Source organism: Leopardus geoffroyi, chromosome X (assembly GCF_018350155.1).
Source record: "Leopardus geoffroyi isolate Oge1 chromosome X, O.geoffroyi_Oge1_pat1.0, whole genome shotgun sequence".
In the NCBI taxonomy this organism is placed as follows: domain Eukaryota; kingdom Metazoa; phylum Chordata; class Mammalia; order Carnivora; family Felidae; genus Leopardus; species Leopardus geoffroyi.
The window spans coordinates 107880183-107944793 of NC_059343.1; the positions used below are offsets into that span (position 1 = coordinate 107880183).

The 64611-nt window shown below is 46.2% G+C and overlaps 1 protein-coding gene across 1 annotated transcript; it reads left to right on the forward strand.

Annotated features, from left to right (window-relative positions):
• Window positions 1–30739: 30739 nt before the first annotated feature.
• XPNPEP2 (X-prolyl aminopeptidase 2) lies at window positions 30740–57482 on the forward strand. The gene is made up of 21 exons (XM_045470739.1): window positions 30740–31080; window positions 33652–33728; window positions 35396–35506; window positions 36651–36714; window positions 37642–37746; window positions 37991–38077; window positions 38995–39141; window positions 42094–42195; window positions 42866–42947; window positions 43233–43428; window positions 44067–44156; window positions 45407–45516; window positions 46275–46352; window positions 47453–47524; window positions 49783–49843; window positions 51061–51130; window positions 51647–51751; window positions 52193–52252; window positions 52748–52824; window positions 55341–55430; window positions 56049–57482. The coding sequence occupies exons 1-21, from the start codon at window positions 31032–31034 to the stop codon at window positions 56241–56243; spliced, it is 2028 nt and encodes a 675-aa protein (XP_045326695.1). The 5' UTR covers window positions 30740–31031; the 3' UTR covers window positions 56244–57482.
• Window positions 57483–64611: the final 7129 nt, after the last annotated feature.

Genomic DNA, 64611 nt, shown 5'->3' on the forward strand with positions numbered 1-64611 from the left:
CAGAAGATCCACACTGGCAGAAGGCAAAGATCTTGGGGGTGGGAACAAGAAACCTAATAGATGCATATGCCCCCTGCAGCCCAGAAAGTCCAGTACCTGCTAGCATGAGAGCATTGTTTCCTCAAATCTGGGGAAGGAGGATGAGAATGGGCTCTTCTCTCATAGCCTAGAAGGGGTCCCAGCCACACACAGCTCTGTCCCACTGAGGAGAACTTGCACCAGCTCTCCCTGTCTCAACTCAGAGGCCTCCAGTTTCCTCAAGTAGAAGTCTTGGAAAATTCTCCCCCAACGTGTCAAAATATTTATTCATTTGAACTCAAAAAAAGAAATCCAGATGTACCTCACTTTACCCAAGAGCTGTGTCCTTGAGAAGTGGAGAGCAAATTAAATTTGGGAGAATCAGAGCCTATTGTCCACACCCCAGGAGGCTCACTATTAAAAAAGAACTCTGCAGTACATCAGAGTCAGTCAGCATGCCACATATCTGAGTTGACAGCAAAGTTGACAGGACAGCTGATGAAGAAGAGTCCCCTTTGACCTGTCCCAAAGCATGTTTCCAAGGTGGGTATGCTGTAGAGGAGTTGAGCAAACAGTAATTGCAGCAGGTTCCTGGCCTTGGGGAGCTCCCAGCCCACAGGGGAGATAGCATCCAAATGGAGAACAACGATAGGCCACAAAGGATGAATTTGAATGATATCTGCACAGCGATGCCATTGCTAGTTCACTAGCTCTGAAGCAGGAGTGTATTTAGGCAAGAATAGTCAGGTAGGACGCTGAGGCTGGGCACCTGGGACGGGGCTTCGGGCATCCCCACCACCACTGCACAGACTTGTCCCCTTCCTGTCTCTCTCTGTCCATCCCAGTTGCTCCATAGCCTCTCACTGGGCTCCCCGGGCCTGGCCACATGGTTGGCTGCCCAGGGAGGCCCTGGCGTGGTTCCCAGTGCCAGAGTTGGGGGTGAAGATGTGTGGGCTGGCTGGAGTGTGGCCAGTCCCCAGGGCCCAGCTGTAGGGCTGGCAGAGATACAGTGGCAACTGCTGCTGCCTCCAAAATACCAGTTGAGGTTTTCTCCTACTTTGGGGTTTAGAAACAATCTCCAGTTCTATTATGCCGTTGTTTTGCCCTAGTTTTCCTTTTCTTTGTAATAATGTTTATGGTTGTGCCTGGAGGTGAGACAGGGAGGGCAGACAGGAGCCAAAAGAACAGTGAAGTCAGCAGAATGTGCTGTGTTGGGGGGGGGCGGCAACTTATCTTCCAGCACCCTATCCTCCCATCCCTGGGGATGGCTTACTCTCAAGGATGAGAACCAACAAGGCTCTTCCCCTATCCCATTTCCTGCCCCCCTCCCATTACGATTGCCCTAGACTGTAGCCCATTCTCTCAGCATCTAGCTCTCTGCTGGTAAACAAGACCAGTCACTCCATCCCGAACCACCTTCTCCTCTCATTGGACTTCCTCTTCCTGGATGGTCTCACCCATTCCATTGGCACAGTTATCACGTGTATGTCATAAACTCCACATTTATTTCTCCAGTCCCCAGCTCCCCTCTGAATCCCACATCTACATATCCAATTGCCCTCCCCACTTGGGTGGCTCACAGGCACCTCAAATTCCACATGCCCACAACTGAATTCACCATCTGCACTCCACCCAGCCACCAAATAAACAACACAACCCTCCAGAAAAGAAAAAAAAAAAATCTTTTCCTATCCCGGTCTCAGTGAATGGCACTAGCATCCTTCTAGTTGTTCAAGTCAGAAAACAGGGGGTCCTCCCAGACTCTGCCCTTTATTTCACCCACAGCCCACATCAACTCTCATCAATCCCACCTCCGAACTAGCTCTCAAATGTTTTCACATCTCTTCAGTGCCACTGCCCCTCTTCTAGTTAAGACCACGATCAGCTCATTCAGAGACAACTTAAATAAACTTTAATTTGTTTTTCTGCCTCAATATTTTCCTCCCGCCCATCCAAGAGACCACCAGGTGGCCATCAGCTTTTCCTTAAAATCAAATATGATCATGTCTCTCCCCTGCTTAAAAATCTCTACTGTGACTTCTGCATCCAATCATGTTGAGGTAAATTGTATCAGACTTTTTCTCCTAACATGGAAAAAAACTAGAAAGCTAAACAAAAGACATGAAGAGATGTTTTTAGACTTTAAACAACAATTAGTGCAGAACAGTGATCCTTGAGAAAAGGGAAACAAATGAAGTGAAGTCTATGATAGCCTTTGGTTTCTGCCTGAAGGCACTTTCTGGACCAGGGTATGGGACAGGGAACCCCCAGGAAAGCTTAGTGGTCTCCCACAGTTAAAGAGAAAGACATGGGATTTGCAGGGCAGAATTCTGGAAAGGAGGGAGCAACACAGAAAGAGTTCCAGAAATCTACATAGGGATCCTCTTAATTGGGTTGCTGAGTACTAAGTTATACGCATGTAGGGCAAAACTCCACAAAACAGGCAAGAACTACGGGAAAGCTGTAAGCTGAAGTTCCCAGAACCCAGGGCATTCAGTAGAAGCCCCAAGAAAAGTTGTATCTTAACAGTAGGGATAAACCAGTCCTAGAATAAATGCTACTCTGGATCTGTTGTAATGAATCTTAAAAACAAGTCTGGAAAGGTTCATGGTGAGAAGCAAGTAACTTAATTGCCTTCCAGAACATAGTTAAAGGAAGACAGAAACTCTAGATACTTAAGAATGAAACATTCACATTCACCTAGGATTTAATTTTTTAAAAAGGAAGCAAGAAAATGTGCTCTTCCATAACCAGGGGAGAAAAGTCACTCAAAAGGAACAGCCAGAAATGACAGAGATGATAAAATTAACAAGCAAGGACTTTTAAAACAGCTATTATAAATATGCTCAAGGATTTAAAGGAAAACATGAGGGGCGCCTGGGTGGCTTAGTCGGTTAAGCGTCCGACTTCAGCTGAGGTCACGATCTCACGGTCAGTGAGTTCGAGCCCCGCGTTGGGCTCTGGGCTGATGGTTCAGAGCCTGGAGCCTGCTTCCGATTCTGTGTCTCCTTCTATCTCTGACCCTCCCCCGTTCATGCTCTGTCTCTGTCTCAAAAATAAATAAACGTTAAAAAAAAGTATGAATATAGTAGGGAAAGAAATTAATATATATCTATGTATATATTCACACCAAATAGAATTTTTAGAGGTGAAAAATATAATATTTGAAATAAATAGTTCACAAGATGGGCTTTAACAGCAGATTAGATAATGCAGAAGAAAAGTTCAATGAGTTAGAAAAAATAACAACAGGGGTGCCTGGGTGGCTCAGTTGGTTGAGCGTCCAACTTCAGCTCAGGTCATGATCTCAAGGTTCCTGAGTTCAAGCCCTGTGTTGGGCTCTGTGCCGACAGCTCAGAGCCTGGAGCCTGTTTCAGATTCTGTGTCTCCCTCTCTCTCTGCCTCTCCCCCACTCACACTCTGTCTCTCTCTCTCTCTCTCTCAAAAGTAAACATTTAAAAATTTAAGCAAAAATAAAAAATAGCAATAGAAGCTATTTAAAATAACTCACGTAGGGAAAAATGGCTGATCCAAAGTTAACAAAATGAATGGGTAAGCAAAGAGTGGTATACCAAGACACTGGAATATTATTTTTAAAAAAATTTTTTTCAACGTTTATTTATTTTTGGGACAGAGAGAGACAGAGCATGAACGGGGGAGGGGCAGAGAGAGAGGGAGACACAGAATCGGAAACAGGCTCCAGGCTCTGAGCCATCAGCCCAGAGCCTGATGCGGGGCTCGAACTCACGGACCGCGAGATCGTGACCTGGCTGAAGTTGGACGCTTAACCGACTGCGCCACCCAGGCGCCGCGACACTGGCATATTATTTGTCCATAAAAAGGATCAAAGTTCTAATCCATGCTACCACATGGATGAACCTTGGAAACATTATGCTGAGTGAAAGAAGCCAGAAACAGAAAACCAGAATGTACGTGATTCCACTTACGTGAAAATTCTAAAATAGGTGAAGCTATAGAAACAGAAAGTAGATTAACGGTTGCTTAAGAATGGGGCAATAGCTAAAGAGTGTGGGGTTTCTTTGGAGGTGATGAAAGTATTCTAAAATTGACTGTAGTAATGGTGTGCATATCTACGACTATACTAAAAGTCATTGAATTGTACTCTTTAAATGGGCAAATTGTATGGGATGTGAATTATATCTCAATAAAACTGTTATTTAAAAAAAACATTAACAGGGGCGCCTGGGTGGCTCCGTTAGTTAAGTGTCTGACTTCAGCTCAGGTCATGATCTTGCAGTTCGTGGGTTTGAGTCCTACGATGGGCTCTGTGCTGACAGCTCAGAGCCTGGAACCTGCTTCAGATTCTGTGTCTCCTTCTCTCTCTACTCTCACCTCATTCACACTGTCTCTCTCTCTCTCTCTCTCTCTCTCTCAAAAATAAATTAACATTAAAAAAAAACATTAACAGAGCCTCAGTGACCTGTGATTCAATATCACATGGTATAACATATGTGTAATTAGAGTTCCAGGAGGAACTGGAGGCAGAAAAAAAATATTTGAGCAAATAATGGCTAAATTTTTAACTATTAACTGTAGATCCAAGAAACTCAACAAACCTCGAGAATGGTAGAAATGAAGGAAACCAAACTGAGACCCATCATAAGAAAATTGTTGAAAACCACAGATATAGAGAAAATGCTAATACCAGCACTAGAAAAAAGATGCATTATATACAGGGGTGCCAAGCTAAAGATTATCACAGACTTCTCAACCAAAATGTTGCAAACCAAAAGATAATAAATTGACATCTTTAAAGTATTCAAAGACCTACACTACAGTAAATATTAAAGGAAATTCTTCAAGTTGAAGGAGAATGATCCTGGATGGAAACTCAGATGCACAAAAAGCAATGATGGGTGCCATAAATGATAAACATGTAGACAAATATTAAAAGACTTCCTTTCCATTTTAAAATTTTTCTATAAAAAGTAATTGACTACAAGAGGCACCTGCCTGGCTTAGTCAGTGGAGCATGGGACTCTTGATCTCAGGTTGTGAGTTCAAGTCCCACATTGGGTATAGAGAGATTCCTTAAAAATAAAATATTTAAGGGTGCCTGGGGGACTCAGTCGGTTAAACTTCCAGCTTCAGCTCAAGTCATGATCTCATGGTTCGTGAGTTTGAGCCCCACATCAGGCTCTCTGCTGCCTGCACAGAGCCCACTTTGGATACTCTGTTCCCCCCCTCTCTCTGCCCCTCCCCTTCTCATACACACACACTCTCTCTCTCAAAAATAAATATTTAAAAATAAATAAATAAGATAAAATCTTTACAAGAAACCCAAAAGGGTAACTGGCTACTGAATGCCACTAATTGTTCAGTTTATTTTTTTATTTTTTTTAATGTTTATTTATTTATTTATTTATTTATTTATTTATTTTGAGAAAGAGAGACAGAGTGTGTGCAGGGGAGGGTCAGAGAGAGAGGGAGACACAGAATCTGAAACAGGCTCCAGGCTCTGAACTGTCAGCACAGACCTGGATGCAGAGTTCAAAGTCACAAACCACGAGATCATGACCTGAGCTGAAGTTAGACACTTAACCTTCTGAGCCACCCAGGGGCCTCAACTAATTGTTCATTTAAAATGGTTAATATAGGGGCGCCTGGGTGGCGCAGTCGGTTAAGCGTCCGACTTCAGCCAGGTCACGATCTCGCGGTCCGTGAGTTCGAGCCCCGCGTCAGGCTCTGGGCTGATGGCTCAGAGCCTGGAGCCTGTTTCCGATTCTGTGTCTCCCTCTCTCTCTGCCCCTCCCCTGTTCATGCTCTGTCTCTCTCTGTCCCAAAAATAAATAAACGTTGAAAAAAAAAATTAAAAAAAAAATAAAATAAAATGGTTAATATTATGTTCTGTGGATTTCACCTTAATACATTATTTCAAAAAAATATGTGACTATATAAAGCAAAAATAACAATGTATTTGAGGGTTTATAATATGTATAGAAGCAAAATGTATTACAACAATGCCACAAAGGACCAGAGGGGAGAAATCAAAGCATGCTGTTTTAAGGTTCTTGTACATGAAGTCACATAATTGTATTTGAAGTAGTTTGTGACATGTTAAAAAGGCTTTTTTTTAAGCCCTGGAGAGGGGTGCCTGAGTAGCTCAGTCAGTTGAGCGTCCGACTCTTGGTTTTGGCTATGAGGTCATTATCTCATAGTTTGTGGGATCGAGCCCTACATTGGACTGTACACTGACAGTCTGGAGTCTGCTTGAGATTCTTCTCTCCCTCTCTCTCTCTGCCCCTCCCCTGCTCACACTCTCTGTCTCTCCCTCTCAGTCTCTCACAAAATAAATAAATAAACTTAAAAAAAATAAAACCCTAGAGCAACTGTAAAAAAAAATACTAGTTATAGCTAAATAGCTAATGCTGGCGATAAAATAGAATATTAAAAGATTTCAATTATTCCTTGATACTTGTCCCTCCAGGAGGTGGAGCTTAATTCACTCCCATTGAGTGTGGGCTGATTTTAGTGACTTGCATATAACAATAGAATTTGAAAAGGGAAAAACAGTAGTTTACAGTGGAGAAATCTGAAAGGCATACCTTGACCAAGTAATCAAGGTTAACATCATCAGTAAGTCATGTTGATGTCACATACCCCCCTGATATGATGGATAACAAGGGTACATACCTCTATGGTATCCTTCCCCAAAATCTATAACCACAGACTAATCAAGAGAAAACACCAAACACTAATTGGGACATTTTACAAAATACCTGACTCATAGTTCCCAAAACTGTACAGGTCATCAAAAACCAGAAAAGTCTGAGAAACTGTCATAGCTAGGAGAAACCTAAGGAGACATGATGACTAATTGAAATGTGGTATCTTGGGGGCGCCTGGGTGGCTCAGCTAGTTAAGCATCCAACTTCAGCTCAGGTCATGATCTCACAGTTTGTGAGTTCGAGCCCCACATCAGACTCTGTGCTGACAGCTCAGAGTCTGGAGCCTGCTTCAGATTCTGTGTCTCCCTTTCTCTCTGCTCTTCCCTTGCTCATGCTCTGTCTCTCCCTCTCCTTTGAAAATAAACACTAAAAAAAAAGAAAGAAATGTGGTATCCTGGGTGAGATTCTGAAACAGAAAAAGGCATTAATGAGAAAATTCAAATGAAGTCTATAGTTAGTCATATTATACCAATGTGAATTTCTTAGTTTTGATAAATATGCCATGTTTATGTAAAATGTTAACATTAAAGAAAATTGGATAAAAAGTATATAGGAACACTCTGTACTATCTTTGCAGCTCTTCTGTGAATCCAAAATTATTTCAAAATAGAAAGTTTCTAAAGAAAATACCCAATCCAAAAGAGGGCAGAAAAAGAGAAAAAAGTTAGTGAGGTATAGATGGGAAGAATAGAAAACAAATAGAGAAATGGATGACATAAACCCAACTATATCAATAACTACGTTAAATGTAAATGTACTCTAAGCAGTACAGTTAAAAGTCAGAGATTATCCTAATGTATGAAAAACAAAATTGGCTTCATTTTTTTTACTCTCTATGGGAAGCATCTTTTAAGTATAAAGACACAGGTAGTTTAAAACAAAGATGATCAATAAAAGTACACCAGGGAAAGAGCCACCTGGTTGGCTCAGTCAAGAAAGCGTATGACTCATGATTTCAGGGTCATGAATTCAAGCCCCACGTTTGGTGTAGAGATTACTAAAAACAAACAAACAAACAAACAAACAAACTTAAAAAAAAGATATACCAGGGATGGTTACATCAATTTCAAAGTAAGCTTCAAGACACAGAATATTACCAAGAGTAAAGACATTTATAATCATAAAAGGGTCACTTCATCAAGACAATATAACAACCTTAAATGTGTATGTACCTAACCACAAGCTTCACAATACATGAAGCCCAAACTGGCAGAACTAAAAGAAGAAATAGACAAAGTCACAATTGTAGTTGAAGAGTTCAACAGTTCTCTCTCAATAACTGATAAAACAAGTAAACAGAAAATCAATAAGACATAGGAGACTTGAACAACACTATCAATCAACTTGACCTAATTGACATGAATAGAACATTACACCCAACATCTGCAGAAAACACATTCTTCTCATGCGCACATGGAATATTCACCAAAAGAAACCATATGTTGGGTCATAAAATGAGGCTCAGTAAATTTTAAAGGACTGAAATCATATAGAATATGTTTTCTGACCTCAACAGAATTAAATTAGAAATCAATAACAAAAAGATGTTGGAAAATCCTTAAGTAGTTGGAAATGAAATGACACACTTCTAAAGAATCCACGGGTCAAAGAATACGTCAAAAAGGAATTGGAAAATATTTTTAAATGAGAGAAAACAAAAACAACATATAAACATTTGTGATATGCCTCTAAAACAGTACTTATGGGGGAGCTTATAGCACTCAATATCTGTATTAGAAGAGAATGGTCTCAGATCAATGACTCAGCTTCCAATTTAAGCAACTAGAAAAAGAAGAGCAAATTAAGCCCAAAGTAAGTAGAAGGAAGGGAATAATAAAGGTAAGACCAGAAATCAACGAAACAGCAAAACAGAGAGAGAGAGTGAGAGAGAGAGAATCAGTGAAACCATAAGCTGGTGCTTTGAAAAGACCAAACTCATTGAATCGCATGCTTTTAATGGGTGCATTTTATTGTCTGTAAATTATACCCAAAGAATGGACGCTTCACAAAGGATGACAGACAAATGGCCACTAAACACATGAAAAGATGTTGAACATCATTAGTCATTAGTGACATGCAAATTAAAACCATCATGAGATACTAGCACATACCCATAAGAAAAGCTGAAATTTTCGAAAATAACAGTACCAAGGAGATACGAAGCAATAGGCACCAGCAATTGGTATATAAAACGGTACAACCATTGTGGAAATCAGTCTGTAGTTTCTCATAAAATTAAATATAAGCCAAAGTTTCAGCACAGTAATTTCACTCCTAGGTATTTTTACCCAAGAGAAATTAAAACATATGCCCACAAAAAGCTTTGTACAAAAATATTCAGAGCAATTGTATTTATAAAAACCTCAAACTAGAAATAGCCCCAGTGTCCAGGAATGGGTGAATAGATAAACAAACTGTGATATATCCATATAATGGACCAATGGTATGTTAATACAATAGTATAGCAAATATACATTATAATTAGTATCAATATGGAACATATACTATGGTATATTAATATAATGGATATTCAACAATAAACAGAAACAAACTACTGATACCTGCTACACCATGGAGAACCTCAAAAGCATTATGCTAATTGAAATAAACCAAACATAAAAGACTAGATACTGTAATATTTCATTTATTTGAAATTCTAGAATAGATAAAACTAACCTCAGAGTGACAGAAAGCAAGACAGTAGTAGTCAAGGGTGGGGAGTGGGAGTAAAATTAATTCCACAACTCTTCAAGGAAAGTTTTTGCAGTGATGAAAATGGTGTAAATCTTGATTGCATGGGTGATCATACATACTCAACTACTCTTAGGGCTCAGAGCCTGGGAAAATGCATTTTATGTGGCCCCTGTTTATAGACACTATTTGAATCATCCAAAACCAGTGTGTCAGTATCATTCTGGTGGCCCAATTTCATGCATCTGTGTCAAAGAAATACTGCATTGCTCCACTGGCCTCACTACCCTCTCAGAACTAGGTACCAACCAAGAATCCCATAGGTGAGAGTCCTGGAGTTCTTTGGGACACCTGGTGGGCCCCAAGCATGGTGGGGGAGGAGTCTAGAGACTCAAAAATTCCTTGAAGGGGAGAAACATGTTATCATGTCCCTTGTCAACCTGGGACCTATTGTGCACTATGGGCAGCCCACCCTGATGATATTGCTGGCCATGTCTGCTCCCAGGAACTAAAAGGGAACTTTGAAAACGTTAAGGAAAGTGTTACAAAGCACAGAACTCCCCCCACTGCCACGGCAAGATGCAAGCCATAGGGCAGGGGCTCCATTTGCCCAGGTCCAAGGTGGTACTGATTACATGAGTATATATATTTATCAAAACTCATTGAACTGTACACTTACATTGGGTGCATTTTATTGTATATAAATTATACCTCAGTAAAGCTGAGAATAATTACTAATGGTAAAAAAAAAAAAAAAACCCTCTATCTCAGATTCTCAGGACCCACTTCAGATAAAATCAGGTGGTTTTTTGTCTGGACACTCTGGGAAACCCTTATCTGTTGGTTCTCATTTGCCTATAGGATCAAATCCAAGTCCTTTAGGCTGACATACAATTGCACTTCCTCAGTCCTGACCTACCCTATCAGCCTTAGCTTCTGATACTCCTTTCCCTGCCCCATGCTCCAGACACTGAACTTCGAACCAATCCCTATTGCTGAACTTCGAACCAATCCCAATCACTCTCCTTTGCAATCTTGTGCCTCTACATACTAGGTTTCCCCTGCTTGAAATGTCCTTCTAGAGCCATGCCATCTCCAGCCCAGGAATTCCCACATATCTTTCAAGGCCATCTGGCATGTCATATTTTTCTGTGTAATTTTTTCCCTAACCCCCAAACAGAGTTGGATGATCCCTCCTCCCCAGTACCCCCATGAGTCTTAGGACACAATTTTTATGACTATGACACTTGTCAACAAGGAACTTTCAGTACCTGTCTTCGGGTTTTCCTATACCAAATTGCAAATTCCTCCAGGGCAGGGACCATACCTTCTTCAACTCAGCACCTAGCACAGTGCGTCTCAAACTGCTGAATAAATGAGTGGATCAGTAAGCCGATGACTATATCTGTTCCCTTTTGTGACTCTTTAATGGGTGGCTTTGTTGGAGAGTGTCTTCACCACAAAGAGTGACCCGTAAGCAAGACATTTTATTTTTTTTTTAACTTTTTTAAAGGTTTATTTTTGAGAGAGAGAGAGGGAGAACAAGTGAGGGAGGGGCAGATGGAGGGAGAGAGAGAATCCCAAGCAGGATCCAGGCTCTGAGCTGTCAGAGCAGAGCCCGACATGGGGCTGAAACTCACAGACTGTGAGATCATGACCTGAGCCGAAGTCAGATGCTTAACTGACTGAGCCACCCAGGTGCCTCAAGCCAGAAATTTTAAGAGATGACCCAGTACAGAAAGAAGGGGTATTTGGCCAAGGGTCCATTTTAACCCTTCAGATGATGTCCCTGATGTATTTCAGCTTGTCCAGGATCTGTATTTGTGAGATGGTCAGGGCTAGGCCTCAATCTGTGGCCAGCACTTGTTAGATACCCACTGTCATCACCATCATCATCACTGTCTTTTAGTGGACACTTACTATGTGTCAACTGTTGACACTTTTTTATATTACCTCATCTAATCTGCACAATAACCCTGGGAGAAAGGTTGAACCAACTGGATTGAACCAATATGAAATTGGCAATATTCAACCTTTCTTAACTTACAAAATGGCATTTTCATAGGGTTCAATATAATATTACCATTCTCTTTTTGAAGCTGAGGAAACCGAAGTTCAAGGAGGTAAAGTCCCTGGCATACATTTGATCATCTAGTGAGTGGTTGAGCCCAGAGTTGAATGTTCATGCATCTGACTCCAGAGGTCAGGCTATTTCCTTCACACTGCTTGGCTTCCATCAGCTGATAATTCCTGCTATGTCAGTCCACAGAGGCCAAGAAGTTAGACAGGGGGGACCTGGCTAGGGTTCCAAACACTCTTTTGCAAGGGGGGATGAGCTGTCTTGCCCTGCAAATGTTAGCCTTTAGGAGTCATGTTTCCTTTTTTTTTTTCATTGGTTCTGTCCTTTAGAACCCATTTCCTCCACCCATGTGTGCACATGTGTGCCCTCCCTCTCTCTGGCTTGGAAGGGAAGAGCCAAGCAGCTGACTCACACACCACACCACAGTTGCCTTGACTTTGTTCACGTAGGCTCAGCCACTTAAGGCTCTTGCCCTAGCCTCAGTGCTGTCAGTCAGCACCCAGAGAAGCCACTGCATTTTCCCCACCACATGGAGATGACTGGACTAAGTGCTATTGCCCTGGGAAAAAAACAGCCCTAAGAGGTTGGTAGCAACTGAAGTCCAAAGTCAAAGGTAACACCTGCATCTTAAAAAAGCATAGGCAGCAGTGGGGAAGTCCTACCAGCTGAGTCTTTGGGCCTTGGGCAGAACCAGCAGCAGGTGGTAAAGACCTCAATCCCATGAATATCTCCCCTGCTCACTTACCAATCTCTGTGAGCCACTTGCTTGGACAACAGACTTGGCAGTGTTGGGGGCTGGGAAGAGAGGAGATATGGAACAGGATGCAATGATACCCACCCTCCCCCAAGAGAGGCTCGCAATGATCCCAATTCCTGGTGTGATGGCAATGACAGGGCATTGCCTGGAGCACAGCTGGGTAAAGAATGGAGACCATGGCAATGCAGACTTGGGCAGACCCTTAAGCATTAGGTGGGCATGAGGGATCTGGCCGGGGAATGGAGGAAGAGACTAGGAGTTCAGGCAGACCCCCATTATGTTCTGCCTTGAGATGAATGCTGGTGGTTGGTCGGAGGAGTCAGGCTGGCTGGGAGGCGGTCTGAGGCTACAAATCCTGGGCCACAGGAGGACAGAGGAACCCAGAAGGGCTACCTCCAAGAACTTTAGAAACCTCTGGCCTTTCCTGGCACAACTAGAAAGACAAGCAAATTCCCCTCAGGATCTTAATAAAATATAGTTCAAAAGCTTATCCTCCTGTTTCCTCTCTCATGAGGGGGCTCCCTGAGATGCCTCAAAGTATCCGGGGCAACAGTTAGGAGGCCAGGGTTCTAGTCCCGTCCTTGCTTCCTTGAGCCTTCTCCTTTCTAGGCTTCAGTGTCCCCATCTGTACAGGTGATAAGGCAGGATAGGTAGAGTGAAGTCATAGTTTTCAAACTTTTTCAGTTTGGAGCACTTTCTTTAGACACAATCTTGATGTGGCAGCTCAACATGTAACACACCTGAAAATAGAGCTGCTCAAGCCCCTTCTCCTCCCTAGGGGTTTTGTCAGAACCTTCATGGTACCTCCCATCCCTGGGTTAAAGGGTTTTAAAGATCACCGGGTTAGAGCAGTGGTCCTCAGTCTTGAGCATGCACCAGCATCCCCTGGAGGGCTTGTTAAACCATAGATTGTTGGGCCCCACCCTTGGGGTTTCTGATTTTGCACATATGGGATGGGGCCAAGAATTTGCACTTCTAACAAGTTCCCAGGCGATGTTGATGTTACTTGTCCAGAGACCACACTGTGAGGACCACTGGGCCACATTACATCTACAGACTTTCTATGATTCATGCCAAATCATTGAATATTCACATTAATCCACAACAGATAAATTTTCTATGATATTCAAGCATGGGAGAGCATGCGGCATTGTGCCTGGCACAGAGTGGACACTCAGAGCTGGTGGGATCTAATTCTAAATGCCCTGCTTATAAGTCTCTTTAGGTGTAAAGCCGTGCTAGTGGCTGCTCAAGGGATTGATGGAGGCATAAGCCTTTCCTTTAATGAACTTACAGTCTGTTGTGGCCACTCTATGCTCTGGGAAATATAAACCCCACTAATTCCACCAAAAGAGGTTATTTCATGTTAAGCATTATCCTTTCTAGACATTCTCTTTTTTCCAGGGGAAACTCCCTGGGAAGAGGGTAGCAGTTTGGTCCCTGACCACTCAGTGCTTCCCATGGGTAGGGAGCGCAGCTTTTATCCTGTATGAGCTCTTCCAGGGCAAAGACCTTACCTGTACCATTCTTCCCATCACCCTCCATGGCTCCTAGCCCACTGGCTGGCCCAGAAGGCATTTGATACAAGTTTGCCAAATAGAATAAAGGAAGCACTAGAGCCCAGGCTGGACTCAGCCCATGCAGGCCACCAATTCCCCTATCATTCCTGGCTCAAAGCCCCCATTCCCAGCCTCTGGTCACTGGGGACTTTGGAAGAGCATTCAGGAAAGGGACATCTCCAGCCATACTCACTTGGGATTGCCATCCTGGGGGGTTTTGTGAACTAGCTCCAGAAATGTGTGGGGTCTCCCATTCCCAACATCCTCCTTCTCAGCCTCGATACTTTCTTAAATAAATTGGCACTGACCCTGATGACAGACTTGATCATTTCCTTTTGCTCCGTGATTGTGCTGACTGCCAAGGGCTCTGTTCCTGAATAGTCAGCACATTCCTCAGGACAGTGAGTGGGAGCCCATCTGCTCCCGTGCTTCCTTTCCTTTATTGTGCTATTTTAGCTTCAATTTCCCATTTGGACAAGAGTATCTTCCAGACGCTGGGGAAGAGGAGAGGGTGGAGAGAAGCGTCACAGTTTTCCTTCATTTTTCATTCATCTTCCTGGTTTCTCTGGAAAGAAATCAACAATAATCATACGATGTACTTAGCACTACTCTAAGCTCTCTACACGTGTTCATGCACTTAATCCTGATAACACCACTGTGAGGATGGTACAAATATGATCTCCATTTCCCATATGGGGAAACTGAGGCACATAGCAAAAAAATGACTTGGCCAAGGTCTCACAATATGTGACAGAGCTGAGATTGAACCCAGGCAGGTCTGGCTCTGGAGGCTGAGCGCTTCTCCACTGGCTCTACCACCTTGCAGGACTTGGATTCTTGAGGCTCTAGACCTGGGCCCAGGGATATCTGAGGCCACGCCCTCTTTCCCTCTTCACTGTCTGTCAGCAAGACCTAAGGTCACTTGCATTAAAAATGGAATTCCTTGGGGCGCCTGGGTGGCTTAGTCGGTTAAGCGTCCAACTTTGGCTCAGGTCATGATCTTGTGGTTCGTGGGTTTGAGCCCCGTGTCAGGCTCTGTGCTGACAGCTTGGAGCCTGGCACCTGCTTCGGATTCTGCATCTCCCTCTCTCTCTGTTCCTCCCCTGCTCTCACTCTGTCTCTTTCTCTCTCAAAAATAATTAAAGACTAACAAAAATTTTTTAATGGAATTCCTTGCATAGCTAAAGGTGCCCCCCATCCCTTGCCAATGACCCACTCATTTAATGTCTGAACTCCCAGATCCTAGGCCAACAGGAGAATGCGGACTCTACCTTAGGGTTAGTTGCATGGGGCTGATATAATAACGCAAAACCGCTTTGGGAATTGACTATTCATTGTGTGCTCTTCTTCTTATGCATTGCTTCAGAGTCTCACAGAAACCATAAAGCAGGTTTCAGGGAGGAACTGAAGCTCAGAGATCTCCCAGTAAACCACAGACCTAGCACTTGTGCACTCGTTGCTACGCTAAATGTTAAATAAGTAGGCAGCATTCACTGAATGTCAGGTGGTATCTAAACATTCTCTTGCACCGAACCATTCAATCTTCACAAGAACCCTATTAAGTGGGTACTATTATTATCCCTATATCCCTATTTCAAGGATGAAGAAGCTGAGGCATGGAGAGGTCAAGTAACTTGTCCAAGGTCACGCAGTCAGGAAGTCATAGATCTGGGATTTGAACCCAGACTATTGACTTACACTGTTGGATCCCTGATGTATGCTATTAACCACTACACTATGCTACCTCTTGGCATTGAGGCCACCTCAGAGCCCTTGAGGTGCCAGGTTATCATAACCCCCTCCACTTCTTCTTCTCCTTTTCTCCCTGCTAGTCCAGATGTACTTCCAAATAACCATGACTGGAGGCTCTGGAGTCAGAGAATCCAAGGTTCAAATTGCAGCTCTGTAATTCACTAACCGCGTGAACTCTCTTTCTTTCTGTGCCTCAGTTTCTTGATCTATAAAGTAGGGATAGTAATGGCAGTGATCTCATAGGGTGGTTGTAAGCACTTAGGTCAAATAGGGTAGATTCCCCCATCACTACCACTGCCTCCTCTTCTCCAAGCCAGCTCCAGCATCCTGCAGGGGGAAATGGTGCTTCACGCCCTTGCAGTTATCAGTTTCACCCTCCGTGTCTGTCTCTTCCTGTCCCAAATGAAAGACAGCCTTCAGCTACAGATTCCCTAGGCTTTTCAAAACTTGGTGATTACAATTCCTCCCAGGAGATCAGAGAAATCCATTTCCCTAGCATTCTAAGCAGGAATTCTATTGTCATTTGGTAACTCAAACATGGCCAAGGTGGCCCAGCCCATCTCCTTTCCTCTCCACCCTTAGTATAGGCAAAGAAGAGACACTTTGCTGAAGCATACTGAGTGGCGTGCCATGGCCAGAGTCTCCCAGAAAGAAATTCACAATAAAGAAAGATGCCCATTTCAAATATTTATTTGGAATCTGAGAATTCCTTGCTACACCAGTAACTGTGGAAGCAAGCTTTTCCTTCTTGCCTTCTTTACAGAGAGCCTATAAGTACTGGATAGGGAATACGAATTATCTGGTATCTTTTTCCACCTTCCTCAATGTTTTTGTCCTATAATTCTAGTCTTCTCTAGTTGTCTAGTGCCTTGTGTCTTTAACTCAGTGGGTAGAGCACAGGGCTACCCAGGAGCAGGCAAGGCAGTCAGTATTAGACAAGGAAGGCCCCTTCACTTAGTTCTTCATTCACAGTCTGAGCCCTAACCCTGGCCTCTGACCGTCCTTAATCTCCACAGGTTGAGTGTGCAATTGCAGGATGAGGTAACTCAAACCTAGAGAGGTAAAGCAACTTGGACTGCATCACACAGAGGCAACCCTCCCTCCCAGCCATACCCCGACCATGAACCTGCAGCCCATGTTTTTAGCCTCAAAGGAATAGACTACAAGCATCAGGATGTATCAGGGCAAAGGGATCCCTATGATTAAGGTTCCAAACTCAAGGACAGGTGAGTGGACAGCACATTTTTGTCCCTGAGGGAGAACCCACTGTTCCAGTCTTCCTAAAGTGAACCGGGGCTGTTAAAAAATTTTTTTACCCAGGAAGAGTGATTTGAATGATGAAAGAAATCAATAAATTGCTATTGAATGTAGTCCAATCTCACTCAAACTAATGGAGGTAGCCCTTCAAATTAGTGAATCATTTGTATTGTAGGTTACGTGTAATGAAATGAAGCTTTATTGCTTTGAATAATTCACAGTAACTCCAAGTAGGCTGACAAATCGTAGCCTAATTGAGACTTGCCTTAATGTAAGGAAAAAAAAAAAAAAAGAATCCCCAGCATCAATCATTTGTATGCAAATGGTGCTTCCAAAGGAGTGACAAAATTTGCTGCCTAGAGTATGGAAAAACCAGCACATGGAGTCCGTTTATTCAGATGGCTCTTTCTGCCAAGAGTGGGCAAAGTAAGGCCAGGTAGGGCCCAAGCCTACTCATTGTGCTCATGAAGTGTCTTCTAATGAGGTTTTACTGTAAAAGGAAACAATCGGAGAGTGACCTTAGAGGTAGCAGGTGCAATCCATCCACTCATGGAATAAAAGATGGTTTGGGAATACTGTCACTTCCTTTCATTTTTTTTTCCCTAAGAAGACGTTACACCAAAAAAAAAGTCACCAAGGCAAGTCTAGTACCTCAGTGCTTTGTCAAAACCCGGAACAAACATTCAGGGAAAAAAAATCTGAAGGTCGAGGAAGGGAAATAAACAAGAAGAGTAAGTAAAGCATGAATCATCCATTACCACCTGATGGCTCCTTAAAAATAAAAATAAAACCATGGAAGGAAATAGAGTCCATGCCACAGTTTGGCATTTTGCTAGAGGACCTGGCACAGACTCTGTACTCTTTTATTTCACAGAAGGAACTGACCTTTGGCTTCTGCCTTAGATTGCCTTTTCCTCAAGGCCTCTCAGAGTTCAGGGTTAGATGATGCTTGCCCAGCACTGGCACCCACTTCTCTCTTGGATACTGGGAGAGAAGATGGGAGAAGTGCATTTTATCTACATGTATTTAATTACTTTCGCCTTGTTTCCCAAAATCTTGGAAGTAGCTTACTACAATAAAATAATGATAAAATAAAAACAGAGAGTCACGACCAGGAGAAATATCAATAGAACTTTTAAAAATCAAGTGTTAAAAAAACAGCAAGGGACGTATAGTGGTGAACTACAAGGAACTAAAAAAACAAAAGCAGAACTGAGATTCAACCAAGCTTGGTCCAATGGACCATCTCCTGAAAGAGCACAGGCTCCCCAGATGGACCAATCTATAAAAGTGTGATCCTGGGCCAGATATCTAATTTCTCTGAGCCTCAGTTCCTCATCTGAATCATGGACCTAATGATAGATATTATCTATCTCATGGAGTTTTATGAGGATTCAATGTCTGTAAACCACTGATCCCCACTACCTGGCAGAGGACAAATGCTCAATAAATGGTAGATATGAGAATTGGTATGAAGACAACCTCACATTATGTGATACAAAACATTTACCCATGATGGCATGTTGTTTGATCCTCACACCAACCAGAATTTGGGCCCAGGATTACAGGGAAAGGAGAGCAGAGGAAGGGGGCAGTCCTTACTGGAAAGTTCCATCAGGAGGTGGTATTCTAGCTGGATCTTTTGAAAGATAGGTAGGATTTGAGGAGATAGAACTGAAGTACAGATTAGGAAGAAGATGGCAGTTTATAGGAATGGTAAGAAGACCCTCCCTACTAGAGTATAGGGACAGGTAGGGAATAAGGGTAGGGAGGGGAAGATGAGGCAAGATGGGCTCATGGAATTGCTTGACTCTAGCCAGATGGTAAAGGAATTTGGACCCCATTGGACAGGAAATGGAGAGTCATTCAAGGATTTTGAGCAGGTTGAGCAGGGGAAGGATGTGACATGTTGAAAGGGATGTTTTCAAAGGTGGAGTCTGTCTGCTGCTGTCTGCTATGTGCAGGCTGGGGTGGGGGGTTGGGAGGAGGCAGGGACTGGTAAACCAGCTGCAGTGGCCCAAGGAAGAGACAGATGGTGAGAGTTCATGCTAAGGCGATAGGGATGGAGAAGACAGGAGATTCCACTTAGGGGAACCTGAGAGAGAGTGATTTGTAATCTACATGTTTTTCTTCTAGACTCAAAATTCCATGAAGACAGGGACCATGCATACCTTGTTCATCCCTGTGTCCCCCAGGATTTAGCATAGTGTTTGGCACATAGTAGGTGTCAGCAAGTGCAAAATGAATGGCTGTATTCATGCATTCCTCCATACAAACACTGAATAAGAATGTTTGCTTGCTCAACAATAAGCAATAGCACAAGGAAAACAAAATAGAAGATGGCCCAAAAAATTTCATTGACTTAACTTTCTTTCACTTTTCCTGGACTTACACTGACAGTCTGGTGTAGGCAGGTAGCCCATAAAAGAGCCAGAGCAGGCTGGGGAAGATGTCACCTAAAGCAGAATTCACACAGGCCTGTATAGGAAGCAAACCAACCACACAATCCCACAGATGGTTCTCACAATATAGGAACATCACAAAGCAGGTAAATTATGGATGAGAGGAGGTTTTTTTTAATGGGGGTATTTACCTTACAAAAGAATTAACTGAAAATCCATTTAAAGTGACAAACTGCCTTGCTATTATATTTAATTTGGGACCGGAATTTGACTTACTGAAACTGCATTTCCATGCAAGACAATGTAGAATAATGACAACAACCCGGATTTGGGAGTCTGGAGACCTGATCCTTGGTCTAAACTAGTAGCAGATTAAGGTGGTTAATAGCACAGGTGCTGGAGTCAGGCTGCCTGGGTTTGCATCCTGGCTGTACCTTGGACAAGTGTCTTAGTTTTCCTGAGCTTCAGTTTCATTATTTGTAAAATGTGATAATACAACATCTGATTCTGCTTCATAAGGTTATTGTGAGGGCTAAGTGGGGTAATGTATGTAATGTGTCCGGCAGTACCTGTAAGGTTTCAGTAAGTGTTAACTTTTACTTTGAATCCTAACTTAGGTAAATCATTTCTCTTCCTCTGGGCCTTGGATTCCCCCATGAGCCTGAGGCTTTTTTCATTCTTACCTTAGGGACATGTTCCTTACCTATACTACAAATTCATTATCTAACACACATAAGGGTATCTCCATCCTTTAGAGTCCCTAGTTGATAACTGTGCCCTTAGAAAGACCATTGGGATTCTGAGAAAAGAGAGAAGGCCCAAGCATACACAAGACTAAGATAGATGTGGTTTCTTTAATATACTTTGTAAATATCCCAACTCAGCTATCACCCCTAAAGTCTAGCTCCTTCTGCCCCTCCCAAGCTGCCCTACTTCCTTAATCACCTTCATCCCAGGCCCTAAGGGAGAGCAAGCCCAAGAGTACTCCTCTTCTCTGAACAGCTTCCCCAGCCCGCCCTGCATTTAGAATTAGGACCCCAAGTTCTTTAGGTTTCTCTTCCCCACCCCCCACTCCAACCCAGGGAACTACAATCAGAACAACCTCTGCTGCCCTCTGCTGTCTGGCTCCAGATATGCTGGCTCCAGTTAGGTTAAGTTCGCTTCCAAGCACCTATCAGTTTCTCCAGCCCCTATCTGCCACCCTGACCTTGAGAATAAAATGCAGTGTCTTCAGCGACACCCACACGCTCCCCTAATCAACACAAATACACACACAGTCTTCCCTTATGCAGACCCCACATACCCAAGCTATAGCTGGTGTGGTCCATGAGTTTGGAGCTGTTGTCTTCAGCAAAGAAAGTGAGCTACTAGAGCCAGCCATATTCTGAGTCTCCTTCTTAAACATTCCACCATCATTTGTTGAGCATTTGCTCTGTGCAAGGCACTATGCTAAGTGTTGCACATGCATTATCTTACTGAATCCTGGCAACAACCTTGCAAGTAGGGGAAATTATTATTATCCCCATTGTACAGATGAACTGAGACTCAGAAAAGTGAATGTCTTGCCTAAGGACTCAAAGCTAGTGTGTGGGAGAGATGTGGTAGTTGTTACAGACCCTACCTGGTTTGTCTGTCTCCATTCTCTTCTTACCAAACTAGCCCCCACACCATGGCCAGTGGTTAAGAACACAGACTTGGGAGTTAGATCTGGATGGTTATAGAAGCTCACTTTTTTCAGTGAAGACAACAGCTCCAAATTCATGGACCACACTAGCTGTGACTTGAGTAAGGCAAGTCTGAATAGGAAAGGCTGTGTGTGCATTTGCATTGATTACGGAAGAATTTAGATATGGAAGACACTCACAATGATCTTTAGATACACTTAGGAGGTGGAGATGACATGACAAAATATGGAGATTGATTGCATGTGAAGGCAGGAGAGAAGAAAGGGTCTGAAATAAGTCTCAGGATTCCAGCTCAGACAAATGGGTGGATAAGGATGCCAATCATTGAGATAGGAACATTGGAGATGATTGGATGAGGAATGTGATGGGATGTAGGGGAAATGAAGAGATCCATTTTGGACATGGTGAGTGTGAGATATCCAGGTGGAGGTGGTCAGTGGACAGTTAGTTTTATGAGTCTAGAGCTCGGGAAAGAGGTCTGGGCTGGCATCACTTTGTAGATGGGAGATTTTCTAGAGAGAGTGAGATGCAAGAGTAAAGAGATTGCTGAGGCCAGAGAATCAATATTGGAGGGGAAGGTGGAATAAAAGAAGTGTAGGTGGAGGACTAGGGAGCAGCAACCACAGATACAGGAAGGAAACCAGGAAAAACTATCAAGGAAGTCAAAGAAAGGGAAAGTTTCAAGGAAGGAAGAGTTCTACCAGATCAACTACCACAAAGAGATCAGGGCCCTTAAAACAGTCCTTTAGATTTTGTCATTAGAGGGCTGTTCTGGAAACAGAATCCTGAGGGCTATTGCTGTCTAAAAAGAAAAGTCACCTTAGGGACGCCTGGGTGGCTCAGTCGGTTAAGCATCCAACTTCAGCTCAGGTCATGATCTCACAGTTCGTCAGGTCGAGCCCCACATCAGGCTCTGTGCTGACAGCTCAGAGCCTGGAGCCTGCTTCAGATTCTGTGTCTCCCTCTCTCTCTGCCCCTCCCCGGTCACGCTCTGTCTCTCTCAGAGAGAGAGAGAGAGAGAGTTAAATAAAATTAACATTAAAATAAATAAATAAACATAATAATAAAATAACATTAAAATAAATAAGTAAATAAGTCACCTTAAAACCTAGTAGCTTAAAACAACAAAAATCATTGTATTAGCCTATTATCTCTCATGGTTTCTATGGGTTAGGAATTCTGGGGACTAAGTGGTCTGGCTCAGGGTCTCTCGTATAGTCACAATCAGAGTGGCTGGAGCTGGAACTCTGTGGGGAAGAAGGTGGCTGGAGCAGCTGGGAGCTGGCTGAGCATCTCTCTCTCTTCATATGGTCTCAGGGTCTCTCCAAAATGCCTCCTGAATGGCCTACCTTGAGCTTCCTCGTAACCTGGAGGTCTCAGGGTAGGCGGACCACTTACATGGCAGCTGAAGGCTTTGAAAGTGAGGACCTCATGTTTCCATACACCAACAAAAACAATCCACAAAGAACTTAAGAAAACAATTTCATTTATAATAACATGCAAAAGAATAGCTATCAATAAATATCACCAAGGAAGGGAAAGTCTTGTATACTGAAAAGTACAAAACATTGCTTACTGAAATTAAAGAAGGTCTTGGAAAGACATCCTGTGCTCATGGACTGGAAGACATAATATTGTTAAGATGGCAGTATTCCCCCAAAGTGAGCTAAAAATTCAATGCGATCCCTATCAAAATTCCAATGGAGTTATTGTGCAGAAGTGGAAGCTGAGAATCAAATTCATGTGAAATTACAAGTGGTCTTGATGGCCAAAACAATCTTGAAAAAGAAGAATAAAGCTGTAGAACTCACACTTTCTGGTTTCAAAATGTAAGTGTTTTCAAATTATAAAATTATAAAACCCGTAGAAGAAAACATATAGATAAATCTTCATGACCTTGGATTTGGCAATGAATTCTTAGATATGACACCAAAAGCCAAACAACAAAAGAACAAAATAAATAAATAAATTGGATTTCATAAAAAGTATAAACTTTTGTTCATCAAAAGACATTATCAAGAAAGTGAAAAGATAACCTATAGAATGGGAGAAAATATTTGTAAACCATGTATCTGATAAGGGTCTAGTGCCTAGGATACATAAATAAGTCTCACAAATCAACAACAAACAAACCAACTTAAAAATGGGCAAGGGACTTGAATAGACATATCTCCAAAGAAGACATACAAATGACCAACCAGTGCGTGAAAAGATGCTCAGCATTATTAGTCATTAGGAAAATACAAGTCATAAACATGAGACCACTTCACAACTATTAGTACGGTTATAATTTTTAAAAAGGAAAATAACAAGCGTTTGAAAGGCTGTGGAGAAATTGAAACCCTTGTGCATTGTTGGTGGGGAATGTAAAATGGTGTGTAAAATAGTTTGGTGACTCTTTGAAAAGTTAAACGTAGAATTACCCTGTGACCCAGCAATTCCACTTCTAGGTATATACTCTAAAGAATTGAAAACAGGTGTTAAAACAAAAAACTTGTACATGGATGTTCATAGCAGCAGTGTTCACAGTGGCCAAAAGGTGGCAATAGTCCAAATTTCCATCAATGCATGAATGAATGAATTCCATCAATGCATGAATGAATGAATAAATTGTGATATATCCATACAATGGCATATTATTCAGCCATAAAAAGAATGAAGTACTGATAATGCTAAAATAGGGATGAATGTTGAAGACATTATGCCAAGAGGCTAGACACAAAAGGTCACGTGGTGTATCATTCCAGTTATATGAAATGTACAGAGTACATTCTACAGAGACAGAAGGTAGATTAGTAGCTGCCAGGGGCAGGAAGAAGGGGGGGATGAGTATGGGGTTTCATTTTGGGGGTGATGAAAATGTTTTGGAACTATACAGAGGTGGTGGTTGCACAACATTATGAATGTACTAAATGCTACTGAATTGTTCATTTTAAAATGGCTGGCTTTGGGGTGCCTGGGTGGCTCAGTTGGTTGATCATCTGACTTCAGCTCAGGTCACGATCTCACAGTTTCATGAGTTTGAGCCTTGCATTGGGCTTGCTGTCAGCGCAGAGCCCACTTCTGATCCTCTGACCCACTCTCTTTCTGCCCCTCCCATGCTCAACCTCTCTCTCTCTCAAAAATGAATAAACATTTTAAAAATTAATAACTAAAACGGTTTTATGTTATGTAAATTTTACCTCAATTTCTTTTTAAAGGAGTATTTCTGCAAACAAGGCAGGAGCCATAGTGACTTTTCTGATCTAGCCTCAGAAACCACATGGTGTCATTTTCACCATATCACAAAAATCCACCCAGCTTCAAAGAGAATAGACATAGTCCCCATGCTCAGTGGGAGAACACCTCAAAGGTCATTGGTGACTCTAACAAGAGCACCTGTCGTGGAGTCGTAGGGGTTAAAATCACGCCACAGTGGGCGAGGGTCTGGATGAAAAACTTGACAAGAGGGCATAAAATGCCTGAGTCAATGAAAAGACATGGTATGTTCCAGAATAAAAACAGCCAGTCTTACAAAGATAGACATTCTCTCCAGATTAATCCATACATTTAATGCAATCTCAACTCGAATCATAACAGAATTTTGTAGGGCTTGAGGAGCTGATTTTGAGATCACCTAAAGAAGAAACTATGCAATTATGACAAAGAAGTATTTGAAAAGACAGAGGAAGGGGTGCCTGGGTGGCTCAGTAGGTTTTTGGCTCAGGTGATGATCTCATGGTTGGTGAGTTCGAGTCCCACATGGGGCTCCATGCTGACAGCATGGGGCCTGCTTGGGATTCTCTGTCTCTCTCTCTCTCTCTCTCTCTCCCTCTCCCTCTCCTTTTTCTCTATCCCTCCCCGACTTGTGCATTCTCTCTCTCTCTCTCTCTTTCTCAAAATAAATAAACAAACATTTAAAAAAATGAAAAGGGGAAGAAAGCCTTGCAATACCAGCTCTCAAAACAAAACATAGACTATAGTAACTAAAACAGTGTGATGTTGGCACGAACAGATCAATTGAACACAACAGAGTCCAGTAAAGCCCCCTGTAGGCATTGCAAATCAATAAGGAAACCTATACTAATCAATAAATGATGTTGGGACAATTAGTTGTCAAATTAGAAAAAGAAAACCATACTACTGTTGGATCTCTACCACACATATCATATCCAAACTCCAGATAAAATAATGACCTAAAACACACATGTACACACACACACACACACACACACACACACACACAAATCTAAAACTCTGTAAGAAAGTTTGTAGGATAATATTTTCTTTTCAAGTAGGTTACAAATCCTAGAAATTATAAAATCATATCTTGATAGATTTTTTTTACTACATAAAAATTAAGTCTTTAAAATGAAAGACAAAGCTAAAAGGGAGAAAATATTTGTGGCATATAAATATCTGCAATATGGCAAAAATATAATGGAGAAAGATGTAAAATATATAAAGATCTTTTTAAATCAATAAGAAAAAGACAAATAACCCAACAGGAAAATGAGCTAAGGAAAGGAACATGTACTCAGAGATGAAAAAATAAAAGGCAAATAAAACATATAGAAACATACTCAACCTTCAGTGGTAATAGGGTAAATACAAATAAAACAACAAGTGACAAATTTTCACCCATCAAGTTTATTAAAATTTTAAAAATTCATGCTATCTGTGTTGATTAGGTTGTAGAACCAGTTATTTTCATACTCTGTTAGTATGAGTGTGATCTGGTGCAGCTTTTCTTGGATGGCAGTTTGACAGAATCTACTGAAATGAAAAATGCACACTTTCCACTTCTAGATGTGGATCCTAGAGAAATCTTCCTATGTGTGCAAAGATTTTCAGTTCACTTGTTTGAAATAATGCAAAGTCAGAAACGACTAGAAGGTCCATAGGTCATGGAATGTCACGGAATGCAGGGAGTTTAGGAGTTTGAGGACCAGGGTAAAAATCTGGAATTGCCTACGAGGGCAGCAGGAAGGGGAACTGAACCAGGACAAGTAAAAAGGATTGCCAAGTAGCAGCAAGAGGCCTGCTGATATTTGGCACCATGAATTTGGAGTGACTCCAACCCACAGGGGTGTGATATTTTCTCCTGTGAAGAGGACAGATAGTTCAAATGCCTTGGGGTTCACTCATTCATTCAACAAATATTTACAGGTACCTACTAAGTGCCAGGCAGTGTTCTAGGCTCTGGGACACAACAGTGAACAAAATAAATAGAGTCCCTACTTTCATGGAGCTTGCATACTACTGAGAGAGATGGACAAAAAAAAAGCAAACAGATAATAATATATTGCCAGGTAAATGCTCTGAAGGTAAATAAAGGAGAATAAGAGGATAAAGAATGACAGAGGCCCTGTTCAAATAAGAAGATCAGGGGAGGTCTTTCTGCAGAGGTAACATTTGAATGAAGGTCTGAATGAAGTAGAGTGAGCCATGTTGATACCTGGAAAAAGAGCATTCCTATTAGTAGGAACAGTGTGTACAAAGGCCCTGGGGTAGGAGTATGAACATGGAGGTTGGCAGGATGGATGTAGTGGAAGGACAAAAGTACAGAAAAGCTAAATGTGCTAATAAAAGGGAAGTTGGGGTGATGGGTTATGTTATCTGGACCAAATAGGGAAGTGAGACTGGGGATGCTGATAAATGGAGACAAAGAACATAAGTAAGTGACAGAAAGTTTTGGTGAGGTAAAGAAGCAGGTATAATAGAAGCGAGGGAGAGAGGACTACTGACAGAAGGACAAGAGGATGTGGTCAGAGAATGGGAAGCTGGAGTTCAATATATCAGAGCATGGCAATAACCCAGCAATGACAGGGCCCAAAATGTTACTTTTGGTGTGGTCTGGGCAAACTTCCCAGATGAAGTGACACTTGAGGTGAGACTTGAAGGAGAAGGAGTTCACAGGGCAAGAGAGCAAGTAAGGACATTCTAGGTGGAGAAAGAAGAACAGGCAAAGGCCATGTGGTGAGACAGGACATGATGAATAAGCAAGACAGACAGAAGGGCACTGTGTTTGGAGCAGATGCATTGAGGAGAGAAGCATTAGCTGACAGAGAAGTGGAAAGGGATCAGGGTACAAAGAAGACAGATGGTTGGGAGAGTGCCCAAGGACCACCAAATAGAGACTTAAGTGGAATTGAATGGAACCTTGGTGAGCCACAATGGTACTGTAGCCACATGTCCTTCAGTAGCACAAGGCCTCTGAGGGGGCAGCACAGGTTTCTAACATGACTGACTAAGCTTAGCACTCATCCAGGGCTCAAGGTCTGACTCACTCTGTGCCCACAGAACTAATCTAAGCTAACTGGCTCATAAGGAATTCCAGCAAGGCCCACTGCATCTTGCTAACAGAGTTCCTGTTCCATAACCACCATCTTATTCCATGAGGAGGAGTCTGCTGCTGGAAAGGAGTTGCCTGCTGAGTCCTCCAATCACAGCAAAGGGAAGTCCCACCCTACTCTGAGGGGATAAACTCCCCTCCTGCTGCCTGGCTGAGAGTGAGGTTCTGGGTCTCATCACAACAAAGACCAGCTTCTATGAAACTGAATCTTGCCTCCACCCTCTATGACCACCCCATGCGTATAATACACACATACACACACCATGCAGCCCAGGTAGGGCTTGTCTTTGTCAAAACAGGGCATATATGATATAATGGCCACCCAACAGCACCATGGCAGCCTTCTGGGGGCTAGAGAATTGCTTCCATCAAGGGCGTTCCTTCCAGGTTAGGGATGGAAGGCTAGACCACACTGTTGGGATTTATTTAGCATCAACTCACCAAACTTGTATTGAACCCACTCATTGCTGGACTGTGTCTTGGGTGCTTTGTTACATCCAGTAATTTGTAAAAGCAAGCTTGTGCCCTCAGGGATGGGTGACCTAGAAGGATAGAATCAAGAAAGCAAAGGGTTAACACAAATCTTTTTAAATAGAGGCTCAAACAAAATGTTATGGGAGCCCCCAGTATGGAGGGATGAATTTGAGGGGAAGTTCAGAGCATGGTGGATGAGGTGACTTTTGAACTAGACTCTGATGAATGGAGAGAATGTGGCCAAGAAGAGATGGGTGATGAGGCATCTCAGGGAGGAAGGAGATGACCACCGAACTGGAGAGATTGAATTCTGTCCTGAGGACTGGGAAGAATGGAGGAACTTCAGATGGGGGCAGCAGTGAGGCCCAATGGAGGGAACAAGTGCTGTGCAGTCCCCCAGGCTCAGGTTTGTGTCCCAGCTCTGCCACTGATCAGCTTGAACCTGGGCAAAGCCACTATTCTTCTCTAGCCTGTCTCCTCTTCTGCAGGTGAGGATCCCACTTGTCTCCAAGCATGGTTGACAGACTTGATGGAATGGTGGGAAGGGGCTATGCCCACATGGCCAAGGGCACCCAGTCTCTCAGCCTCTGAGGTCATATGAGCAATTAGATCTGAACTCTTCTTCCCATCTGCATAACTGCAGGACCTCAGGTCCCCTTTCAACGTTTCATCCTCAGTAGTATCTTGAGACATCCCCAGCAGGGTGTTTGGCCATGCTAAGATCCCCACTTGGGTCTCTGACTTTCCTGCTGCCATGGGGCTGCTCCACGCTCTCTCAAGCTGCTGTTTATGTCATTACCACCAGTCAGATGCTTAACTGACTGAGCCACCCAGGCGCCCCCAGGTAGGTGCATTCTGATGGAAGTTAGGTAGTCATTGTTGCCCAGGGAAGGCAGACCCAGGTCAGAAGGCAGGGTAACAAGCTTGAGGTGGGATCAGGGCACAAAAAAAGGGGCATGGACAGGGAAAACTCTGAAGAAAAAATTCTCCAACTTCAGAAATTGGGCTTTAGGCTAGGCCTGGGCCTCAAAGTGAGACAAAGAGAGACAGGAGGCCTGTGCAGTCCACAGCAAGACTCCAGTGACTTACGGTTCTTCTAAACTACTTTGATACAAGGACTCTCAGCCATTCACCCTCCCCACCCTGAATCATTTCTTTCTACTTCAGGCCTGTTGCCAACTTGAGTTCAAGTGCCCCAAACTGATGAGTAAAGACATTGCTTTTGAGATAAAGAGATAAACTGAGGGTGAAAGCAGGTGAGGTCATCATTGTCACCAGGGCCAACACAGGCTCCCTGGAGACAGAACCACAGGGCTGAGTACTGTGTGCGGCCTTGGTAGCCTTCAAGACCATCCCTGGGCAGAGTCCAGAAGATGGGGGAGGGATGCCTGCTTGGTTTATTTGCTTCCAGGGTTGACACTTCAGCCCAGCTGATCTTTGCTATAATATTAACTGCCATTTCAGCAGTGTTGGATGCCAGGGGTAAAAAGAACAAGGTACAGATGAGACCAGTTACATATTTGACTTAACACTTACATAGCACTTACTCCTCACAGCAAGCATGCTGAGAGCTCTACAAACATGAACTCATTGCTAAAAATTTAGTCTTGTTATTTCATAGGCAAGGAAACTGTGGGCTCAAAGAAGTGAAGTCACTTGCCTGAGACCACGCGGCTAGTGGGTAACAGAGCTGGGATTGAAACCCTGACAGTCTGGCTCCACTGGTGAAGGCAGGGCTGTTGGTCCTACAAGGCTATTGGGGTTCCTCCTGTGCATGGCTCCATCAAGTCTACCAGCTTGCCCTTCAGGGTGGCTAGTGCAGTTCACAGGGGAGTAAGGGCCTTTGCTGGGACATTTCCCCAGTCCTCTGGTTCCTGGGAATCACGTCATCCCCATTCATGGAATGGGGGTGGGGAGCCAGGGATAAGACAGCAGGAGCATCAGCAGTCCCAGAGCCACACAGGGTTCTCACAGTCTTTGTCCTTGGTCTGTCTTCTGAGGCTGTGGGCTCTGCTTTTATTCTTGGAGGTGGAGTTCACTGAACCTCCTTCCTCATTTAAATTCCCCTCCTTCAAGGAGTCCAGCGAAGGCCCCCTTTCCCTCCTCTGAATGGGTCTATTTTATTGTATTTGGATGAAGTATTTGAAAGCCACCTTAAACTTGTTGCAGATGTAATCAGAGTGTAAATACATTAAAAATAAGATCAAAAGGAAATGTGTGGTTTGCCTCTCGGGACCGCCAAGCTAGACAAGTACCTGTCCATTGGGTCTGTTTGTCTCTCACAAGTATTGCTTTTTCTGGCCAAGTGTTCTAGAGGGCATTTTTTGGGAGCTGTTTAGGCACTGTGCAGCCAGCTGCCCTCTGATGCCTTGGGTGTGGACACAATGCTGGCCTCAGCTTCTCCACTTCCCCTGTAGGGACTCATGCTGGTTAGGAGTGACCTATACTGCAGGGGAACCAAAGCCTTGTTCTAGAAGCTATGGCAGAAAGGGCATGTCCAGTTCACTAAATTTGTCTTCTGGAGATCCCCAAACTCCCCTTTTTGAGTCTTTTTCCCTCTTCAGTGGCATCTCCTGGCCCGTCCAAATGCGGTCTTCATTCTGTCTCAGATATGTGGCTCAAACAGCCGAATGGAACCCCGCCATCCCAGACATCCCAAGAGAAAGGCAGTCTTCCTCTCTGCCAGTGACTGGCAGCACTTTTACAGCATGGGCTCTACCGAGGGGACTCACCCCAGCTGAAGAAAGTAGCTCTCCTGCTGTAACGAACTTCCCCCTTCCCTGAGGGGTGCAGCGGGGCTTCCCAAACACTAGGGAGTGAGGACACTGGCTTTTTCTGAGACAAGCCAGCTCAGAGGAGGAGGAAAGATAAACATTCATCTGGGACAAAAGTGGGGCTGTATCCAGAGCCTGGGGTGGGGGAGCTAATGGGAAACAGCTTGCTGGAAGGAGGGGGACAGAATTCGGGAATGACTGAGACGTGCTGCTGAAGTGGGGGGCGGGGAGGAGCAGGCTGATTGAAACCAGCTGCGGCTCCTCTGCCCAGAGATCTTTGGACTCTGCACAGGGCGGGCTTGGAGAGCTGAAGCTTCCCCACCCACCCGGATTCCCGACTCCAGTCTCCCGAGTCCAGTCCGAGTCCGGAGCCCTCAGATACAAAAGACCAGAGGGGGACTCACCATCCACCAGCTGGACGCCTCCTCCCCATCACCAGCCCCCACCCCCTGACTGCTCCTGTCCTCGGAAGGCCTGGAGGAAGAGGCCAGGGAAACATCCCTGCCTTTTCCACCCCCCCCATCCCTCCATCCACCCAGCACCGGCATCTGGAGACCCCATGGCCCAAGCTCACTGGGGATGCTGCCCCTGGCTTGTCCTCCTCTGTGGTATGTGCATCCTGGTCCTTCCCTCCCATGCTGGGAGGGCAGGTCCAGCTGGAGAGCAGCTCTTGCCTCTCCCCTCTGGGTTCAGAAAGGGTTGGAGTGAGGGCTGGGGCGAGGTTATCTCTTTCTCTCTTGGTCCTCCTCGCTGTCATGAGAAAGAGGAACCCCAGAGCCGGTCCTCAGGGCCCTAGAGAGTCAGGTCAAGTCTGGATTGGCACCTTTCCATTTCCACCTGTTAAAGAAAAGATGATTCTGGCACTTGTTAAAAGAGTATGGAAGACTTCATTCAAAATTATTGCAATAGGGGAGAAAGATCAGGCTCAACTCTGAATACAGCAAAGATGACTGAGGACTTAACAGCCAATGGACAGAGTGAGGGGGAAGTGGATGGAAAATTACTAAGAAGAGACATCAAGGGTAGGGGAGTTCTTGCTAAGCCAGCTTCATAGGATTCTTACTGAACGCAGGCCAGGGTGAACAGATATCAAGGGTAAAGGCTGAGGAATTTGATCAGATAGTAAAAGTGATCAGATATTCAATTTCTAAATTGACTTAGCAAGATTCTTATTGAGGACTGGGTGACACAGGCCCACCAAGGACCAGATGGACATGGAAAGCCAAAGTCAAATTCTAGTGAAGAAGAGGCTCTGAAGAGCATAACTAAAGTTTGGTCTTTGTCACTCCCATGGTGCCCTGTTTGTCCTCTTTGGTTACAACTAGATGCCCAGCTCAATGCCCTCCACACCCATTCCACCCCCAGCCTTAGGGAGGCCTCGTTGCCTTTGCTCTCTATCAGCAGGACCCCGCTCATTCAGTCGGCACCCACTTCCCAAGTACCTCCCCAATGTTAGGCCCTGTGTCAGGGAACACAAGCCTGACCTTGGGAGCCACAGCCTTGGCCTTAGAGAACAACAATCTGGGTGTTGAGACAGACATAGTCTGGCTGAGTCTTGCTTCTTATGTTAGCATCCTAGCATCACCATTTTGCCAAATATTTCCTACAGAAATGGGGGTTCATTTTCTTAGATCAACAGTATGGGTTGCAACTTCCCCTTGAGTTTATGAGACCAACACAGCCATGCAGGACATTTATAGTGTTAGATGCCAGCCACACTCCTATCTGTAACTCAAGCCGCTCAGAAGGTAAAAGTATAGTGTCTCCCAACACCCAGGCCCTCATTACCCTCTGAAGAGATCCATCCTAAAAGTGGGGGCTGGAGGGAAGGACTATCAGAGACCATTGGACTCTCAGGGCTAGACGACCCAGAGCCTGTGGGACTGAGCCCAGTGTCTGGCATTGAGTAGGTACTTAGGAAATGTTTGCTCAGTCAATACTGGGTGACTCCTTGGGTCACACCAAATTTGGGACCCAAATTGGAAACTAAGTCTCCATATACTCTGTCCTTTCTGTGGCACCACCCTTCCTATGGTTTACTTTTTGTACTCAGATGACCCCAGTTCAAATCCCTGCTCTACCACTGACTCACTGTGGCAAAACTTGGGCAAGTTACCAAACCTATTTGGGCCTGAGCTTCATCATCTATAGAAAATAGACAGTAATATCCACCTCACAAGCTTATTGCAAGTATATAATGAGATACTATAAATTACTGAGCTTGGGATTCTCTCTCTCTCCCTCTGCCCTTCTCCCTCACTCAAGCACTCTCTCTCTCTCTCTCTCTCTCTCTCTCTCTCTCTCTCTTTCTCTCTCTCTCTCACTGAAAAAAAAAAAAAGATTCTTTCTCTCCCTCTCCCTCTACCCCCTTCCCATCTCTCTCTCTCTTTCTCTCTCAAAAAAATGAGCCTGAAATGAGAGCCAGATATTTGGGTCGTAAGAAATGGTACAAATGGGCCTTGAATTTAAGTAAACTCAATATAGGGGCACCTGGGTAGCTCAGTCAGTGAAACATCTGACTCTTGATATTGGCTCAGGTCATGATCTCGAAGTAGTGCAATTGAGCCCCGAGTTAGGCTCTGGGCTGAGCACAGACCCTGCTTGGGATTCTCTCTCTCCCTCTCTCTCTCTCTCTCTCTCTGCCCCTCCCCCTGCTCATGTGCACAAATGTGCGGGTGCTTTCTCTCTCTCTCTCTCTCTCTCAGAATAAACATTAAAAAAAGAATGCTAAGGAAACCCAATATATATAAAACTAAATGTATAGAAGGGTAAAATGAAGGTGGGTTGATTATTTAATGAGATCCTCTAGAGAATTTCAAAGAAAATTTGATTACAAAATTTTAATTTACATACAACTTTTCCAGTTTGGTAAACCCTGAAAAGTCCCAATTAGATTAGAAGGGAAAAGTTGATTTAATGAGCACTAAACCCCATGCAAAAGTGGCAATCACTTGTCAATGAAACAGGTTTCTTTGATTATGACCCAGGGTGCATTCAATTCAGCCTAATTTCCTATGAAATGTGATTATTTTTATCCTAAGGTAGAGTTGGACAGCATTGCTTTTTCAAAGGATGGAGGCCCAGTGGGGACAGGGAGCAGGATTGGGGAAACATGTCCCTGTGCTCTCTAGGAGCTAACTGGTTTCCAAGTGACCCTGGATTTTTCTCCTGGTTTCTAGCTTTGGGTGCCTGGGGCCACCCAAAATCAGTGGACCTGAAGGCAGAGGACGTGAGAAACTGTTTAATCAGCCCTCCGGTAAGGCCCCACCTCAGCCCCGCCCCACAGCTCCCATCTTCTCCCCATCCCCCATTGGCTCAGTTGCTAGCCTTTGCCTCTACCCAACTTTCTCCTGACTTCCGGACTCTGGGGCCACAGTTTCTGATTAACATCCCTCAGGTCGGGCAGCACATTCTCGGGTGTCTGACAGGCACACCCCATCCTTCCCTCCCATCCATTCCCACAGCAGTTTATCTACTTCCGTCTGGGTTTGGGCAGCCCCACTAGAGGGAAGGAGGAGGGGCAGGAAGGAGGGTGAGGGGCTTTAGCTAGCCTTGGCTGACGCTGGGCAGAGGCAAAGAGGAAGATGGGAGGAAAGAAAACAAAAATTCTAAAGTTACAGTGCAAAGGGAGGCACAGAAGGGAGGAGGGAGGAAGACAGAGCTAGAAAGGACAACGGAAGGGTGAGAGGGCGGCCTAGGGTGTGACTACAGGAGAAGGCATAGCATATTGGAGCTGAAAGGTCTCAGCTTCCTAGCTGGAGACCAGAAGATTCTTTCCACAAGAGTAGGGCAAAAGAGTTTCTTCAGGCAGGGGGAGGCACAGGCGAAAGCTGGTGGCCTGCCAGCAGTTCACTAAGCCTCAGGGCCAATGGGGTACATCTGCTTGCAATGTCAAGTTTATGAGACCACTGGGGAAGTCAGGTGGGTGGGCAAACCATGTTACTTTTATATTAAAACAGACATGGATATATCATTAAGTAGAAGGCAAACAAAACAAAAAACCCACACTTTTTATTTTATTTTTTAAGTTTATTTATTTCGAGAGTGAGAGAGAGCAAGCACACATGCGTGCAGGGGAGGGACAAAGAGAGAGGGAGAGAGAGAGAATCCCAAGCAGGCTCTGCACTGTCAGCACAGAGCCCGATGCAGGGCTGGATCTCACAAACCTGGGCCGAAATCAAGAGTCAGCTGTTTAGTGGACTGAGCCACCCAGGCGCCCCTACCACACTCTTTATTTTAAAGATAAAACAGCCTTTAAAGAAATGGCTTAGAGGGGATCTTTCTGGACAATATCCCAAACTTCTGGGGGTACTCATTCACTCTCCTCTGCAATTTGGGACCAGTAGGTGGAAACTTGAAAAAGTCCCCAAAGTAGGGTTGCCTGGTGAAATACAGGATGCCCAGTTACATCTGAATTTCAAATAATGAATAATGTCTTAGTATAAGTATGCCCCAAATAGTGTGTGGGACATACTTATACTAAAACATTATATGTTGCTTATCTGAATTTCACATGTGACTGGGTGGGCATCCTGTATTTTTATTTGCTAGATTTGCAATTCTGCTGCCAAGGTATCCAAAGAAAGACTGTCCTTCTAGCCTGGCCCAGTGCCAGGGCTCAGATCCCTGCACCCATGCCCCCATCTGTGACTTAGGTCCCATTATTGTCACAAGGAGTTTCTCTCCAAGTTCTTCAACACCTACATCTCCTCTCAGCCCAGGCACCTTATTCTAGACTCACCCATAACATCAGCTGCCACCCCTTTCCTCTGCAGGCTGGTCCAGCCTGGCCACACCGAGTACCTGCCTAAGGTGGGGGTGGGGGGGGCTGGTGACTCCTCTGGATGCTGGGGCTCAAGCATCATTTTCTCTAAGCAATGTGTGTCTCTATGTGTGTCTTGGTGTCTTCCTGTCACATGTTAGTACCTTCCAGTTACTGTGGTCAATACCACAGCACAGCTCACAGCCCTCCGCCAGCAGATGCACATCCAGAATCTTTTTGCCTACATCATCCCTGAAACGGATGCCCACATGGTAAGGGACAGCTCATCCCCCACCCGTGCCCTCTGCTATCCTGGGTCAACCACCAATGAGAACAGGGTACAAATGAGAGGCTGCTAAGGCTCAGAAGATGAAGGCAGAGAAAGGATTCAAAAGGCAAAGGGAAGGAAGTACAAGGCTTGGACATGTGAGTTTTAGGGCAGCTGAGAGAGTCTATTCCTTTACATAGGAGAGAAGCCATCACCAAATCTCCTTGCCTCCAGGCAATGAGACTATAAACAAGTTCAGAATCAATTTTGATCAGTCCCTAGGTGGCAGATCCAGAATGAATGTCTAGGGAACTCCAGCCCTAGGAGGTTAGAGCGTGGGCTAAGAATCGGACCAGAAGAATTCTAAGTTCCCTTCCAGCCCAGCCTTTTCCATAACCTGATGGATGGAGCATTGGAATGATCCACAGTCCCGGACTACATGAATTTGGAGTGTAGGCTGGGGGAGGGGAGCAGACAGGAAAGAAGATGGTCTGAACAAGAACTGCTTTTCCCAAAGCAGCACCCCTGCCAACCCATCCCACCCTTTCCCTACCACCGGCTCTGCCTCCATCCCATCCACCTTTTGAGCACTAGCCCATTTGGAAGAGAAGGCATTTTCAGTGTTAATAAGATTGCTTGAACTGGTTTTCCTATCTTGGGTAAGTATCTCAACTTCTCTGAGCCTCAGTTTCCTCTTCTGCAAAATGGAAATAATGAGATCTGTCTCAAAGGATTATGATGACCAAAAGACAATTATGTGTAAAGCCCTATGCAGAAGTTATTTATGGTGTACTCAGTGTACCATACTAGACGGGGGAGGGTGTGGCGACAGCTAGAGGGGAGAAACCAGAAGAACCAAAAGACATGATCCCAGACAGCACAGAATTTTCATTCTGACCGGGGAGACAAGAACAAGCCAGTTCTGGACTATGGGATTGAGACTCCAAGAGACACAGTTGTCCAAAGGAAGGGAAGATCCTGAGATCTGGGGGAGTGACAGAGGACTTCCTGGAAGAGGTGCCCAGTGTGCCTTGGCTTGTAGGACTTGTTGAATCTGACCAGACAGAAAGAACTGGGATGTGGTTGGGGGCGTTCCATGGGGTCTGACTCCATGAAGAAGGCTAACAACGGTGTTGTTGATTTCCTAGAGTGAGTACATCGGCACACGTGACAAGAGGCGTGCGTGGATGACAGGCTTCACAGGGTCTGCAGGTGACAGCCATTACCCTGCCCTTATTGCTTCTGTTGGTAGACCCAGAGGCAGTCACAGATGCTCTAATATGGCCAGTTCTCAGAAGCCAGGACCCCAAGACCTAATGTTCAGTGGTCCTGTCTCCCCTCTACCTCTCAGAAGAGGGTCACCAGGGTATACATCTCATAAACCACCAGTCACACTTCTCATGAGGCAGAAGGCAGGAGGCTTTCTTCGAGTGCTTGCTGCCAGACGTAGCTTAGCACACCCTGGGCTCCATTTCTGGAACAGCTGCCACTTCCACATCTAGCCACTAGGGGCCTGCTGATTCCCTTCATACATGGCTCACCTGGGGACAGTTTTACTTAGTGGGTTCTTCTCAAACATCACCTCACATGGCCAAATGAGTCGCAAACAAAAAAGCACTTTATGGGATCCCAGTTTCTGAAGGGGCCCCCCACTCTGATCCTGGCCCCCTGAGTGAAATCCACGCTTCCCTTGCTGATCCTTAAACATTCCTCCCCTAAGCTTCAAGCTTCCTTGCCTTACTCATCTTTGCCAAAGATGCTGGGTTTGGCTTCTCTGCCTGTCCTCAGCTAAGCCCCTGGCTTAGTGTCCCTATCAGCCACTGAGTCTTGATACTAACTACCACACCATCTTTCCTGAGAGCACCTACATGCAGCATTGACTCTTTTGGAAGGCCAGAAGCAGACCCCACTTGTCCCTCCTTAGGTGAGGCTCTCAACACAGAGCAGAGATGCCTGACCCAAGCTGGCTTCCCCCGACGCTCTCCTTAATGTCTCCTGCCTCACTTCTTGTAATGGAGGAGGGAAGTTCTTTCCGGAGACCCCTTGTGACATTCTCGGAGCCAGTACCATATTGCCCATGCACTAAGGCCACCATCCTCCCCTTCACCCTCAACTCCAAATTTCTCTGTTCTGTCTCAGGAACTGCAGTGGTGACCATGGGGAAAGCAGGTCTCTGGACCGACAGTCGCTACTGGACCCAGGCTGAGCGGCAGATGGACTGCAACTGGGAACTACATAAAGAAGGTAAAAAGGTCGCATGGATTTGTCCCCCAAGCTTTGAAATCTAGACTAGGTTCAAGAAAGTACAGGTAAGAGGATGCATGAAAGGCCTCTATGGGAAACTTGGGAAATCTCAAGCCATCCCTCACCTTTGAAGCTGACATCAAGGAGGACATACCTGGCAGGATTGTCACAGACAGAAGCCTGACTGGAGAGCCTGAGACTGTCCCTGGAGGTGACTTTCCATTCTTTCCTGTCTTCCTCTTAGTTGATACAGCTTCCATAGTCATCTGGCTCCTCACTGAAGTTCCTGCTGGAAAGCGTGTGGGTTTCGACCCCTTTCTCTTCTCCATTGGTATGTTTTTCCCTGATTCCTGCATTTGTCCACAGCAACAAGGGTGACTCAGCCCCTCTGGGATGTAAAGAAGCATACCTTCGTAGAAGGAGGAATAGGATGACTCTAAAGACAGAGTGTCTCAAGTTATAGTTGCAGAATATTTTGCAACAAAGATTTACTCATGGACTGTGTAATGTAAATATATTTAAAAGAATGAATGCAGATTTTTTTTTAAGTCATGAGTACAGAGCCCCAACCTAGAAGATCCAGGGAATCGTTAAGTCTAACAGACATAATATATATCTAGCAGACAAATAGGCCAGGATGTTCTTGAACCCAGAACCATCCTCTGTGCTCTGAAGCTGTACCAATTATGGCACTAGAATCACTTGGGAGCACTCTTCTGAAAGGCAGCTTGGAAGGGTCAAAGAAGTTTAGTGAGCTTCTGCACAAAGAAGCATATTCCCCTCCCCCCAGGATCATAGGTCCCTGAGCTCTGGGACCCCAGCCAGCTGGCCAAGGGTGGGGTCTTCACAAATATGTACCAAAAGGTTCCCCCTTCAGAACTGGCTTCTTTGCCAGCCTTTCCAATGGTGTCAGCATCACCATTCTTTGGACTGTGGCACTGAAGCTCAGTTACAACGGAAAGTACTGAGAAGAGGGCCCCATAGCCATTGGTGCTTAAAAAGATAAACCTAGCCAGTTGGCTGTGGGCAGGGTTGGGGTGGGCCCAGGGCAATTAGGCTTTGAAAGCAGAACAAGGAGGCTGAGAGGACATGCTCCAACAGAACCAGACTGCTTGGACCTACTCTGAGAAGCTGGGCTTCAGCAGTGGAGTGGGAGGCAGAGCAGATAAGGACTAACTTTGCCTGAGTCACAGTTTTCCCTGAGGTGCGAACAGGCAGGGGACAAGTGACTGCTTCCTGTCTCTGCAGGTTCCTGGGAGAGTTATAACATGGCCCTCATGAACTCTAACATAAAACTGGTGTCCATCACACCCAACCTTGTGGACCAGGCATGGGGGTCAGAGAAGCCTCTGGTTCTGAGCCAACCCATTTATGTCCTGCAGGAGGCATTCACAGGTGATTCTTTAAGCCCCTTCTCCTTCCCAACTTGAAGCAACACAGGTCCCCACTGCTGTTCCTTTGGGTGAAAATTTTGTCCTAGGAATTACCAGAGCAATGGTTCTTGAACCTTTGTGTGCACCTGAATTGCCTGGGATGATTATTTAAAAAACAGATGTCATCTCAAAGAATCTGAATCAAAAGGTCCTCAGACCATATTTAGAAAACACTGGAATAAATAGTGTTAGGACTTGAAGACAGAGGGAGCAGGAAGGGGATTTGAAGACAGAACAGGAAGTGAGGAAACAAGGGAATCAGAGCAAGATGGGGAAAAAAAGAACCCCACCCCTTTCAAGAGAGGAAAAAACATGATATGAGTTGCTTGTGCAGTAGTGGAGACTGGTTTATATTGATTCATTCAAACCTTGACTTCTGGCCCTCCTGTAATAAGATGTCTGGGGTCAGGTGGGCCGGGCTGACAAAGGAAGTATGTAACTAAGTTCAGGGTCAATCCATGGTACAACTTAAGGTTCAAGTTTTGGCCAGACCACAAAGGAAATTTGACTGACCCCCCAAATTCTAACATCAATAGTTTTCATCTTGACCTCATTGATACCATCTAAATATATCATAAAAGAACAGCATGCTCTAGATTCTGTTAAGTAGCAACTAAAATCCTGACCATGATCAGGCTATTGATTATGAATCACTGTCTTGGACACCACCACCCCCTACCTCCCTAGGAATTCTGAACAAGCCAATGGACTTGGATTCCTAGCAATATTGGGCAATCTGAGAGGCCCCTTTCCACACACAGGTCCGTGCACATTTCTTGCTTGAAAAGGAGTCAAAAGAGCAGGAGGGAAATTTCAAAATAGCAAGGATGATGAAACAAGCTAAAACTGCCCAATTTTCTTTATCTGTTCTGTATAATTTGCAGAATCATTCTGCATCTCACAAAAATTTTAAAAAACTTGCTATCCAGGACTGTACCATCATAAATAATACTCATTCCATTCAGATAAAGAAGAGAGCAGTTATGTCGGGAAGGGGAGGGGATAAAAGGGGGAACCCTTCCAAGGGACTGAGGGAGAGTTCACATGGGTTTTAAAGTTACTTCCCACAAGTGACAGGATGCTAAGCTTCGTAGGCTGCTCGTCTTCAAGGAAAAGCCATCCAGAGCCAGAACTGGGCCTGGCAGCCCAAGAACAGAGTTCTTGAGTCACTAAGCTTACAGAGACAAGAGAGACTTTCTCTCCAGCAACTGATAAGCTTTAAAGGGGGCAAAGGGCAAGGAAAAGAATGGGAAAAGTTAATTATTCCAAGATACCTGTATGCATCAGACAATTTAAATTTGCCTGCATTTGTTGTCACAAAAATGTATCACATTCATGAACCTGGACAAGATAATTCTAAGGGAAAGGAGCCAGAGTAGGCCCCATATTGTATGGTTCCATTTGTATGAAATATCCAATATAGCCAAATCCATAGAGGCAGAAAGCTGATTAATGTTTCCCAGGAGCTGAGGGGAGAAGAGAATAGGGAATGACTGCCTAATGACTACAGGGTTTTCTTTCAGAATGATAAAAATGTTCTGGAATTAGTTCTGGAATTAGACAGTGGTGGTTGCATAATCTTATGAATGTTCTTAAAGCCACTGAATTGTGCACTTTAAAATGGTTAAAATGATACATTTTGTGGTATGTGTATTTTACCACAATAAAATAAAACCATCATTAAAGAGTATCATACCCAAAGCTTTGGTTCTTGTTGGATAGTTTTGCCTGTTTGCATAAAGTTTTTTTTAAATGGCATTAAGTTGCTTATGTTAATCTCCGAGCCCAGCTAGGACCCTTAATGTTTATGACCTTCTGTCAGCAAAATATGAGCTGTGCCTCAGAACAGACCCTTCATGTGCATTACAGAGACTAGGGATAAAAGATGAACACTAAAGTCCTAGAACCAGGACACAAGCATCCTAGAAAGGACAGCTCTGTGGCACAGAGTTTAAGGACAAGTCTGGGGACTGACAGTGTTAGCAAGATAGTCCAGTGTCCATATAGATTAGGAGGGTGGGCCATGTAGTCAAAAAGACCTGGGTTGAAATCTCTGCTCCACCCCTCCACCCCTTGCTACCTATGAAATATTAGACAAGTCACTTTACCTCCCTGAAGCCTCAACATCCTTATCTGTAAATGGGTCAAATAAGAATTAAAACAATGTTCAAGGACCCGTGTCTTATTAGGCACCAGGTTACTTCAGAGTAGAGGCTCTATCATAACCCAGCCTTGTCCCTTTGCCCTTCAGCCAAGGCTGCTCTCTTGATCTCTGTTCTGCATGCTTACTTATGGATCAGAAGGTTACACCAGACTTACTATACATCAAGACACCATTCTATGTGCATTACAAATATTAATTCATTTGATGCCCAAAATAACCCTATTGATGTCAATACTGCTATGATAATCCATTCTCATTTTACGAATATGCAAAATAAGACACAGAAGGGTTAAGTGATTTGTCCAAGATCACACAACTAGTAATGGCAGGGCCAGAACTTGAACCCAGTCAGCCCAGAGAGTCCATGTCCTTAATAATTACAGAAGTGAGAGTTTGTTTGAAGACAGTGTTCTATTGCTTTTAAAGAAATGGGAAGGGGTGCCTGGGTGGCTTAGTTGGTTAAACAACTGACTTCACCTCAGGTCATGATCTCACGGTTCATGAGTTTGAACCCCACATTGAACTCTCTGCTGTCAGTGCAGAGCCTGCTTTGGATCCTCTGTCTCCCTCTTCTTCTACCCCTCTACTGTGCTGTCATGTGCTCCCTCTCTTTCAAAAATAAATAAATATTACAAAATTTTTTTAAAAAGAAAGAAACAGAAAGCGATTGCCCTGAGGGAGCCCTCTCAGGAACAGAGTGCCAAAGGGAAAGTATGTTGCTTATGCTTTCTTTGGCTCCTTTGCTTCAAGGGAACACCTGGCAGAAGAAAGTATCTGACATCCGCAGCCAGATGCAAAAGCATCCCAAGGCACCAACTGCTGTCCTTCTGTCAGCGCTTGATGAGACGGCCTGTGAGTGTGGACTCATGGACACGGGTGGGCGCCTCGGTCCCCCCAAACCCCAAGCCTCTTGGACCTGCAACCCAGAACTCCTCCCCCAGTCACCCTATCACCACGGGTTCTGAGAGCTCCATGGCCATGGTCTGTGGGAACTAAGAAGGCTAGGGGACAGGAGATCATGTCTGCTTAATAAGAAAACCAGGAAGCCCAGAGCACGCTGTAGGCAGCCCACAGGCCATCAGAGGAAGGGGCTGAGCACAACGGCAAAGGCTGTCCCATGAAGGGAAAGGGGCCCAGCTAACACCTGCCATCAGCCTGGCCAGCAACCCAAGAGCATTCAGACTCCCAGGTTTCGCACCTGGTGCAACCCTATTCTGTCCCAGTGTGGCATAGGGCTTCTTACCTGACCCTGGCTCTGGGCTTCAGATATTCTGGGAACCCACTGGAACTGTGCTGGTTGCTGGTGGGGCATCTTCATTTTTCTGGGAGAAAGGGGGGTCCATTGCTCTCATCAGCACCTCAAAGCCCCCCTCCCCACCAAACTGAGAAACTTTCAGAGGCAGATGTTCAGGCACACTGCCGGGACTCTTTGGGGCCCAAAGCAAATGGTGGGGCAAAGGTGTGCAAGTCCTTGCCTTGGGCAGACCAGCCTCAAAGAGACCCCATCAATTCTCTTCCCCAGGGCTCTTCAACCTTCGTGGCAGTGACATCCCTTATAACCCCTTCTTCTACTCCTACACACTGCTCACAGACTCCTCTATCAGGTATGGCTTTTCCTTGGCTTGCTCTCCAGGACTTCCTCCAACTCCCACCCCTTGCTGCTCTACCACTTACATGGCCCTGGTACACGGCCTTCCCAGGAACCTGCTGCCTACCCCCACAGGATCCTCTAGGAAGCCTGCAGTGGGCTTTTCCTGACCCCTTGACCTCTATTCCCACCTACTCTAAATATGGTTTGCTTGGTTCTTTGCTGGAGTTCCTCTGACCTCCAGGAAGTGCATCAACCTTAGAGACCCTCAGGACCCTCCTCATCTTCCGTCCCCACCTAGGTTATTTGTAAACAGGAGTTGCTTAAACTCTGAGACCCTGAAGTACCTCAACTCCAGCTGCACGGGCTCCATGTGTGTGCAAGTCGAAGATTACAGCCAAGTCCGTCACAACGTCCAGGCCTACGCCTCAGGAAACGTGAAGATCTGGATCGGGACCAGCTATACTACATACGGGCTCTATGAAGTGATACCCACGGTAGGTTTGCCAGGCCCCAGCCTAGGCCAGGTTTGCCAGGCCCAGCGTAGGCCAGGCATCGTGCCTGCCCCTGCGCCAGCCCTGATAAGTTTCAACCTAAAGTGGGGCCACAGCCCCTTGGCCATTCAGGCAGTTGGTCAGTCCCCTTCTAGGCCTCCCTAAGAAGAGATGGAAAAAGAGGGAGCAGAAGTCTGTCCACAGAGAGCTCAGAGATTGTCAAGGAGACTAGAGAGGGAACAGCCTAGTAGACCAGAGGCTATGAAGCCACCAAACCTGAGACTGGGCCTTGGTTCTGCCCTGAACTGGCTGTGCAATGACCTTGGACAAGTGACTTAGCCAGTCCTAACCTCTGTTTCCTTACCTGTAAAATGGCAATAAGAGTCCTGACCTCAGAGGACTTTACCTGAAGAGATTTAGAGGAGATGGTCCATGTAAAGCCCGGTGCCTGGCACACAGCAGGCACTCAACAGATGGTAGCTGTTATGACATAATACATGCAGGAAACTCACGTTGCTAGATTAGCCCATTGACCATGTTGCTTGATTAGCCCAGGAAAGCTGGGCTTTCCTGCCAGTACTTTTCAAACCCCACTGTGCCCTGGAGATGGCCCCATACCTCTTCCTCTCTGCCCATGACAGGAGAAACTCATAGAAGACACCTACTCCCCAGTGATGGTGACCAAGGCGGTGAAAAATAGCAAGGAACAGGCCCTCCTCAGGGCCAGCCACGTAAGTCGCAGGAGGACTAGCCTTTTGGAAACTCCTGATTTGATGAATCAGAAAGGAGCCTGAAGAAGCTTAAGGAAACAGAGAAGTAGACACCAAACTCCTGGGCACCCACCTGGGCTTCATCCCTCATGCCCAACCTGGTACAGTGGTTTAGGGCATGGGCCCTAGAGCTAGAGTGTCTGAATTCAAATCCCAACTCCTCTACCTACCTCCTAGCTGGGTGACTTTGGGCAAGTTGCTTCAGCTCTTTGGGCCTCAGTTACCTCATCTGTAAAATGAGTACCATAATAGTAGTCTACACTATAGGGTTGTTGTGAGGATTAAATAGATAAATATATATGCTATACAATATATAATATGTATAAAATATATAAGTAACTTATAATTAACATTAATTATAATATACAAGTAATATAAAATATAATCTATAATCATATATACATGTGTGTACATATATACATTTATATGCATAGACTATGTGTATACATATGAATATAAATATATACTTATATAAATAAATGTATATAAATATAATATGGAGTATATAAATACATAATTGTATACATATTATATACATATATAAACATAATTAATAATTATGCAAATATAATTATATTGAATAATTATATATATATGTGTGTGTATATATATATGTGTGTGTGTGTATATATATATATTGCTTTGATCACTGCCTGGCACATTCCAAGTGTTAAGTAAGTGTTAGCTGGCCTGATTTCCTCACCCTGGCAAGACGATAGCTTGCTCTTTTGGATATTCCTGTTCAAATTAGAAGAAATGCCGCATTTTACAAAACTTTCTTATAGATAATTTTAAACGTATACAAAAGTAGAGAAAACAGCATAATGATCCCCACGCACCACCTCTCTGCTCCAGCCCTCTTCAGCTCCTGGCATTTGGTCTACAACTCCAGGTTCATTGCCTACGCCCCCACCCTCCACTACTGGCTGGTTTTAAAGCAAATCCCAGATATCATACAGTGTCTCCTGTTAACACCCTAGTATCTCTAAAAGAAAACACTTAGGAAGTGTCGCTAAAAGATAAGAACTCTTTTTAAAACATAACCACACTGTAATCACATATAAACTTTAAGAATCCCTTAAGATCATCAAATAGTCAGTGAAACCCTCGAGTTTTCAAAGCTCAGCTCCCCAGCAGCCGCCTGATCCCCTTGATCCCAGAGCCCTGGCTGCGATCCTGCTGCAGCCCTCTCCTCTGCTTGCCCGCTGCAGGTGCGGGACGCCGTGGCTGTGATCCGCTACTTGGTGTGGCTGGAGAAGAACGTGCCCAAAGGCACGGTGGATGAGTTCTCCGGGGCAGAGCTGCTCAACAAGTTCCGAGGGTGAAGAACCACTGCTGACATTTTGACCACTTTTAAGGGTGGGGGTGGGGGCAGGGAGGGGCACCTGGTCTCCTTACTTCAGTGGGAAGACTCTCTTTGTATTTGGGGGACCTCTCTGGAACAAGGAGTAGCAGGTTTTGGCGGCGGCGGGTGGGAGGGGGTCGGGGAGCTGGGCAGGGCGGGTTGGATGACAGTGCCTGGAATCGCTGGAAGCGGGACACCTTGAAGGGCCACAACCCATCAGTGCCCCCTGGTGTCTGCTTCAGGCACAGACCCTGTTTCCCTGGGGGAGGCTGGCTCAGGATAGGTATGGCTCCTGGACCGCTTGAAAGTATCAAGTTAGGGAGTGAAGTTCCCTGAGGGCACGCATGGCCCAGGCCATAAGCATACTGTAGGTTTGAGGTGCAGGATGCTGCTGTGGGGCTGGGGAAGCTTTCAGACACAAGAAACTAGGTTTCTTCACTCTCACTTTACCATAAACTCACTTTGGGACAATGGGCCTTGGTTTCCGCATCTGTAAAATGGGGGAGGAGGGGGACAAATTGGTGTCTACAGCCCCTCCTTCTCTGACCTTGAATGCTCTATAACTGACAGACTGGAGCCTGGGAAGATGGCACCAGGAGGTGGGGCTGGGAGAGCCAAATGGAGTCTGGCTGAGGTAGAGGCAGCCATAACCTTCATTTGCCCTGATTAGATATGCTGGGTCCAGCCTAGACCTTGAGCCCATCCACTGACCATTCCTGCCATGTACTTTTCAGAAAGGAACAGTTCTCCTCTGGACCCAGTTTCGAAACCATCTCTGCTAGTGGCCTGAATGCCGCCTTGGCCCACTACAGGTACTTCAGGAGAAGGAATTTTCTAGGCCCCTGTAGGGACGGGATCCTGGGGTATATGCAGGGGCTGGGGGTGTGAAGGAAGGAATGCTCTGGGGCCCAGGCCCACATTTAAGGTTTGAGACTCTTTAGCACTGTGGAGGCTATGATGGGCAGTGGAGCTCAGTTAGGGATTGGGAGTCTTCTTGGAATTAAAAGGCCTGAGCAGTTTTCCCCACAAAAGGCTGAGACTTTGTGAACACACAGGGCTGAGGGATCTGGAAGGGAGGCGGGGCTGCTGGATGTTTTTCCTTGGCTTCCTGCGAGTTGTTTATATGAGCTAATTCTTAAAGCTCTCGAGTACATGGGGAGAAAGCCCTGTTCACCCAGCCTGAACCAACTAAGGAGGGCCCAGAGGTGGGCTAACCAGATGTTTGGCTCCATAGAAAACAAACACCTGCAGGCCAGCCTGATAGAATTTGGGGGCCCAAACCCACCAGAATGCCTCAGCCTGGCATGGGCACAGCAGGAAGAGATCAGATGTCCTCCATGGGCCAGCCTGGCCTGTCCCAGAATTCCCTCCCCCAAAGTCTCCCAAGCCCACAGCTGCCTTGGCCCAGCCCCTTCTCCCCTCTAGAGAGTAGCAGGGTAGGAATTCCTTGGCCCTACCAACTCTTGCTCTCTAACCCTACCCTCGAGGACTCTCCCTTCATATTCCCTGGCTTCTCAGCGGTCACAGAAAGAGAGCACTAGACTGAGCATCTGGGTCCAGGCCGAGCTCCTCCCCAGCTTTACTGCATAGCCTCCTGCAAGCCTCTTGGCTTCTGTAGGCCTGTTTCTCCCTTATGTAGAAGGAGACGACTGCACTGGTTTGCTCTCTGAGGCTCTCCAGGCTCCTGCATTCTGGGTTCCTTCCTCTCTCTCTTCCCAGGGACCAAGGCCTTGCTTGGTGAGGTATAGGACAAGCAGGTGTGTACTGAGTACATTAGCAGCATCACCTGAGTACTCTTCCAGGGCCCTTTGGGAAATAAGGGGTGAGGGGGTTCCTCTGCTTCCACTCGGGACCTCCACCCTGCCCAGTGTAGGGTTAGGCTACTCCCTTCTCAGTGGCTCTCCCTTCTTAGCCCGACCAAGGAGCTGCACCGCAAGCTATCCTCAGATGAGATGTACCTGCTGGATTCTGGGGGGCAATACTGGTATGTACTCCCCACCCTGCCCTGCCCGAATATCTCAACACAGACATCCTGGGCTGCCTAAGAGCTGGTCGAAGCTTTCCCTTCCTGGGTGTGGATCCTTTGTATGAAAAAAGAGAGCCCTGGATTGAATGACCCTGAGCATTGTTCCCATGTTCATACTTGCGGATCCTTGCACGATGGGAAACACAGAAGCCAAGTCATTGGGGCTGCCCGTGCAGCACCTCTGGGAGAATCAGAAACATCTCTCCTTGCTCAAGTGAAGTGGGTTTTTTTTAATTTTTTTAATCTTTATTTATTTTTGAGAGAGAGAGATGGAGTGCAAGCGGGGGAGGAACAGAGAGAGAGGGAGACACAGAATCCGAAGCAGACTCCAGGCTCTGAGCTGTCAGCACAGAGCCTGACGCGGGGCTCGAACTCATGAACCGTGAGACCGTGACCTGAGCCGAAGTTGGATGCTCAACCGACTGAGCCACCCAGGCGCCCCAAGTGAAGTGTTTTTTAAGCCTGCATATTATTACACAGTCTGAACAGCCATGCTTAGCAGCCCTGCCTGGCTGCACAAACACTGTACTCACATTCTCACCTACTCACGCACACACCAGCAGCATGCATCCTCCCTCAGCCCCCTCTCCCCACCCTGCACAGATGCAGTGACCATGTCAGGTTGGGGGTGGCAGCCAGATCAGGCCTCCACAAGCAGCAGGTGAGGAGAGAAGCACCCTCAGAGGGTGCCCAGAGCACAGTTGAAACAGGGCACACCTATCAGCACGGGTATGTCTGTGAATAGATATGTGTGAGTGACCATGTGTAGGGTTATGTAGGAGGGCACTCTCCCCCCCCCACCCCTGCCACCTCCAAGATTCCACAATCTGTGCGTCCACCTGTGTGCTCTCATTGAAATTAGTATATAACCACGGAGTGACTGGTACCCCTTTAGATGTGTTACCCTTGTACAGTACACAATCTGAACACGCAGACATGTCAGCCATGCAGAATAGGCTAACTAACCCCAGTTTTTCCTAATTTGTGACCAATCATTCACACAGGAGTTGAGATGAGATGAGTCAGTAGATTTTTCCCTTCTTATCTAGGAAGCAAGTGGATTGTAGAAAAGCTTGGGCAGGGTTGGCGGGGGGCCAGGGGTGGGCAGGAAGGGGTATGCCGAACTGATGGAAGAGCAAGGAGTAGTTTCAGTTTCCCATTCTCTATCCTGTGGCAATGGTGCATGTGCCAGTGACAAAGGCTCTTCGCTTGCTCTTAGTGCAGCTCTGGGAGCTAACCCAAGAGCTCAGCCTAGCAGGCTTCGCTCATCACATTGTGCTCATCACAGTCTGGCGTTGTGCTACTGTGTACTTGAAATGGCCAATGTGCAAAGAGGAAGTGAATTTGAGGGGCGTTGCTGGATTGGGGCATGCTCAGAGAGGGTGAGGCCGGGGAACTGGTCACCTCACTTCCTCTTCTCCTCTTCTGAAGAAGTCTGCCACGCCCTGTGACCTGCTCCCAAGGAGGAATCCCCAGGGCCCTGGGATTCTCTCCCCTCCCCCTTCCTAGTGGTGACCAGAGGGACCATCTGGGGGAACAGCTGCTGCTGTGGTTGGGAGTCAGACTTTTTGGTTTCTGGCTTCAGTTTCCTGGGACTCTGAGCAGACCCTTGTGTGAGATCCATATTTACAAGGAGAGATCTGTGTAGAGAGTCAATGCTTGCTCGAGGTCTGGCTTCACTGAGCCTCAGAAAGGGGGACGGCTCATGGCCTCAATTGCCTCATCTGGGAAATGAGGAAAATGAGGCCCCCTCTGCTACCCTTCCCAGGGAGCTGCAAAAGTGTTGTAGAAATGGTAAATAACTATGTGAATGTGTAAGAATATGATGATCTCTCTGAACCTCAGTTTCTCCACCTGTAAAAATGGGACAGTCCCCTTCCTCCTGCCTCCCCGAAAGCCTGGTAGAAAATTTGCTTGTAAAGCTAGGCTGACCCAAGAAACTCAGATTTGTAAAACAGCCAAAATAGGTGGGATGGGGGTGGAGTATGTATGTGGGAGATCAGAAATGTCAGACAACATAGTGACTTTGAACTTCATAGCTTTCAGAGTCCCTTTATGCACAGAAGCTGAAGATGGGAAATTGACAATGGCATCTATGTTCTTCCTTTACCCCTAACCCACCTCACCACCACCCCACTCTTACCACTCAAACCCCAGTGGGAAACACACGGGAAGCACATGGCCAAGCTGTATATGCTGACTGTCCTTCTCCACAGGGATGGAACCACAGACATCACCAGAACGGTCCACTGGGGCACCCCCTCTGCTTTCCAAAAGGTAAGAATTGGACCCAGAATACCCCTACCCACCTTTACCCAACAGACACCCAAGCAATCACTCCAGCAAGAACCCTTCATTTTACGGAGGCTAAAGCTGAGGCCCAGAGAGGTTAAGTAGTTTGCCCAAGGTCACACAGCAAGTTAGTACCAGAAAACCCAGTGCTCCTGGCTACTTCCCCAGAGATATTTCAGGCCACCAACAGGGCCTCAGCCGAAGCTTATCATCATCCCATTTCAGTGAATCAGTGAACAAATATTTATTCAATGCTGTCTGTGTGCCTAGTCCCGTGCTCTGTAGAAAAGAGGAAAAAAACATTCCAGGCAGAGAGAAATTGCATGAGAAGTCTCAGAGGCGGAGGTGGAAAGGAGCTGAAGGTTTTCAGAAAGCAATGAGGGCTGGCCCACATGGAGAAGAGGCTGGGACGTCCTCTATGTACACGGAGGGGAGGGTGCTCTAGGTGGCGAGGGAACAGGGGGCCACATTCATGCTTTCAGCAAGTCGACCGTGGCTTGAACGTGGTGCTGGAAATAAAGAACAAACAAGAGCTGGCCAGGCCTCAAAGAGCTCAAGTTTAGTGGGTTGAGTCCAATGCCCCAGGCTGTCGTGCACAAGATGACAAACCTGTGTGCTTGCGTGCCCACGTGTGTGTGCATGTGTGTGATGAGAGGACTTACCACATGCCACAAGGAGTGAACAGGAGAAGAGGTTGCTGTCAGCCCACCTCCCTCCCTTTATCCGCAAGGTAAACAACCCAACCGAGCAAGGCTGACCTGCCAGATTATGAGGCCCCAACCCAAACCTGAGGCCTGAAGGAAACTCAAGGATGATCATAATAGTAATAAGGGTGCTGATCTGTATTTGAACATTTACTGTTTGAAGCACCTCATGTGCATAAGTGGACCTACTCTTCCTAACAACCTTACGAGCTGGTACTGTGATCATTCCATTACAAATGAGGAAATTGAGGGACAGGGTGGTTAAAGTAGCTTGCCCAAGGTCTCAGAGTTTGTGAGTGGCTACGTCAGGACTCTAGCCCAGGGGTTTGCCTCCCAACCCCGTACTGTCAGGCCTCAGCCCACCACCATCTATAAGCGTTCCTGTGGACCAGTTAAAGAGAACCACGTGGACCAAGCTCCAGCTTTCAACAGGTCCCCCTCGGAAACTCCCAGGATCCTCCCCTTACTCACCACGTTACCTCTCCCTCTCCCCATCAGGAGGCATACACCCGTGTGTTGATCGGAAATATCGATCTGTCCAGACTCGTCTTTCCTGCTAATACATCAGGTGGGTTTTGGAAACCAGGCTGGACCCAAAGCCTCAGGCCCTGATTTCTCTGGACCCAGACTGCCACCCTAGAAGGCTAGTGTGGCAGAGATTATATCACCATCCCATCCATTGTATAGATGAAAAAAATCCAGCCCAGAGAGTGAAAGCAGGTTACCCAAGGTCACACAGAGGATTACTGGGAGAGCCAAGCCTTGAACCCAGGCCTCCTGACTCCTAATCTAATACTGTAGCTCAGTGGGGTAGGGGAGGCTACTGTGGGCTGTAGCAGTCATGGGAGGACTCCTAGAGGAAGTGGGTGTCTTGATGGATGGGGAGAAATTATAGTAGAGTCATCAGTCTAGGTAACATAGGTACAATGTAGGATGTGCTGTAAACAATGCATGCTAACCTGCCTCTCAGGAGCCACTCTCCACAGGTACCATCTTGGTAGTTGACTCTGGGACAAGAGAGCAGGAAGGGGCCAAGCAGACAGTTGGGGTCCAGCTGACTGACTGGGGGCTATCTCTCTTCCAGGGCGAATGATGGAGGTGTTTGCCCGCAGAGCCTTATGGGATGTTGGGCTGAATTATGGTCACGGGACAGGCCATGGCATTGGCAACTTCCTTTGTGTGCATGAGTGTAAGTGTCTCTTCGGCACTTCCCTGAGCTCCCCGCCCCCCACTTCTTGTGAAGGAGATAGAACATTGCATAGGTATGGAAATGACCGAGACCCACAGAGATGCAGTGACCCACCCAGGGTTAACCAGCTGGTAGGAGGTGATGCTCCACAGGGTAAGTGAGAAATCCTGACACCTGGCCATTCCTGCTGCCTGCTTGGCATCTGGGAGGGCCTCAGAGAGAGGAGTGGCAGGTCAAGGCCTAGCGGCTGGCTGGCATAGACACCAAAGTAATAAAAAACAGAGCCAATGTGGTCTCTGTGCCAGCCCCAGGTAGACAAAGATGTGGTGGACAAGTGCTGCTGGAGAAAGCCCAGTTTCCCCAGTTGGTCCCCAGAACCTGCTAGTTTCTGAGCTGGAGAGTATGAGAGGGTTGATGCTCTGCCTACATCTCCTTTTCCAGGGCCAGTGGGATTCCAGTACAACAACATCCCCATGGCTAAGGGCATGTTCACCTCCATCGGTATGGCTCTCAAGCTCTTCCACCCCCTCCCCCGCCCAAGACTAGCCCAGGACTACAGTTGAGGGAGTGCCAACCTTCGGGGAACATGCCAGGCACAGACCCACTGGGATCCACCACTCCCAGCGCCAAGTGGATTGTCATACCCCAATCCTAAATCCCTTCAGCTCATACACTCATTTTGCCCTTGGGAGTCAATTCCTGACTGTACATCCAAACACTGGAGACTCCAATCAAAGGTGGGGAAACAGGACAGTAGCACACAAGGAGATGGGGGTGCCGCCAGGATCCAAGTGAGCTCTTAAGTCTTCTCTGCTTGGCTACAAGGCCTGGCAGGTTGCCTCTGCGTGGTCAGTGAGCATCTACCCAGTGGTGGGTCTGCCTGAGCCAAGGGACAGCCAGACAGCTGGGCACTCCAGCCACTCCTCAATTTGGACAGGAAACACAGGCTTGGGTCCTCCTCCTGCTTAATACCACAAGCATCTCTGTGTCTCCTAGAACCTGGTTACTATCAGGATGGAGAATTCGGGATCCGTCTTGAAGATGTGGCCCTTGTGGTAGAAGCAAAGACCAAGGTAAAGTGCTGCTGAAGCGGCCTAGAGCTATGGACGGCACAGCAGTGACTTTGGGCTGCATGGGGTATAAGGAAGGTCAAAGGAGAAGGGCATTAAATAGGAGGCATGAATTCATTTGAAGTTTTCCTGGGCTCTAGAAAAATTCCATAACTCAGAGTTTCTCAAGCCTGTTTGCACAATAGAATATCCGCATCATCAGAAGAGCTTTTTGTTTTTAATCCCAGTGCCCAGGTCCCATTCTAGACCAAATGAATCTGTGTCCCTGCCCTAAATCATTGGTCCTCAATGCACATAATAATGGCCAGGGGAGTTTATTTGACATGAAGATTCCCTATAATAGCAGCCAAAGGGGATAAAATTCTTATGTATAAACTTAAAAAGACTTATATGGAGAAAATCTCTACTGAGGGACATAAAAAAGATTTAAGTAAATGGTGCTCTCTGGAAAGGAGCCTCAGTATTATGGAGATGTCATTTCTCCCTAAATTAATCTATAAATTCAAGACAACCACAATTTCAATGCTAACTGGATGCTTTTGTGACTTCACGAAATGATAGTAAAATTTGTAAAAATAAACATGCAAAAATAGCTAAGTAGATAGGAAAATTCTGAGAAAGGAGAGCAATAAAGGAAACTAGCCTTTTCAGATATTAGCACAGACTCTGAAGCTACTGTAACTAAAACAGTATGGCACTAAAGATGAGAGAGACAGATGTAAAAATGAAACAGAATAGTCAGTCCAGAAACACATCCTCAAATTTCTACAAACAAAGTGAGAATTTAATTTATAATAAAGCTGGCATTTCAAAACAATAAAGACGAGAGACATTTTATAAATGGGCAGGGGGGACAAATGGCTAATCATTTGGGGGTTTATTAAAGTGAAGAACCTTACTCTTACACCCAAATAAAATTCTGAATTGATCTCAAGATTTAAAGGTAAAACCATAAAAGATCTGGAAGAAAATCTATATAAATTCATTTATAATCCCAGGGTGGAAGTGGGCCTTTCTATGCAAGACCTGGAAGCCGTGAAGGAAATTGATCAATTAAATTTAAAACTGTACGGAAACAAGACCATAAACAAAGTCAAAAAATGTATGACAAAGCACGTATAGCAACGAAAGGATGCGTTTCCTTCTTTCACCATGAGCTTTTTACAAATCAGTAAGACAAAAATAGGGAAAACGGGGGGAATAAAAGCAAAGGACATGAAGAGGCAACTCACTAAGATCAACACAAATGCTCCATAAATGTGAAAAGATGCTCAACTTTATTCTTAAAGAAATACAAATCAAAACAACAATAGAATACCATGTTCCACCTGTGTGATTGGCCAAAGTGAGAGATTTTGGTGATACCCAGTACCGTTGAACGTATGAGGAAACGGGCCCTCTCACACTGCTGGAGGAAATACAAACTGATACAATCTTTCTGGAGAACAGCTTCACAATATCTATCAAAACATCTATTTGAAATGCCTAGCCCTTTTGTCTCAGCAGTACCTCTGCCAAATATGTATCTTCTGGATATAGTCCCAAAACGTCACCAAACTGTTTTATACATTGATGCTGATTGTAGTACTTGTACTATGGTCATAGTGAAAAAGAAGTGGAAACAGATTAAATATCCATCCCTGATTACATAAATCATCATCTGCATACTATGGACCCTTATGCAGCCCTCAAAAGAGACTGAAGTAGATATCTTTGTGCTAATATGCAGTGCTCTCCTATGTTCCCTTTTAAGAGGGTGGCGAGCAGGTGCAGAAAAGCAGGTGGGATCCATTTTGTGTGGATCCAAAAAAAGGTAGGGTCCATTTTGTGTGGATTAAAATACATACATACACACATACAAACCTACATACTGTATATGTCTTAAATGTTTTCAGGAAGGAAACCAGGCAGGGAGGAGACTTTCAATTTTTATTGTGTATCCTTTTGTAGTTTGAACTTTCTAAACACAAGCAAGCAAAGGATCTCTGAGAAATGGGAATTATAGACTCTTTATTCTTCTTTACATTCATCTCTATAGGTAGGTCCATTGATAGATACAAAGAGATGTAGCTATATAGAAATATATAGAGATATAGATTACATGGATAGATATAAAAACTTAATAACTTATCTTAAAATTATTTAAATGTAGTTTCCCAACCCTGTACTAGAGATTCTCACTCCAGTGGTCTGGGGGGGGGTGGGGGTGGACCCTGGAATCTACATATTTAACAAGCCCCCTCAGTGCTATAGATGCACACACTTTGAGAAATACAGACTGAAGTCTAAATTTTAGGAATCCAGATGGAAAGACCAAAGGTGAGGTGTTAAGTGATAGACTGGGGTTTGGGGAGGGTCAAGGGGACTGTAGGATGTTCAGGCCTATCTTGAATCTCAAGCTTGACAAGTGTCAGTTCCTTGTGCCCATGGCTTGAGTGGAGTATTCCCTCCCTCCCTTCAGCCTACCACCTTCTCCTCACTCATTCTCCTGCTTTCCCACTTTCCCTGTGGCATCCCAGTACCCCGGGTCCTACCTGACCTTTGAAGTGGTATCCTTGGTGCCCTATGATCGGAACCTCATTGATGTCAGCCTGCTGTCTCCTGAGCACGTAAGTGACCCTCAGCACTTTGATCTTTCAGCCCATGAACCACTGACTTCTTCCCAACCCTGGGCCTCTCTTGCCTCTTCTCCCTCTACCCCAAGACCCTCTGCCACTTCCCCTCACCTGGGAGGGTCCACACTGTTGGCATTTATAGGCACATCCTGGGGCATCCCTCCCCTACTCACCAGAGACCCCAAAGCTTTTAGAACTCTTTGGTCAGACCAACCTACCCAACCCCCAGTAGTGAACTCCTGGGGAGTCTCTGCCACCTCAAGTCCTAGCATAAGCCTCAGTCCCTTCTTCTGTAAAATGAAGATAATTATGCTTGCCCTACTTTCATTCCTGAGCCACTCCCATCTGCCACCCACCCCATGAAAGTCACTGTGACACTAAACAGCTAAACACTAAACTGTGGTGAACTGCCTCTAAAAAGGCCCAGAAAATGCCTGTGGCCTGAGGATGGCTAGGGACCTGTGGGGTACATAAGGGTACCTGGGCTGAGGTGGGCAGCTGCACTACCACAGCAGGGGGCTGGATGGCACCGAGGTCTCACCTTTTGGTGAAAAGATCTCACCTTTTGGCAGCCTGGCCTGGGGAGGTCCTCACCCCTCCTTCCCTTTGCAGCTCCAGTACCTGAACCACTATTACCAGACCATCCGAGAGAAGGTGGGCCCGGAGCTCCAGCAGCGGCAGCTGCTGGAGGAGTTCGAGTGGCTGCAGCAGCACACGGAGCCCCTGTCAGCAAAGGCCCCACATACTGCCCCCTTGGCCTCTCTGTTTGCAGTCTCCTCTCTGGCCATCCTTGGCTGCAGAGTCTAGAGGCTCAGACTCCCTGGCCAACCCTCTAGCTCAGCTCCCCTCACCCCGCACCACCCATGCCCCAAGAGCCCTTGCCAGCCCCTTGCCTGAAAACCACTGCCTTCAGCCTCCTTCTCCAGGACGAAGTTCCACAGACACAGAGCTTCTTGGCCCTGGGCAGGCCCCCTCTGGGCTTGTGTACCTCACCCTGGGCTCCCAAGCCTAGCCCTGGGATAGGAGAGCTAGCTAGTCCCTTTCCTCCTGTAAGCCCAGTAGGCCTAACCTATCTACAACTTGGCAGAGCCTCTTATCACTGCCTCCCCCCCAGCAAAAGACCACTATAAGGCAGTACCCTAACCCCCGGGGGGTCCATGGCCCTGGGAGAGCCCTACCCTATTGCCACCCTTTGGATATAGCCAGAGTTGTTCCCACCCTCACTGACTCCTGACTTGCTGGTCTTTCCACACCCTTGAAGCTGCCTCTGACCACTCCAACCTGTCCCTGGCCCACCAGTGCCCTCCTGGCAGCAGTGCACAGGCTGAAGGAACCAGGGGGGCCTCCAGGTTCCCTGCTGTGCCTGTAGATAGAGAGTAAGAGAAGGTGGCTGAGTGTTCTGGTTACACACCGCAACCAGGAAAGCTAGCCAGAAAAGGGGCACGTACACCAGCCTGCCCCACATGCGAGCCCATCACTTCTAAACTCTGGGTGGGTTCCATGCCATTTGACAGGATAGGGAGTTAAGCCATAAGACTTTGGCCACCGGGTAGGAGGGCATGTGGGGAACATTCTGGAATATGACCTTACTCAAAGTTGGGAACAACCTGAGCAGCAGCGCTCAGTCACTATCCCAGACTTCCCAGCACATGGGTAGCCCTTTTCACTTTCCAAAATCCAGCCACGGTGACAATGCTGTTAAATCCCCCAGCATCCTTGGATGGTCTTTAACCTGTGTGGGCTGGTTTAACACGTGTAAGTCTGGTTTCCCCATTTTACAGATAGGAAAACTGAGCTCCAGACAGGTGGGACCTCTCCAAGGGCACACAGTGTTTGGCTGGGACATGGTGGGGCCAGAATGCAGTGACAGTCCAGCTGTTTTGCCCTCTGGCACCGTGGAAAATCCCTGAACATACCTCCAAGTTCCCTGAGCCCGCTGTTGGGGGCAGGGCAGAAGGGAGGGAGGCAGAGTTTTCTTTGGTCAGCCCTGCCGTTAGCCACCTGGGCTCACATCCTGCTTGATGCTTAAAACAGCATGGCAACGAAGCCTGCCTCTGAGTTTTGCATTGTGTCTTCTGTGTTGCTGGGGACTGCTGTTACCTGTGGCTTTTGTGGTGGGAGGGGAAGGGGAGGGGGTGAGGTGGGGGGTAGGGACACGAGGCTCGCAGAAGCTCGGTCGGGGAGCACATGTGCTTGAGAATGTGCATGTGAGCATGCGTGCGGGTACGTGTGTGAACATTCACATATTTGCGTGCATGTCACGCCCAGCCAACCGCCTCCTGCACTAAAGGTCAGATAGCCTTTAGGAGAGGATGGAAGGGAGCCCCATGCTGTGAGACTTGTCAAATGTAGTCCAGGAAAGTTGGAAGCAGCACCCTTGCTCAGCAGAGCACAGTGAGGGGAAGGAGAGAACCAAGTTTCCAGGGCCGAGTGCTGGGCAAAGGCACCAGGCAGAGTGCCCCCGCCTATGACCACCAGGCCTAGTTTGCTAACTGTGACAGTTACCACGACTGATGCTTGCATCCAAAGACCCCAAGTCTGAGCCATCCTCACTGAGAGCCTACACCCAACAATGGGCCTCTATTTGCTGAGTCATTTGCTCTCTCACCTGGTCACCCCACAAAGACAGCTTACTAATAATAAAATTAAAGTGGTCACTGCCATCATCATCCTGACTGTCATCAATACTACCAGGCACTGAGTGTTTAGTATGTATGAGGCACCGTGCTTTATATGCACTTTAAAAATTGTTTTATTTTATTGTGGTAAGAACAGTAAGCATGAGATCTACCCTGTTAATAAAATTTCAAGGGTACAATACATTATTGCATTTTCCCACTTAATCTCTACAACCTTCAGGAAGGTACTTTTATTATTCCTGTTTTTCAAGTGAAGGAAATGAATGAGGCTTATAGAGATTAACCAACTTGCTCAAGGTCACTCCTCAAGGAAATGAAACAAGCAGGATTCAAACCAGTCAGACGACCCCAGAACCCACTCTCTCAGAAAAGGGCAGGTCGTGTGGTGCTCACCATCTTACAGATGAGAAAACTGAGGTTCAGCCAGGATCACACAGCTGGTGAGTTGGGACTGACACCCAACTGTTCTCCACAGCATCCTGCTTCCTCAAGGCCTGCCCACCAAGACCTTTCCTTTCGAGCCCAGATACTTGCTTCTGGGGTTCTGGCAGGCCATAGCAGTAGAGGGGAGGAGGGGGCAGGGAGCCAGACTCAGCCCAGGGCTGCTCACATGCTCCCCTTTCCTCCCTTCAGTGCAAGACCCAGGGCTCTGCCTCATCTCTTCCCTTAACTGCCCCTTCCAATCCACCATCATGGGGTTGAGAGCCCTGTCCCCAGAAGCATGGCTCTGCCACCCAGGTCCTCCTTCGCTGGGCCCCAGATAGTCAGCACACTGAGCACCCCGCTTGAAGGGCTTCTCTGCATCAGGCAAGGAAACATTCAGAGCCTACACAGCAAGGCTAACACACGCAGGAGCACTTGAGACATCATTAGGAATTGAAGATAAATAAATGCCCCATTGGAAAAGCCCCCTTTCCTAAGAGATGGGATTCCAGGCTTCTAATTCCAGCTGTGCCAGCTGTGTGTCTGTAGGCAAGTCACTCTCTGGTCTTCAGTTATCTCTTTTGTAAACTACCTATAACGCCTTCCACATGAACTTACAGTGAGCCGCCCATAAGATCCAGATGGGACAACACTCTGTGAGCCAGGAAGCCAGGCAGACAGCAGATGATAATGCGATTATTATTCACCCAGCATGAGTTCAACTCTTGCCTCACCTTTGGAGGTATGTAAGGAAAAAACTGGGGATCCAGATTTTTTTTAAGTTTTTTACTGTTTTTTATTATTATTTTTTTTTTTTTTTGAGAGAGAGACAGAGGCAGAATGCAAGTGGGTTAGGGGCAGAGAGAGAGGGAGACACAGAATCGGAAGCAGGCTCCAGGCTCTGAGCTGTCAGCACAGAGCCCGACGCGGGGCTCGAACTCACGAGCCATGAGACCATGACCTGAGCCGAAGTTGGACGCTCAACCGACTGAGCCATGCAGGCGCCCCTGAGGATCCAGATTTTAGATATAACTCGTCGAAACTAGACAGGCTTTTGACCAAGGATCTAATTTGTGTTTTCCCAGCTATGCTTCCTAGCGCCTGGGGTTCCTTACAAATGCCAGAAGGACTGCCCCAAAAGGCAGAGCTCCTGCTAAAAGGCACCCGCATGGGCTTCCCACAAAACTGTATTGGAAGTAGTCGCAGGACCACCTTCTGAGTGACCAATCTTGTGCTTAGAAGAGTCCTGGACTCCGCTCTCACCATCTTGAAATTTTAAAAAAATTTTCAACAAGGGGCCCTGCATGTTCACTTTGTACCAGGTCCCACGAATCCCATAGCCAGTGTGGACTAGGAGCTCCATGACTAAAAACAAAACAAAACAAAACAAAACAAAACAAAACAAAACAAAACAAAACACAAACACAAAGAAAAAGTGGGTTTCATCCCTTTGATGTACAGATGGGGAAATGCAACAGCAGCACAGATAAAGGAGGGAATGGCCCCGGGTCACACAGCCCAGTGGGGCGAAGTCAGGATTAAATTCCCAGGATCCTGACTCAGCTCTGCTGCTGCTTCTCTTGCATTCAGTGTGTTCTTCCATCACTCCCTACTGCCTCTATGGAGCAAACTGAAGCCCAAGGAGATCTGTTTCAGGTCACACAGTTGTGATAACAGTGGTGATGATGGGACTGGGCTACATTTTTTGATGATTAAATCCTTTTTGGAATAGGTAAGAGCATGGGTGAGATCATAGGTACATACATACATACATACATACAATATACACAAAGAGTCTAAGTGGTGCATTTTTTAAATTATAACTAAGCCAGTCCTGTCTCTTGCTGGCCAGCTGTCTCCAGCTCCTCATGAGCTGGGACCACGGAAGGGGTGGAGCTGGCTGCCCTCACCCAGCTAACCCACATCAGCAGTGAATTTTACCAACTCACTGGGCACTTCCTCAAATCGGTGGTTAGAACTCTTGGTGCCAAAAAGTATATAGAAATATGAAAGAATCAATGGCAACCCTTTCCTCCCTGTCCCTCCCTGGCCTCCAAGGCTCTCTGGGCTGGAAGTAGGAGGCGCTCCCTGACCCCGCCCAGCCAGCCCTGGCCCTGCACTGGCCCACCTCCTCACTTCCTTGTTTCTTTGTGAAACAGGAACTGAGCAAGCAGCACAAGTAGGGTAGGATGGGTGGTTGAGAAAACCCCAGTGGTCCATGGCGAGGCTGTGAAGCTGAGAAGCTGATTTCCCTCCCAGCAGTCCTAAGTAGTTCCAGATTCTCTTGCTTGCCACACCTTCTGTGTTCTAGAATAGCTGGGGCTGAGGGACCCTGCCCTTTGCAAGCTGGAGACATTCAGGATATGGACCGCAGAGTCATGCAGCAGAGATTCAGATGGGGCCCAGATGAGATATGGAAGCAGGTGCCAAGACAAGAGGAGAAACTGCGAGTGGGGCCTGGAGTGAACTTGACATAGCCCCTCCTCAGGCACAGAGCACTTTGTGTGAGCTGTGCGCTGGACTGACTGCACTCTCTCTAGACATGTAATCTGGGTAACTCTGCTCTCTCTCTCTCTCTCTCTCTTTCACACACACACACACACACACACACACACACCAGGCAAGGTCCACATTATCACTGTCTTCACAAGAGCTCATTGCCAACGTCACTTGCCCAAGGTCATGCAGCCAGTAAGTGATCTATGGCTATTTGAATCCAGTTCTACCTGACCCCAGTTCTGAGAGGTGTCTCCTGCTCTGCCTCTTCCCTAGACAATCATCCCCTAGACTGCTCAGCGACTTTTGTCCTTGTAACATTGGGACACAATCCTAGGCAGAGCAGCCGGGTCCGTCCCAGTCTCCCATAGAAACGCCTGCAGTGAGTAGTGTGTTTTTCTCTGAGCGCCAAAGCCCAGCCTCTCCTTCGTGGTAATTGCCACAGCTGCCTGCAGGTGTTCTTTGTTTTTAAACCGGGACCTTATCATGAGTTCAGAGATTCAGAGATGACTTTCCCTCCCATCAGCCCCTGCCGTCAGGGACTCCCCAGTTCTCCTACAGCTGCAGGCTCTATATGTCCTGTCTGTGTGCAAGAGGAATGGATGCTTCCTGCCCACGTTCCATGCCCTCCTCTGCCCTTCTCCTACCTGCGATTTTGCTCTTCTCACCCTCCCTGCCTATGATTACCACCATGAAATCTAATGGGCTGGGCTTTCCAAGGTGGACTTCACCTTGGAAATGCCCAGGTATTTCCAAGCAGCCGTGTGGTGTCTGCTTGAACATTTCTAAACACAGGAAGCTCTACTACTTAACCAGGGTTGAACTAAGTACCATCTACATATCAAAAATGTCTCCCTCGGAAGGAACCCAAACCTTCCATTTGTCTGTTTCCCATCATTCCTGGCCAACCAGAATACATCCTTTCCTTTCCTCTTCATGACAGCTGTTTGAAGTCAACTTGCTTCCCCACCCCAACCCAAATATTACAGGTGTTGACCACTCCCCAGGTTGACAGGACTCCGCTACAGATCCTCCTGCACACACACTTAACCGGCCTTAGCTATCCAGCTTTTATGCCTGGAATCAGACCTCCAGATGCCCTCCCTTCCTCTTCACTCCCACCGCCTGCCACAGAGTATTATTTTCCACTGGATGTGTGTGTGTGGCTGGGAGAGGTGAGACTAAGAATCATTTTGAAGGTTTATCCAAATATAGATATCCCTCGACAGCCAAACTCTTACTCTCTGAAACAAGAATTTGGAGAGTAAGGGACACTTTCAGACATATCTCAGTCAAATATCACACCCATGATCTTCTACCGAATTAGAATCTCTTCAGGAGTGCAGGTGGGGGCTGCTCTATGTGAATGCAGCCTACAGTAACCTCGGTGTCTGGCAGTCCTATTGTCTACTCTCTGAAGGTTCAAGGGGATCTCACTACCTGTGGGACCTCCCGCCCCAAAACGTACACATCCCACAAAATAGCTGCTAAATCAAGGCTTTCCTGCCCCCACGTTTATACTGGTCACATCCTTGCCATAATAATCCCAGTTTAAACTGCTGATTTCATGGGGTTGTGTTGGGATGAACTCATTGGGCCAAGAACAAGCACTGGGCAAATGTGAGCTTGCCTCCCCACCTAGGACGTAAGTTCGCAAGTGCAAGGGACTTCGGAAGCTGTTTATTTTGTGTCTCCCCCAAGAGCTTAGCACAAGGTTCTGCACAGAGCTAGCTTGTAGGTCCTGTCTGCCAGCCCATTATCAAGTTTGAGGTGGCCTTGTTCTCTGCACTACTGATCTGGATCACTTCTTTAGCTGAGAGCTCTGTGTACCTGGAAAGTAACCTATAAAATGCTAATGTGTTGCCCAGAAGGGAAACCTATTTAAAAAGTGTTTAGGGCCCATTAGCCAGCTGGGGCTTGACCTCAGGGGACTAGGACCCGGGCAGTCTGCCAGGAGCGAAAAGTTGGGGGAAGGCAAGTCCAGATGGAGGAGCCCCGGACCCCCAGAGCAGGGGCTGCCAATCAGGGGAGGCACATCTGAAAAGGAGACAGAAGGGCATTGCTGACCACACTCGTTCCCTTCTGTCCTGGGGGGGTTGGTCGCCTCTCTGCACTTTGATTCAGGTCCCCACCCCCACTCCCGCCGCCTTTTCCCAGGCCTAGGCGAGGCGGCGGCCCAGCGCCCTGGTTAGCTGGCTGCCTTTAGTCGCTTTGCGGTTAGTGTGTGAGCTCGGCTCGCGGCCGGGGCTGAGCAAACAGGAAGCGGGCACATCCTGCGCGCCGGTTCGGTTCGGGGACGCGCCGTCGCGTAGCGAGCCTGGGAGCTTCTGCGGGGGCTCCAGCTGCGGGAGCCCCCGGTGCCCTGAGCCCCTGCAGCCTTGTGCCCACCCCTCGCCCCGCGGGGCCGCGTCCCCCACCCCTGCCAGGCTCCTTCCCAGGCAGCAGAGCCCGGAAGCGAGCTGGGGTGCGGAATCTGTTCAGGAGCCCGCCTGGCAGGCTGAGGACAGAGCCAAAGAAGGATGGTTTCAGCCTGGGGGGAAAGGACCGGGTCTTCCCTGAGCTCACCCCGACGGATGGATGGTCAAAGGGCGTGGGGCAGGCTGGGGGACAAGCGGGGAGGAAGTCAACAAGAACATCTTGGGAACAGGAGAGGGCCAGCCCAGGATTTCACAAGTGCTACAGAATGCAAAGTCTTAAAAACATGCACACCTTTTACCCCGGGATGCCCCTTCTGGAAATCCATCCAAAGGAAAAAAATTGTGGCTATGAATATTTACCTTCAGGATGTGCAATGAAGAGTGAAAAAAATGTTAAGCCAACCTGAGTTCATCAGCAAGGGTTTGCTGAAATAATCACGGTCCATTCATACAATGGGCTGCTGGGCAGCCATTACAAATGGCACAGTTGAATATTTCCTAGCATGAAAAAGTCTCAATGACACTGTATTCGGTTTAACAAGGAGATACCAACAGAGTTGGGGAAATGTGACTTTTTTTTCATTTTTGATAATTTAAAAACAGTTTGTTTAGGTATGATTGACCTACAATAAACTGCACATTTTAAAAATGTATGATTTATTTTGACATATGTATACACCCATGAAACCACCACAACCAAAATAGTGAACATATCTATCACCCCAAAAAGGGTCCTTGTGCCCGTTCTGACCTCTCCTTCCCCTCCCCACCCCCTCAAACCACAGATCTGCTTTCTGTGCAGTATGATTTTTTTAGTAAAATACGTATAGAGAGAGACAGAGAGGTAGTTAAATGCTCAAAAATAGAAAGATATTTATTCAAACAGTATGGAAGATAATTATGGAGAGAATTTTTAAATTTCCTCCTTTTTGTGTATCCACGTTTGCCAAATTATATATGATGAATATGAATTGCTTCTGGAATAAGAAAATCATTGAAGTTATTAAAATATCTGCCACAGATAACCCACAAAGTGAACATTGTAAACTTAACTATACATGCATTCAAGAAATGCCTTGAATGGGACATTTGCTAATGGTATGAAGTTGCTTGTGAAATCATGTCTTTTTCATGGTGATGGTTGTTGTGATGACAAATATATGGGGGTGGTCAAGGAGTTTTGACTCCAGGCATGACTGC

Coding starts and splice junctions, on each gene's coding strand:
- XPNPEP2 (XM_045470739.1), top strand. CDS start 31,032: ATGGCCCAAGCTCACTGGGGATGCTGCCCCTGGCTTGTCCTCCTCTGT. Junction 38,078..38,994: donor CCCCTTTCTCTTCTCCATTG/GTATGTTTTTCC, acceptor CTGTCTCTGCAG/GTTCCTGGGAGAGTTATAAC. Junction 47,525..49,782: donor GATTCTGGGGGGCAATACTG/GTATGTACTCCC, acceptor CCTTCTCCACAG/GGATGGAACCACAGACATCA.